Source organism: Ipomoea triloba, chromosome 12 (assembly GCF_003576645.1).
Source record: "Ipomoea triloba cultivar NCNSP0323 chromosome 12, ASM357664v1".
NCBI classification, from domain to species: Eukaryota; Viridiplantae; Streptophyta; class Magnoliopsida; order Solanales; family Convolvulaceae; genus Ipomoea; species Ipomoea triloba.
Window position 1 is genome coordinate 12,262,105 of NC_044927.1, and position 72,089 is coordinate 12,334,193.

At 36.2% G+C, this 72,089-nt stretch overlaps 1 pseudogene; it reads right to left on the bottom strand.

Annotated features, from left to right (window-relative positions):
• Nucleotides 1-35,640: 35,640 nt before the first annotated feature.
• On the bottom strand, nucleotides 35,641-43,381 carry LOC115999380 (annotated as a pseudogene).
• Between the last annotated feature and the right edge of the window lie 28,708 nt (nucleotides 43,382-72,089).

A 72,089-nucleotide genomic window follows, 5' to 3' on the forward strand; every position in this document is an offset into this window, starting at 1 on the left:
TACGGCTCGTCCCAGAAGTAGTATCGAGATTCTGCTATTAATTTTCTTCGGGCGTGTATATTTAAAAATTCCGGTAGCTCTCCCCCTACAAGATAGTTAGCTAGATCTGCATATCAAGGTGTGAGATAGAGACCCAACAGCTTTCCCTTTGGAAAATATTCATTCACATCCCCAATTATATCCTGTCCTTTCTCATTCTCTAACCTTGACAAATGATCTGCTGCACTGTTTTCAACTCCTTTTCGGTCCACGATAGTTACGTCAAATTCTTGCAATAGCAGAATCCATCTGATCAACCTTGGCTTTGCTTCCGGTTTAGACATAAGGAACCTGATGGCTGCATGGTCAGTATGAATGACGACCTTTGACATTAAGAGATATGATCTAAATTTATCTAATGCAAACACAATTGCAAACAGTTCTTTCTCGGTTGTGGTGTAGGCTTGCTGTGGCTTAGTCAACATCCGACTGGCATAAGCGATAAGTTGAAATTTCTTATCATTTTTCTGCCCTAGCACCACTCCAAGTTGAAATTTCTTATCATTTTTCTGCCCTAGCACCACTCCAACAGCGAAATTACTCGCGTCTTTCTGCCCTAGCACCACTCCAACAGCGAAATTACTCGCGTCACACATCCCTAGCACCACTCCAACAGCGAAATTACTCGCGTCACACATCAACTCAAAGGGTTGATCCCATTTCGTACTCGCGTCACACATCAACTCAAAGGGTTGATCCCATTTCGGTCCTACAAGGATTGGAGTATGTATCATGGCATCCTTTAAACTCTGGAATGCCTTAATAGCATCTTTGTTTAATTCAAAAATGGCATCCTTTTCTAACAACTTAGTCAATGGCCTTGCGATTTTTGAGAAATCTTTTATGAACCTTCTGTAAAATCCTACATGTCCCAAGAAGCTTCTTAAAGATGTAACATTGTGTGGTGGTGGTAAGGTCTCAATAACTGTTGTTTTAGCCCTGTTGACTTCAATTCCCCTTTTTGAAATCTTATGCCCAAGGACAACTCCTTCTGTGACCATGTAGTAGCATTTCTCCCATGATAAGGCTAAATTCATTTGCTGGCATCGTTCCAAAACTTTTTCCAAATTTCCAAAGCATTCTTCAAAAGTGTCTCCAAAAATTGTGAAATCGTCCATGAAAACTTCCATGAAATCGCCAATGAAATCTTCGAAAATAGCTAGCATGCATCGCATAAAGGTGGCGAGGGCGTTACAGAGACCAAATGGCATTCTCCTGTAGGCAAATGTACCAAACGGACAAGTGAACGTCGTTTTCTCTTGATCCTCCAAGGCTACTGGAATTTGAAAGTATCCACTCATTCCGTCCAAGAAACAGTAGTAGCCGTACCCGCTTACTCTTTCAATCATTTGATCTATGAAGAGCAACGGAAAGTGGTCTTTACGGGTGGCTTCTTTGAGCTTTCTATAGTCGATACAGACTCTCCATCCAGTTATCTTCCTCGTAGGGATTAACTCCTTGTTATCATTCTCGGTGACTGTAATTCCTCCTTTCTTTGGTACTACGTGAGTTGGACTGACCCATGTGCTGTCCGAAATAGGGTAGATCATTCCGACATCCATAAGTTTGATCACCTCGTTTTTCACGACTTCAAATGTATTCGGGTTAAGTCGACGCTGCGGTTGCGCCACAGGTTTGGATCCTTCTTCCAACAGAATTTTATGTGTGCAAATGGCCGGATTAATCCCTTTCAAGTCAGTCATTTTCCAACCTATAACTTCCTTGTTTCTTTTCAGCACTGTTATCAGTTGTTCTTTCTATCTTTCTGAAAGATATGTAGCAATAACAACTGGTAATTCTTCCCCTGTTCCTAAATAGGCATACTCAAGATGAGCAGGTAGAGGTTTTAATTCTCCTTCATGCATTATTTCCTCGTCTTCTTTCCTGTTCCCATTTTCATCATCATATTCCTCCTTTAATTCATCAAATTCATCCCCGTCATTTCCAACCATTTCCTCCGAGACTTCACCAACAGAGTTTATATTCTCAACAAATTCAGAAACACAATCATTATTAAGCAAATTAAAACGATCGACCTCTCGGTGTAAAGTAATATGTAAAGAATTAATTTCATGCTCAAAAGTACTTTCATTATTACTCTTAGTACCTATGGGACATTCCCAATTGAAATCATGCCTCTTAGCTTTAGGTACTTCGCAAAGGTAATCAATTTCATCATGCACATAATCAACGTAAAAACATTCATCACCATCTAAAGGATATTTCATTATTTTAGTCACGTCGAAGCTAGCAGACTCGTCTCCTACACGGATAACGAGTTTGCCCTCTCCCACATCTATTAAAGCTTTAGCAGTCGCCAAGAAAGGTCTGCCCAAGATGAGAGTAATCTCCACATCTTGGTCCATATCTAGGATACCAAGTCCACAGGAAAAATAAATTTATCAACTCGGACTAAAACGTCTTCCACTATACCCCTAGGGTATTTGGTAGATCGGTCGGCTAACTGAATGCTCATGCGCGTGGGCTTAAGGGTTCCTAGATTCAACTGTCGATATAATGCAAAGGGCATTAGATTGATGCTAGCACCTAAGTCTGCCAAGGCTCTATTAAAAGTCGTTCTTCCTATATTACAAGGTATAGTAAAGCTTCCAGGATCTTTTAATTTTCTAGGCACATCCTTATGTAATATAGCAGAACATTCCTCTCCTAGCACAACAGTAGCAGTTTCAGCTAATTTCTTTTTATTTGATAGAAGATCTTTAAGGAATTTGGCATACATTGGCATTTCTCCAAGTGCGTCGATGAATGGCATATCAACGTGTAATTGGCGCAGCATTTGTAAGAATTTGTCGTATTTGGCGTTGTCGATATCGGTGCGGAATCTCTGAGGGAACGGAAGTTTTGCTTTCGGCACCGGCGGTGGTTCTTGCATGATTTCTTTCCCTTTCCGAGAAGGTTGTGGTTGTATTTCTTCCTTCCTGAGTTCTTCTTCAATTGTTTGCTCCGCTTGTGTTGAATTGGTGGTCTCTTCATTGTCCACTCTTGACTCTTCTGTTGGAGCGGTGAGAGTGTCTCGTGGCGTAGTTCTTGGATTTCTCCGAGCATCTCTTTAGTAATGGTTTCTTTAAGTCTGGCATTCTCCTCCCTCGTTTCTCGGATGAAATCATTTAGGCGTTGCTCGAGGGTGGTTTGGTGGCTTTCGGGTGAAAGAGGCTGCTCTGGAGAAGTAGAGGAATAAGCATACGCACAGGATCTGTCCACGTCCTCACCACGCGTGTGAGTCGGCGTGGAATTAGTCCAGTGAGCTCCCACGCCGGCGCACACGCGTGTGGATCTCGTGGCAGGATCACAGCTCGCAAAAATTTCAGAATTTTGATGTTTTGGCTCGTCGAAATGCAATTGAGGGTAATGAGGAGGTATCTCAGAAGTAGGATATCTCTGAGGTTGAAAATGTTGTGTTACGTATGCTTGTTCATGATAATAAGTTGGTGGAGGAGGTAGTGAGTATGGGAAAGAAGGTGGGTAAGGAAAATAGTAGTTATGATAGTATTGAGGTGGTGGGTATGAAGGTTGGGGTTGTGAAAGGTAGTAAGGATTTTTTCCGTATGGTATGTGTAACACCCCAATTTTCAACTCTTACATTTATTACAAATCAGTATTCATATGCTGCGGAAGCTTACATCTTATCAGCAGAAAACTGGGTGCTACCGCCACACCTAGAGTGAATTCTATCACTTCTTTGACAAACTCCACTCTAAGTGCACAGGCTATACTTACAACATTAACAACAATCCCTGTCTACATCAAAGAGTAGACCCCTACCTCAACTTCCATCCTATTCAGAGCTCATCGGGCTACTGGAGCCCACACTAGACAACATCTGTTAACAGAAAACACATTGAAGTGTAGTTAGCGCGACGGCTAAGTAAGGAAATCCATTGTCACGTAAGAATAGACAAAGGTTTGAAAACACGCATAAAAGAATTTTGGTAACTTGTACCCAATTGATGAGATTTCACCTGCAAATAAGTTAACAATAAAGACTTTGCATAAAAAAAAAAAAGAGTTTAGTGAAGCAACATCCACCTGTCTCGTAAGACAAAATCATTTCTTTCTCAGCTTTAAAACTTCCTTAGTTTCTTAAGGAAATTCTCATCACTTTTCACTTTTCAAAGAGAGATCACCCACAACCTTTGGGTATTTTCACTTTTCACCATCTCTTTTCCGTAGCTACAGCGTAACTACATTCATATTTCGAAATCCACTTGGTCCTAGATAGAAAGTGTGAAGCCTCTGGAGTATTCTTTCTCCACTTTTGACTGACCACTTGGATCGTTCAACTCGGGTTCAGTGGTGATCGCCCGGTCTAATACTGATCCCCTGGACTTATAGGAGCGTTAGAATGATTCCTAGCTAGCCTCACTAGGTTCATAAGAACGACTCCTACCCGAAAATAGAGTTACTATACTTAAGTGTGCACACCCCCGCAGGAGACCCTTTTCCTTCCAGGTGATATAGTACTCGGCGAATAGACTTCGCCCACAACAGTATGAACTGGTCATACAATAACATAACCACCATACGAGAAAGGCACTTTAAGCTCTTTATCCCGTAGGCTACAAGACAAGGTCCTTCACCACTTTTACTAGAACGAAGGGTTTGAAAACATTTTCCTTCCTTCAGTTTTTCTTTCTTAAATCATTTCTTTTGGACATATTTCGCAATTGAGTCCAATACTTAAAATTGGCTACCTCGTTAGCCCCTGAAGGATTTTCAAAATACTTTTAGTACCCGCAGGCTTTTCAAACATCATTTTCTCATCAATCAAGTGAGGTACACACTCACTAAAAAAAATGGTATTTGCCTCAAAAATAAGGTTTTGACAACCTATATACCAAAATAGCGTACGTTTTTCAACGTAAGTTTTATAAACATTTTTACTTGCCCAAAGGCTTTTCAAGCATAGCTCAAGTACGAGCAAAATTTGGAAGAAAGCACAGCTGAACACGAGCTGGTCACACCTCGGACACTTATATATTATACTAATACTTCATGTGTCCATTCCCAATACTTACTCCTTGTCATGGATTTCAATCCATCTTACAATCCAATCATCATCGGTGATCCATAATCATGGTTCCACCATTAACTAATAATAGATAGCTGTCCTTTTCACTATCGTCATCAACAACTTCCACTATCATCAACACCATTATAACTTAAGCAAATCACACATCCATAATCGATACTTAGTCACCCATAATCCAATAATTGACCTTAATCACTCTTAAGCATTAATTATTGTCATTAGTAACTACTAACCTTGTAATCCATCATCGACAACAAGTCAACAACATTATAACATCATTATTAAGTCATCGAAAACATTAACACCATTAGATCGTAACTTGAGGTAAAGTCATTACCTAACCATAATCCAAAGTCGTTCAACAACTATTTCCTCAAAATTCACCATATACAATCTTTATCTCAATATTTCCATATAACAATTTCCTTAATAAACATCGTAATATCATCACCACTCAAAATTCCTTTAAACCATAGTATCTTTACCAAAGAGATATTTTAAATCCTCAAGTAAACACCAACAATCCTCAAATCAAAAGAATCACTTCCAAGTTCTTAAAATAATAACCAAAGAGAGAATTCCAACCTCTCCAAATAAATTCTAAAGGAGTAGTTCCAATCTTTCAACATAACCACCAAACAGAGAGTATTGCCCATAACAAAGATCTCACAATAATCACCAAAGATAATCCTTCAAATAATTAGTCCCACCTTGATAATATATTAATTACCATTCCGTCTATTCATCCAGTCATTAAACCTTAATAACTATTATCAGTCCTTAATCACTATAATTAGAGCTTAATCACCTCCTGAACTCCACTGTTAATCCATCATTAATTACTAAGTCCTTAATTAAGCTCTAATTACTATCTATGATCATTACAATCATCAGTAATATCCATCCTAACTTTATCACCATTTCATAACCCATGTATCAACATGTTATAACATCATCATCATTCTCATAACCTCTTAGGTTCATTACAACCCCATCATCTAAACATCAATAATAATAATCAAAGCTTATACAATTTGATCTTACTCTCGAACCTACTGGACTCCACTGGACGCGCAGTAGACGCGCGTCCAGGGCCGCGTCCAACACGTTCCGCCTATTCTGGACAGTAATTCAGCTTGGCGCAGTCTGAAAGATTGAATCGGTAAAAATAGTTCCCGAACTCTTTTTCACTTGAAATTTTTATGGTAGAACCCCAACTTATAGTACTTGATGTCTATAAAAGGTTTTGGTCATTTTGGTTCGCGAATAAACCCAGAAAATTCCATTTTTGCCCTTGGCAGTGTGCTGTCCGGAGTTTTTTTCTCTCTGGACCAGTTTTGGAGAAAAATTCGAAAACCATACTTATACTGCTCCGATCATTATGAAATTTTATAGGCAGGTTCTACACTTATTGAACTACATATCTGAAGAAAATAGAATCAAAATACCTTACCAATTTTTCCCAATAAATCTCGGAAGTTACTGCCAGAGACTATCTTGATTTTTTTTCAATATTTTCACAAGTATAAGCTTATATGGACATAAATATAATATGTACATGCATATACAAGCTATGAACATGTATACAAACATATTCATAAAACTCCTAATCTCATCATTCACTAGCAATTGTCCATTTTCAAGTGACTAAACCAACTTAAGGGATTCCTTACCTCTTTGAGAGCATTCTAACACCATAAGATGGATTTTGGATCTTTTCCCCAAATTTCACCTTAAACCCTAGGATCAAAATCAACACCATAACAACAAATACAAAGAAACTAAGCTTAGATTCATGATCTAGGAAGGAATACAAAGCTTTCTACCGAATAATATTGAAATCTTACCGAATAATCTTGAGAGTTATGAAGGAATTTGAACCTTCAAGATGGAAGAAGATGAAAATCACACACCCTCTCTCTCTCTTTGATTTCGGCATTGTGAAGGAAAAAGGGGAAAAATTGGCTTTTATACTCACATCACAATTGGAATTGGATTAATCCCTTATAAGAGATAAGATCAAAAGGAAAAAAAATAATAAAATAAGCCAAAATATCTTAGCTTAGACTGACCAGGATTGAAACAGATGAATTTTCGGTAGAAACTAATTCAATTCAAATAATTCTTGAACCCAAAAATTTATTCCAGTCTAGAACTCAAAATTGGGCTAGGTTCGGTACACCGCGAAATTTCGCGATGTACGATCAAAAATAAATTTTTGCTGCTATGGGCTAATCTAATTAAATAGGAAATTCCAGAATAATAGTATGGTGTCTAAAAATCCATTTCCTAAGACAAACGGGTCCGAATACTAGTTTCTAAATTTTTTTACGGTTCGTGACCGGGACGTACGATCGCAGCTTAATAACAACTATACTCACTTATAAAAATTCTTTTGAAATATCTGAAGATCATAACTTATGAATGTCAACGCCTTAGGATAAAATAATAATGTTAGGAAAATACGGGGTATTACAGTATGTGACCATGATAAGCTTGCTCATTAGGTGGAGGTGGATCCATGATTCTATCAAAGAATTCCTGCAATCAAATTTTCAGGCGAAGAATCGGAGCACAAGAGGTAGCTCCATTCACATATTAGCTCAAATAATGTGTGGTTGGGTGCAGAAGTGTAATTAGCGATAATAATAAGACAAAAGAAAAACTTTAAATTCACCGTTTGCCATCCCCGGCAACGGCGCCATTTTGACAAGGATTGTTCGTATGGGTGAGTGGATGGTTAAGGTATGAAGGGTGTTAAAACGAAGAGTCATATACTCCCCGAGTGTCGTATCTCTCGCAGATGACAAATTGGAGAATATACGGCTTTGCTACCTTGGTTGGTTTGAATAACATTAAAATGGATCATGTGGATTTTGATAAAAAGGAGATATTAAGAGGGCAAAGGTTAATGAAATGAAGAGGTAAACAAAGGGAAATAGAGGCGGATGGGGCGAAGATATCATGGAGATTGGTTGGAAGGTGTAAGGTAGAGTACTGATTTCTATTGAGTCATGATTGAAGGAGCTTGAAACATAGTCTTGAGTGACGTCACACTCAAACTCCCAATCCTCAGTCGGTTGGGGAATTTTATCAAACACCTTGTCTACAAGTTCCCTCCGGATCTCGTCTTCTCAGATTGAGAGCGGGAGATGTGGGTATTGGGCTACATCTCTTTGCGATTTCTCGCCAAAGAGATGATCCTACACTCTTGGAGAGATCGGGGTCTCGCCAAAGAGATGATCCTACACTCTTGGAGAGATCGGGGCCCTCGCAAAGAGATGATCCTACACTCTTGGAGAGATCGGGGCCCTCGATCCAAGATGATCCTACACTCTTGGAGAGATCGGGGCCCTCGATCCAACAAGATCCTACACTCTTGGAGAGATCGGGGCCCTCGATCCAACAAGATCATACACTCTTGGAGAGATCGGGGCCCTCGATCCAACAAGATCATACAAGACATACTCACAAATTCAATATTCCCCAAAGAAATCAAACTCATAATCAAATTGGATCATGAACACCAATCATCCATTCAATCTAGCCACTATCCTAGGGATTAGCCTCTCATAGGCTTTAACAACATCAAAGCATCAAAATAGAAAAGCATATCTACAAGATCAATATATAAAGTAAACAACTTTAAGGAAAAAGGAAAAGTAAGAGGAAGCCAAAGAGAAAACAAATCTTTAATGAAAGAAGTTACCCAAAAGATCTTCAAAGCTATAGAGATCTAGTTCTCTTCTCCAAGGAGCTCCTCCTTCTCCCCTAATCCTCCCTAAACCTAACCTAAAATGTAGAATAGAAAAATGTGACAAAAGACTCTCTAAACCTAGCTGAAATGTCCCTTAAATACTAAAACATCGCGCAGGTTTTCTGGTGCCGTCCCACGTCTGCCACACGCGTGTGGACTGGCGTGGACAACTACTGGAATAATTCCACTCTAGCTCACATGCGTGTGAGGCTCGTGGGCGTGGTTTCATCATTTCCGTTTCCTTTTGTTGTTTTCGGTTTGGTCTTGTGTATTCCCCTGTGGATTGATTCTTCATTGCAACGATTTATGCTCTCTTTTGGTTGATTTCAGCCTTCATTCCTGTGGGAATTCTACAAAACACTCCACACAGAACTCATTTGCAATTCGTTAGTAAAATAGCATGTAAACACGTAATTGCACTCTCTAAGACTTATTTTTAGCAAGAAATCAACTTAATAAGTTATAGAAAAATAGGTACTTTTGGCATCTATCAAGCGCACACAGGAAATGGAGAAGAGAAGAGAAGAAGACAGAGAAAGGAGAAGAAAGAGGCAAGAACAACAGACAGAAAAGGAAAGAAAAGTTGAGCAAATGATGATCACCTTCAAGTTCGGAAATAGAGAGGACACCGAGCAAAGTCTTGTTCATCAGATATTCAACCTTCTGAAGTATGTTGGGATATCCCTTCACAGCAACATGACTCCAGAAGAATGTGTCCAATGGTGGAAAGATGGAGTAATTGAAGGTGAATTTGTTGGGGAGGCCTTCAGGAATTATCAATTCTTTCACGTCACAGACGACTACCTGAGTTTGGTAAACCCAAAAGACCCCAGCAAGACACGAGCAGCTATCAATGAGAAGAGGAAAGCGGAGAAGCAGTAAGCTCTTGTTGTCAAAACATGTATTCTTAAATCTTTCTTATGTTGTTCTTTGCTTCCTATTATCTTTTATGCTAAGTACTTTCATTGTTGAACATTCCCTTGATCTCAATATATATATATATATATCTTTTGTTGGGGGTGTTGCGTGAGTTGTTTCTTCATACTTTAGCAGATTAGTTTCTTTATCAAACTTACCGTATGCGCTAAAAATAAAATCAAAGTTAATATTTTCTTGAAAATCAGCCATATAAGTAAGTATAGTGTTGGCATCATCAAAAAGGGGGAAATTGTTAGAAACATATTGTAATAGGTTTTGATGATGCCAAATGTAATCCACAATCCCCTAAGTCACGATAGATAGGAAATACTTGTAAGTTCGACAAGTAAACTAAGAGCGAAAATACAACCGGGTAATTGGGTAATTGAGCTCAACTCGGAAAATATTTAAGCTTAAGGTAAACTTGTTTGAACATCTTAGAAGTTTCGTGTTGTAAGCTTATAGATAGATCAGAAGAAGGCACGAGACATTACTGGAGGAATAAGGGTCTGCGAGATATCAACTAAGTCTCGAGACATAAGCAGAGTTCGAGAGATGGAATCTCTCGAGACATCAATCCAGTTCGAGACATAGGATCGAGACATCAAGTAGTCGAGACATCAACTTCGGTCTCGATGAACTGGTACTTCTCCAAAGGACTGAATGGCAATTAACACCCATGGATGAAGTAATCTAAGTTTGGAGAAGAAGAATATCATGGAGATAAAATATTAAGGAGGTGCTGAAAGAATATTATGGAACATAGAACAGCCGGAAGTGGATGCCACGTCAGAACTCCACAACAAACGGATAGAAAGTGCACTAATCCAAGGTCGGTCTTATTCTCTAAAACGAGGATCAGTGGGAATATAAAAAGAGTAACTTTTGCCAAAAGAAGTAAGTGGAGCATGGACTCAAGATAGTGGAATATGGGATATTCACTACAAGACAAAAGGCTCAAGTTACAAGATCACCACTCCATGAAACATGCTAAAAATGTGCAAGTCCCATGATCGGCATGGGAGACAGATTTCAAACGGAATAATTCTCCCTCCAACGGAATTATTCCTCAACTCTCATATATAAGGACGTAAAGACACAAGTTCAGGTGTTCGAGAATTCCAAGCTTTCATAAGAGGTGTCTAATTCAAACGTTCAAAGTGCAAGTGCTTAATCTGGAATATCATCCTTGATATTCACAACTGCGAGAAAACACATCTTAGTGTTTGAGAGAGTTACAAAGCTTCAACTACTACATATCTAGAAGGTGACCAAAGCTGCGCTACAAGGAATATCATCCAACGAAAGCTTTTGGTCAGATTGGAGATTGTTACACACAACCTGTGACAACCGGAACAACCTTGCTTTGGAGAAGGCAAGAAGAGGCGGAGTAACCTGGGAGCTGTCTTGTGAAGATCCTGAGGCTTAAGGCGGGCTTGGTGATCAAAGCTCAAGTGCTCGAGAGGTAGAAGGCGGGCTTGGTGATCAAAGCTCAAGTGCTCGAGAGGTAGAGTAACAAGAAGCGGGGCGAAAATCAAGTGCTCGAGAGGTAGAGTAACAAGAAGCGGGGCGAAAAACCAGTGCTCGAGAGGTAGAGTAACAAGAAGCGGGGCGAAAAACCTGAGGCTTGAGGCGGGCTTCGTGATCAAAGCTCAAGCGCTCGATATTGTACTAAACAGTGAAGTTTTAGTGCAATCCTTCTAGGGAGTTTCTAGAAGAAGAGTGGACGTAGGCGGGTTGGCCGAACCACTTAAAAATCTCTCTCGCATTTACTTTCTGCTTTTATCTCTCGCTAACTATCTCTCGATCTGCATTGCATATAATCACACCTCTCGAACTAACTCAAACTCGTGCAAATTAAAAGGTGATAACTTTTCCGCTGCGCATAAAACTTTGTCTTCGTCTTGTGATGTGTTGGACCTAAACATCCTAAGTCCAATACACACGAGAAGTCGAAAAGATTTGCAAAATCTTATACAAGTCTATTCACCCCCCCCCCCTCTAGACTTATACCCCATCCCCTTGGGACCAACACCATCACCTACATTAGCTATCCATTTGGAGAATGCATCAATTTTTGTCGAACTCTCATTAAGGCCCAAACGTTGTAATCTCATATTCTTAGTCAATTTCAACACTTTACAACTATGCCATAGATATGATGAGTTAATACTTGCTCCAACTATGCAGAATCTGTCTAAAATCACCACCAAGAACCATAGTTTTCCCTCCGAATGTCATCTCCAAACTCAAAGGATTCACAAAACGTAATAGATCTCTCATGGTTCTATCCAACACTTCAAAGCAATGCTTATGCATCATTGGAGCTTCATCCCAAATAATTAACTTCGCCTTTATAATAAGTTCAGCCAAATCACTACATTGAGCGATGTTACATGTGGAATCCTCATTTATATTGATTGGAATTGCAAACCTAGAATGAGTAGTCCTACCACCTGGCATCAAAAGAGAAGCAATACCACTTGAGGCGACATTTAACACAATGTGACCCTTAGAATGTAGAGCTAATTAATGTCAATGTCTTCTAAACAAATGTTTTCCCAGTACCTTCATAACCGTAAACAAAATATAAACCACCACCAACATCAGCAACATCTCCAAGAATAATGTCATAAACATGTCGCTGTTCATCTATTAATTTTGTAACCAAATCAGCATGCTTTACTTTTAAAACATCACAATCATATGACAATTCCTCATTCAACAATTTATTTCCATGCAAAACAAATGTATTAGCATCCGACAAAGGCATTGATGGAAAGTCAACCAAACTTTTTCCTAATGAATTCAAAAGCATTTCAATCTCAAGTAAAGTATAATTCACATTTTCCTCATCAGTTATAATTAATCCTACATAAAAAAAAGACAAAATGCAAATAAAATATAGACATGAAAATCCCACATCGAATATTGAAATAAAAAAATACATTGATTTGAGCAACCTAATAATGCAAATGTTAAATACCTGGTTGAGATAACAATTTTCGTTGCTTGTATTCTATATTTTCAGCTAATAGTTGCTACACAACTTGCCAAACCAATTCTGGTCGCGTAAGAGCATTTGAAGTCAACATGGTTACAAATAGTCTCCTCATACAACTCGCAGAAGCCTAATTGCTTGCTTCATTAAGAGCATCGACATATTCTCTGTCATCCGCCAATAAACCACGGGCATAACATGCATCTCGAAATGAGTTGTAATTAACTCTATTAACAATCCGAAGGTCTTCATAACATGTTGGTCCACGAACCAAATTCAATAAACACCTTAAATAATAAATCTCACCACAACCCGGAGGAACAAAGAACATTCGACCAATGGCAAAACCTTTACGCCGAAGATGCCACTCCCTAACATTTTTTTTTTTCCAAACAAATTTGTTTGGCATTTGACCATAAGTTAACTCTCTAGCTTCTGGAAATTTTTTGTTAGCTTTGAACCAAGCTAAAAACATACTTTCTCTAACACTTGGGCGACTCAAAATATTATTTACACAATCATCATCACCATATACAACCATCTGCTGATTCAATAAATAAAAACTCAACCTTTCAACTGTTGAAATTCTAAATTCTTACATTGTAATTTTTCCAACTAAAAAAATAATTTTATTCTGAGCAATTTTGAATAATGTTGTTTGTTGAATGTATACAGATGTCAGAGCCCTGGCAAAATCTCCATTGAAAAAATAATTGGTTATTTCTAGGTCTTTTGATAATCGTTGCTTTGCTATTATTTGGTACAACAATAAAGTTTAAATTTTATTCAAAATGTGACCTGCATTTTAAAATCTCATAGTAACCAAAAATGACATGAATTTCCCTTTTATTCAAAATGTGACTTGCAGTGTTGTCTGCAATGTAGATGAAGATGTTGCATATCTATGTATTGTTACTGCCTTGTATACAATGATGTTTGTAGGTTCTTGGTTGTCTCAAAATACATTAATGTTTCATCTTTAGATGAATATGTAGGTTCTTGGTGGTCCCAAGATTGATTAATGGTTCATTTTTAGACGAATTTGTAGGTTCTTGATTGTCTAAAAATGGATGAATGCTGAACATTTAGATGATTTTGTTTCTGATTTCTAATAAGGAAACATATCATATTTTCCTTGTTGTAGGAGAGTCTTTCATTGGTCAAGAAATGGATGGGGACACATTTGCTTGGTTGGGAAATGGGGCAGAAATGATAAAACGAAACTCCTCTGCACAAATTTTATAATAGCCTTGTGTAGCAATATACCATTTTGTATCACAACAGGTTTCTAATCAGCGAGATTAAATAGGTAAGTTTAATTTGAAATATCAAAAAAACTTTTAAAAATATATTACACATGCCCACACTCTCTCAATTGACATTTTACTCTGTCTAAATGCAGATAATTAACTGGGATCAGCACATGCTTGCTGAAGTCTAATTACTGGAATCGGTATGTTTCCATTAAACTACCTCATAGCACTATTTTAATTAAAACATATATACTCTATAGACAGATAGATAAAAACCATAGATAGAATTAGCTGAAAAAGTAACAAAAGATAATAATCATACTGTTTATGAAGACCCAAAACAAAATAAAGACCTTGTACATACAACAAAGTCTAGCCACATAGTAGTAGAATAACATAACTCCAATACAGAGAGTATCACATTTTTTCCATCTTCACAACTAAACCCTTAATTCTTTTAGGATCTTCCTCCTGATTGAACTCATCCTTAGAAACCTTTCTAGTGTCACCCTAACACTTCTAGATGAACCGCCATCATCAAATCCAATCATTTCAATGTTAGCAAAGTCATCCAAACCAAACCAATCCTGAAAGAAGAATTAAGTGAAGATTAGGCAAACAGTTATTCATTTATTTACTAAAAAATAACAATATGTCTGTCTGTAAACCTCCTCATTCTGATATGGGATATACACTTCAGTTTCCAAATTCCCAAAGAATTAGGAAAGAACATCTTCATATTTACAAATCCCTAACACCACAAAGGCCTTGTGGTCAAGCGGCATAGCTGTGGCCCTCCCAAGTGAGAGGTCACAGGTTTGATCCCTAGTGGGGGCGTTGGCTCATTGTGCTTCAGTAGGTTGAGAAAATAGGCTCGTTGTGCTTCAAATGCAGATAGCAGACAGGCAATAGATAAGACTAAACAGGTAGGCTCGTTATGCTTGATAAGACTAATGCTTCAAATGCAGATAGCAGACAGGCAACAGATAAGACTATAAGTTTACCAGAACAGTACACGAACCAAAATAGGTAGGCTCGTTGTGCTTCAAATGCAGATAGCAGACAGGCAACATATAAGACTATAAGTTTACCAGAACAGTACACGAACCAAAATAGGTAGGCTCAGATAAAACACACGAACCAAAATAGGTAGGCTCGTTGTGCTTCAAATGCAGATAGCAGACAGGCAACATCTAAGACTATAAGTAAGTACGAACCAAAATAAGTAGGCATATAGTAGACAGGCAACAGATAAGACTATAAGTTTACCAGAACAGTACACGAACCAAAATAGGCTTGTTGTGCCTAGGCAATAGATAAGACTATAAGTTTACCAGAACAGTACACGAACCAAATAAATGTAACATTAATATAATACACTATAAGTTTACCAGAACAGTACACGAACCAAATAAATGTAACATTAATATAATACACTATAAGTTTACTAGAACAGTACACGAACCAAATAAATGTAACATTAATATAATACACTATAAGTTTACCAGAACAGTACACGAACTAAATAAATGTAACATTAATATAATACTTAAACACAGACAACCTAGACCTAGAGTCCAGCCTTCGTATTGGAGTTATATTAGACACCAATCTAGAAAATGCAAAGAAAATTTTAATAAATAGATACGAAAACAACATAGCTTATAATTTTGAATAGAAAATGAACTTTAGAACCTAACCCTTTCTTAAATTCTTCAAAATGTGGCAACTTTTGATTTATCCAGACTTTTGTGGCATGGAATGAACTTGATATGTGCACATCTCCATCTACAAATTATTAGTTATAAAATTTAATAATGCTAAAAAATTACTTATTATAAAAAATACATAAAAAAAAAATTAAAATCACTAACTGTCAAATATCTTTGTCATGCACAACTACAGCAACACTATCACTGGTTCTTCAGTGGCTGTTGATCTATAAACATGAAGCATCTTGTCTACATGCTCACCCCAAATATTACACTGAATCTGATTTTGACTATAACAAATGAGACAAAATCAGATTTACATAATAACATCGTACTTAAAAAAATAATAAAACCACATTAGGCATAACATAAATATAGTAAGACATTACTTACTTGACATCTTCAAGCACAAAATCAATCAACTTGGCATTTTGACCTGCAACAAACCTCTCAACAGGAGAATATATTTCAACTACCCTCCCAGTCACATCTTCCCAAAAAAGTAGTAAGATATACGGTAATCATACTGTGTAAGGAAAAAAAATGGATTTAACCATAAGTATATACCTATGAGCATCTTATCATCAATTCCTTCCTTCCGGACCAAAAATAGATATTGACTTTTAATGGAACATGTGGTTAGGAAAAATACCTCTCTTGTATTCCTTCACCAGTGTATCTTGCTTAAACTTAAGCATGTAACGATGTTCACTTGTTTTGAACTTCAAGTAGTTAGTCATGCAAACGAAGTTTTTTAATCAATACAAAGACCCTTCCTTGAATTTTGTCAATTTATGAACCTCATCCTTAGGTATAGTACAATGAATAAAAACACCCTAGATGAACCCATAGAAAATAATTAAACTCAAAAAGCCTTAACATAAAAAGAATAGAATATGAAACTATTAAACATGTAAATACTAAACCTCTTGATCATGGAATAGACATTCTATGCTGCTAACACCCTTGTTTTCTCTGTTTTCATACATTGCATAGGTACAGACTGTCCTAACTCGAATGGCCTTGTTATTGCACGATGGCCTCAATTCAGAAGCAAGAATAAATTGACCGACCATCAATGAAGAACACAGTAATTCGATCCGAAAACAAAGAGATTTCGTTGTTATAATTTTGAGAGCTTGTAATGTGAAAGTGTTTGTAAATGTGTATGTATTTATAGAGCAAACCAGAACTCATATTGTGTTAGTAATCATCACATCGTAGTTCAAAATGGTAGAAGTGGCAGTTCCAATAAGCTGCAGGTGACATAGCAAGAAACGAAGCGGCGATGCAGCAGTCGTATTTTTGCATATTTTTAGGATGAACGACACTCAACATTGTATTTTATAATTGATACCTAAGTCTTTAAAATGGATTTAGATACTAAATGTATCCCTAAAACCAATTAAATCACACGATCACCTATAGAATAGGATCCCAAAACCAACAAAGACAATAAATTGCCTATATAGTAGACTTTTAATGCCTTCACGGACCAATTTGAAAAAAAAAGGAAATAAATTAATCAGTTGTTTTGAGCGGGAAAATGGATGGGAGATTTTCATTGGCAAAATCTCCTGGCTATATTGTAATAAAGATTTTGTCCATTTCTGAACATCATCCTTAGGTATAATACAATGAATAAAAACACCCTAGATGAACACATAGAAAAGAATTAAACTCAAAAAGCCTTAACCTAAAAAGAAATAGAATATGAAACTATTAAATTTGTAAATACTAAACCTCTTGATCATGGAAGAGGCATTCTATGCTGCTAACCCCATTGTTTTCTCTGTTTTCATACATCGCATAGGTATGGACCGTCCTAACTCGAATGACCTTGTTATTGCACTACGACCTCAATTCATAAGCAAGAATAAATTGACCAGCCATTAACGAAGAACAGAGTAATTCGATCTGAAAACAAAGAGATTTCGTTGTTATAATTTTGAGAGCTTGTAATTTGAAAGTGTTTGTAAATGTGTATGTATTAATATCGCAAACCAGAAATCATACTGTGTACGTAATCATCACAGTGTAGTTCAAAATGGTAGAAGTGGTAGTTCCAATAAGCTGCAGGTAACATAGCGAGAAACGAAGAGGCGATGCAACAGTCGTATTTTTGCATATTTTTAGGATGAACAACACTCAACATTGTATTTTATAATAGATACCTCAGTCTTTGAAATGGATTGAGATACTACATGTATCCCGAAAACCAATTAAATCGCTCGATCACCTATAGAATAGGATCCCAAAACCAACAAACACAATAAATTGCCTATATAGTAGACTTTTAATGCCTTCATGGACAAATGTAAAAAAAAAAAAACAGCAAATAAATTAATCAGCTGTGTTGAGCGGGAAAATGAGACATTTTCATTGACAAAATCTCCTACGTATATTGTAATAAATATTTTGTCCATTTCTGGACCTCATCCTTAGGTATAGTACAATGAATAAAAACACCCTAGATGAACACATAGAAAAAAAATGAAACTAAAAAAGCCTTAACATAAAAAGAAATAGAATATGAAACTATTAAACTTGTAAATACTAAACCTCTTGATCATGGAAGAGGCATTATATGCTGCTAACCCCCTTGTTTTCTCTGTTTTCATACATTGCATAGGTACGGACCGTCCTATCTCGAATAGCCTTGTTATTGCATGGCGGCCTCAATTCAGAAGCAAGAATAAATTGACCCTCCATCAATGAAGAATAGAGTAATTCAATCCGGAAACAAAGAGATTTCGTTGTTATAATTTTTAGAGCTTGTAATGTGAAAGTGTTTATAAATGTGAATGTATTTATAGAGCAAACCAGATTTCATACATTGTAAGTAATCATCACAGCGTAGTTCAAAATGGTAGAAGTGGTAGTTCCAATAAGCTGCAGGTGACATAGCGAGAAACGAAGCGGCGATACAGCAGTCGTATTTTTGAATATTTTTAGGATGAACGACACTCAACATTGTATTTTATAATTGATACTTAAGTCTTTGAAATGGATTGAGATACTAAATGTATCGCTAAAACAACTTAAATCACTCGATCACCTATAGAATTCGATCCCAAAACCAACAAACACAATAAATTGCCTATATAGTAGACTTTTAATGCCTTCACGGACCAATGTAAAAAAAAAGGAAATGAATTAGTCAGCTGTATTGAGTGGGAAAATGGGAGATTTTCTTTGGCAAAATCTCCTGGCTATATTGTAATAAAGGTTTTGTCCATTTCTAAACCTCATCCTTAGGTATAGTACAATGAATAAAAGCACCCTAGATGAACACATAGAAAAGAATTAAACTAAAACAGCCTTAACATAAAAAAAAATAGAATATGAAACTATTAAACTTATAAATACTAAACCTCTTGATCTTGGAATAGGCATTCTAACCTACTAACTCCTTCTCTATTTTCATACATTGCATAGGTACAGACCATCCTAACTCGAATAGTGGTTATTGCACGACGGCCACAATTCAGAAGCAAGAATAAATTAACCTGCCATCAATGAAGAACAGAGTAATTCAATTCGAAAAAAAAAAGAGATTTCGTTGTTATAATTTTGAGAGCTTGTAATGTGAAAGTGTTTGTAAATGTGTATGTATTTATAGAGCAAACCAGAACTCATATTGTGTTAGTAATCATCACATCGTAGTTCAAAATGGTAGAAGTGGCAGTTCCAATAAGCTGCAGGTGACATAGCAAGAAACGAAGCGGCGATGCAGCAGTCGTATTTTTGCATATTTTTAGGATGAACGATACTCAACATTGTATTTTATAATTGATACCTAAGACTTTGAAATGGATTTAGATACCAAATGTATCCCTAAAACCAATTAAATCACACGATCACCTATAGAATAGGATCCCAAAACCAACAAAGACAATAAATTGCCTATATAGTAGATTTTTAATGCCTTCACGGACCAATTTTAAAAAAAATGAAATAAATTAATCAGCTATTTTGAGCGGGAAAATGGATGAACACATAGAAAAGAATTAAACTCAAAAAGCCTTAACCTAAAAAGAAATAGAATATGAAACTATTAAATTTGTAAATACTAAACCTCTTGATCATGGAAGAGGCATTCTATGCTGCTAACCCCATTGTTTTCTCTGTTTTCATACATCGCATAGGTACGGACCGTCCTAACTCGAATGACCTTGTTATTGCACTGCGACCTCAATTCATAAGCAAGAATAAATTGACCAGCCATCAACGAAGAACAGAGTAATTCGATCTGAAAACAAAGAGATTTCGTTGTTATAATTTTGAGAGCTTGTAATTTGAAAGTGTTTGTAAATGTGTATGTATTAATATCGCAAACCAGAAATCATACTATGTACGTAATCATCACAGTGTAGTTCAAAATGGTAGAAGTGGTAGTTCCAATAAGCTGCAGGTGACATAGCGAGAAATGAAGTGGCGATGCAACAGTCGTATTTTTGCATATCCGTAAAACCAATTAAATCGCTCGATCACCTATAGAATAGGATCCAAAAACCAACAAACACAATAAATTGCCTATATAGTAGACTTTTAATGCCTTCATGGACAAATGTCAAAAAAAAAAACAGCAAATAAATTAATCAGCTTTGTTGAGCGGGAAAATGGGACATTTTCATTGGCAAAATCTCCTACGTATATTGTAATAAATATTTTGTCCATTTCTGAACCTCATCCTTAGGTATAGTACAATGAATAAAAACACCCTAGATGAACACATAGAAAAAAATTAAACTAAAAAAGCCTTAACATAAAAAGAAATAGAAAACACCCTGGAAGGCCACACGCGTGTGAGCAAGCGTGGAAACTTTCCAGAAGCTCCCCACGCACGCTCACACGCGTGTGAGAGGCGTGGAGACTGCAATGCGTGAATTTCAGCTAGGGTTGTCATTTCGGAGACTATTTAAACCCCTTTGATGAATTTTCAGAGAAGGATTCCAGAATTTTAGTTTTCCCTTTTCTAAGTTTTTCCTTTGGAGAACTTTCTCCATTTTTCTTAGTTTTTAGATTAGATCAATCTCCATTGTAGAAGACAACAAGCTTGGATTGAAGATCTTCTTCTCTCTAGGTGATCTCTATTTCATTTCTATAATTTTAGCTATCTTGTTCTTGGATTAAATTAGCTTTTGCTTGCATTTTATATCATGAGTAGCTAGTTTAGTCTAGGGATTTGGATTGTGTGATTGAATATTGCTTTTGTGATGATCTTATTTCTATATCTTGAATCTATGAGTTTGTGTTGATAGATTATCTATTCTTGTCTTTTGATTGTTATTTTGATGAGATCTTATTTGGATTTGGCCAATCTAGATGAGAGATTGAGCTCTTGACTCTTTCATGTCTTTGATTTGAGTTAGGATTTGAAGCTTTACACAATCAAAGTTCCTATGGACTTCTTAAGAATAGTAAGATAGTGTGTAGCTTAAGTGTTTGATAAAATTCCTCTTAGAACTTTGGATGCTTGAAGGCACTCCTAAGTCAAAGAAGCCTTAGTACACAAGGTGGAAAAGGACTAAGACAACACACTCTTGAGTAGACAATATCCTAGCAATCCTAATCCATGACCTTAGACTCTCACTATGCAATATTCATGAACACTATCCAATCCCTACCCCTTTTACATATTCACAAAATCACTTTTCTTTTACTACACTCTCTTGCACTCAAACCAACCAATGAACTACTCTCACTCACAAATCCACCTTTCACCACACTCGAATCCTATGCATGATCCAATCAAGTAAACTCCCGAACGTTCGACACACCTCCACGTCCCTCCTTCGAGACCGACACTCGGGGAGTCACAGACTTTCCGTTTTAACATAAATATCTTTTGACGAATCACCCTACGTAAAACTACTTCTTCAAAAAGGCGCCGTTGCCGGGGAGGGCAATAGGTTGTCATATGTTTTTGTTTACTTTGATTGAATGAATGCTAGATTTGAGAAATGTTAATCCATTCCATTTAATTTTATTTCGTTTTTACTTGTTTTTGCTACTAACCCAATTGACTACTTCTAGTCAATTGTGGAAAATTTTGTTTCATTGATAATTTTACTATGTGAATGCACACGAGAACAAAAGGAAACCAAGGTTTACTACCCTACATTCCTGAAATTAATAGAGCAACTAGAAGGAAAAATACCCAAGGATCACTAATGGCTTCATCAAGCGCAACAAGAAATCCACAAGGAAGAGGCACAACAGTACCAAATCCACCCCCAGTTCCAATTAATCCACAAGTACCGATTAACCATGAAGAACCGATCATTGAAGAACCACAAGCTAACAGAGCAAATAATCAAGAGAACATTCGTGAAGAGGAATATTATGGAAATCCTCAAGAACCACAAAGATCAATTGCAGATTACATGACTCCGGATTTTAACATGCACAACTCAATCTATGTACCTCTAATGCAGAGCGTCAACTTTCACATGCATCCAACTATTCTCACACTGGTTCAAAATAGTCAATACTCGGGATTACCATCTGAAGATCCCAACGCACACATCACAAGGTTTATACGAGCATGTGGGATGTACAGACAAGAAGGCGTTAGCGAGGAAATAGTTCGACTCAAATTATTCCCATTTTCAGTTATAGGAGAGGCAGCACGATGGTTGGAAAGCCAAGACGACAATCATTTCAGAACGTGGCAACAGTTGCATCGTGAATTCATGAACGAGTTCTTTCTCATTACAAAAACCATGAGGATTAGAAGGCTGATACAAGAATTCAAACAAGGAATACTTGAAAGTTTGGGAGAGGCTTGGCGAAGATTCAAAGTTCTTAAAAGGCAATGCCCACAAGATCTGATGCACCCCTGGGACATGATTAGCTCATTCTATGGAGGGTTGACGGATGAAGGAAAGATGTCACTTGACTCATCCTCCAGCGGTGCCTTTGTCTCCCTAGCTTTGCACGAGGCTGAGGAACTAATCGAGAGAATATCTAAAAACACATCCTGTTGGTATGAACGAAGAGGAGATCATGGAGGAATTTATGAAGTTGATAATCGAGTGGCAAGTGAGGCCAAAATCGAAGCAATGAATCACGAAATCAAAAAGCTACAAGCTATGGTAGAAAAAATGGAAGGAAAGCCCAAGCCTTGCATGGCCTTGGCACTTTATTGTAATATCTGTGGAGGACCTCATGACACCAATATTTGCACTTCTACGTCTGCATCTGAACAAGTTGAGGCGGTAGATTATCAAAGGAACTCCAACTTCAATGCTTATGGACAAAACCAAAGATCAAACAACAATTGGAAACAGGGAGAGGGTTGGAACAATAACCATAATGACGGATATCAAGCGCAAAGACAATACAATTATGGACACAAGCCTGCATATGGACAAAATGACAAAAACAGACTGATGTACAATCAAAACCAAGGAAATGGAAATCAAATGACCCAGTTCAGGCCACAATACGACTCTCAACTTGATTTTAGTCAACAAAGGAGGGATGACATCCGTGAAGTAGATGAAAGACTTACAAGGACGATCATGGAACTGAAAAATGATCGGGCAAATCTGAAACAAGAGATTACTTAAGAGATTAGACAAGAAATTTCTAGTCTTTGACAAGAGTCTAAGGCCACGCTTAAGACAATTGAGAATCAAATTTCTCAAATGTTTAAGATGATGTCAGATCGCCACTACGGACAACTCCCGAGTAATACTGAAAACAATCCGAAAGAGAGAGTTAACGCCATTGATGCCAAAGAAGAAACTCATGAGAAGTGTGATCCAATGGATGCTATCTGTGGAACATGTCAATGTAAGGTAGATGACCAAAGAAACAAGACTACCTCTTGTAGTCCAAATCTTGAATTGAAGAATGCGAACAGCTCGTGCACCATATCAATGAAAGAACACAAGGAGAAAACCACTTCGGAAGAATGCCCGAAAGAAAAGGAGCTACCACGAGACAACATCAAAAGTTCAAAAGAGAAAGAAACAGCCCGGGAAGGAACAATTAAAGCTTTTATTCGAAAATTTTTCAATAGCAAAGAATACCGTGAATTGTTTGAGAATGACATTTGTGATAATTTTACCTGTTTGAGCCAAGAATCTTCGGCTTGTTTAACTGAGGGAAACCCCAGAAAGAAGGGTGACCCTGGAGCTTTATTGATCCCTTGTTCTATACAGAACATGGAACCTAGAAACGCTCTTGCTGATCTTGGTGCTTCTATTAATGTCATGTCTTCAAATCTCTTTGAGAAACTGAACTTACCACGTATGAAACCGACGAGGCTGACTCTACGTTTAGCTGACGGAACCACACGGTATCCTGAAGGCTTAGCGGAAGATGTTTTAGTAAGAATAGGGAAATTTCTTGTACCTGTCGATTTTATTGTCTGCAAGATGGGAGATGATGATCCCCATGAATCCTTAATTCTCGGAAGACCATTTCTGGCTACTTGTCGTGCACGAATAGATGTTAGTTCAGGAGAAATTACCCTAAGATTCGAGGGACAAGCCACAAATGACGACAAGGAAAAAGCAAAAGAAGGAACTGATGATGATGAAAGGGCAAAGGTCAAATCAAAGGTGAAACCAAAATCGAAGCGGAAGAATGATAAGCTTACCTGGAAAAACACGTGGGTACCAAAATGCTTTCTACCCACTACCAAGGAATATGGTTGAATTTCAACCAAGGAATGATGCGTCTAGCCAATGACGTAAACCGTGGCGCTACTTGGGAGGCAACCCAAGGTTTTAATAAAATATTTTTACATTATTTTTAAGCTTTCGTTTTTAATGTTTTTGTTCTAATAAATTGCTACAATCATATGGAACCATGTTTTGAGGACTAACTTGTAGGAGTCGTGACTAAAAATTTCTTTGGAAAGGTTAAATATGGACATAGGTATGGAAGGCAAGGCCAAAAATCGGAAGAAAACAATGCAGTGGACCTACACGAGGCTCACACGTGTGTAGCCGTGCGTGGGAACGAGGCAGTAGCTTCCCACGCACGCTCACACGCGTGTTGCCATGCGTGGGAGCGAGGCAGAGAGCTCCCACGCACGGTCACACGAGTGTGACCGGCGTGGAAGGCCCCCTACGGGTTTAAAACCCTTGTTCGGCCACTCCACGCCCCCTAGCCCCAAAACACCATTTTTCTCTTCTCTTCTCCACGCAAGGAAGAACCAAACTCAAGTTTGAACATATTTCTTACTTTTTACCTTCAAGGAAGATCAAAACATCAACATCAAGGTAATTTTTCATCTTTTTAACTCTTTATCCTTGAATATTCATGAGTTTGGAAGAGCTTGAATGTGAAATTTATTCTACATTGCCTAGCATGATTTTGAATGATTTTGAATGATTAAATTGGTTATAATGCTTCATAGAACTATCCTTTGATGTTTTCTTTCATTATTGATGGTTACATTGATGGATTGTTATATATTCTTGAACTTCAAGTGTGAACACCATTGATGAACAAATGGGTTTGTTAGATTTTTTGTTGAAATTATGAAATTGATGCTTGAATTGATGAGTAAACTTGTTATAGAACTATTATACACCATCAATTTGATTTTTCACATGCTACATTGCCCAAATTAAAATTTCAATTTCAAACCCTAATTTTGAATTTGGGGAAGAAGATGAAGTTGACTTTTTGAAATTCTTGACTTTTGTAGTTGACTTCTTATTTGACTATCAAATTGATATATCTTATGATGATTTTATGCATGTGTGTGATAATGGAATGATATTGTTGATATTCTTATGATAAAATTGTCCAAAATATAGGGGAAACTATGGCAAAATTTTCAAAAATTCTTAGCCCTATATGTTTGAAATCCATTATTTTGACAAGGAATTTTGCACTATTATGATGGTGACTTGTTTAAAGCCAATTACCATGAATAATAATTTATATAATTTGTAGGATGGGACGCTCGAAAGAAATTGCAAAGAAATCAAAACACGATGTAGGAGAATCGAGTCGATCTAGGACACGGCAATAAGCTACTGCTCAACAGGCTATACAAGAGCCAGGGTCATGGTCATTGCGACACTTGACACCTATTCAACTTGCAACGGTAGATAACTATAAAGGGAAGCAGTTTTCTGTTGGCCGTCACTTTGAGGATAATGTTTTAAGAGAATTTGGTTGTTTGGAAGAAGTGAATATGCTCCTTAGGCACCCACAGCTCCGCTATCTGTTTCAGTGGAGAGGACCCACCTATGCGCCTGTCACTTATGAGTTCTTGGCGACCCTAGAGATTAGAAGGGAAGTCAACAATGCAAGGGAGTCTATTTCATTCATTAGAAGGGAAGTCAACAATGCAAGGGAGTCTATTTCATTCACTCTTTTCGGCAACCACTACAGTATGTCTGTCAACACTTTAGGTGTTACACTCGATTTTCATGATGCAGCAAGCGTATCCATGCAATATTTCAGAGATTTCAAGGAAGATTTTGATACTGACGAAGTTGCTAGACAGTATTGGAGAAGAATCACCAACAATGCCCCATATAAGTCTTCAAATTTGAAAGCAAAGCTCATCACCCGGAATGCTCTGAAGGCTATCAGATTAGCCTTAGCCATAAATCTCTCAGGCAGAACCACAAACCGCAACAAGGTAGCCATAAATCTCTCAGGCAGAACCACAAACCGCAACAAGGTATACAAAAATCTCTCAGGCAGAACCACAAACCGCAACAAGGTATACAAGCAGGACTCAGGCAGAACCACAAACCGCAACAAGGTATACAAGCAGGATCTATTCTACATGTGGTGCATGGAGAATGATGTTCGCATCAACATGGGCGTTCAATCTAGGAAGTGGCTCTAGACCCAGCTAAAGCCTAAGGTTCAGACCGTGTTTATTGGACCTTTTGTTACTAAACTATGCATTGGGTTGGGCCTACTGAACCGGTTGATGGGAGAGAGATGCATTGGGTTGGGCCTACTGAACCGGTTGATGGGAGAGAGATCCGATGGTTGTACAATACTGAACCGGTTGATGGGAGAGAGATCCGATGGTTGTACAATTTCTTACCGGTTGATGGGAGAGAGATCCGATGGTTGTACAATTTCTTTCCGGTTGATGGGAGAGAGATCCGATGGTTGTACAATTTCTTTCTCCGTGGGTGAGTTCTTTGCTGCAGAATTAAGGCTTGGAGGTGATGATGCACCTAATCTAGAGGTTTCTGATGATGACAACGAGGACGAGGAAGAGAATGAGGAGGAGGATGCTGCACAAGAGCAAGGCCCTACTCCAATGGAGTGGACCGTGTCACAGAATTTTCATAGACAGCTCCATGAGGAACAAATGAACTATTGGCGTGAGGAGCATACTTGGCAGCAAGGCCACTTCACATCCATCTCCGCAAGACAGGATGTTCACACCGAGGACCTCAACCGCATGAGACAGGCGGTGGAGGATAATGATAGAAGAATTGCCGCTCTTGAAGCTAGATTCGACAGGTAATTTCGTCCCTTCGATAATGAGTGATGCCTTCCTTCAATTTTTCTCGGTCTTGACTGATTGACACTTGATTCTGAGTTCTGTGACTTTGGTTACTATGGTTGATGGCCCCACCTGAACATTAGGATCCCTATGCGCGGGGTTCCGACTTTTATTTCTTTTATCTCTTTACTTTGCTTTATTTATCTTTATCGCTTTATGTTATTTAATTTCCAACTGCTTTACTTTTCTGCATTTCTATTCGAATATTTCTACTTATTTTATGCTTTATTATCTAAGTTTTTGTTATTTTTATCGCTTTTATATTTCTATCAGCTTATAATAATTGAATAGTACTCCGAAAACCCTTTTTGTATGTTATGTCTCCATTTCTTATAGAGCATCTATAACGGGAGCGAGCCTATGCTGGAAGCTAAAGTGTGGAAAGAGGGATGCATACTTGGTTTATCCTCTTATCCCTTTTCTAATTTTAAGCCCCGTTTTGATCTTTAAAGTGTGGAAATATTTTCTTTATAGCTTTGTGTATGAGTATACTTAAGTTTACCATGATTAATAGGATCGTTTGATGCAGACCCTTTATCCTAGAGCAATTTCCAAAGTGTGGAAAGGGATTTTTATTTGTCTATCCTTAGAATCCCTATTTCGTTCTTTTACCCTGTACGTATAGAAACATTGAGGACAATGTTTACTTTAAAGTGTGGAAAGGACGCACTTCGTGCTTTACATGCTTACATGCTTAGTTTTAGAAGTTGAAGCTCTTGGGAATGATAAGCGGGTGTATTTGCAGTTTTGAAAAGAGAGTTATTATTTGTGTTATCTAGGGAGAATTTTGACTAGATGCCCAAAATTTTTTACTCTCGAAATATCTTTGAGGAAGTTACTTTTCGCACCCATGAGAGTGTTTAGAGCCAAATAAGTTTATATTCTTGCCTGCTTGCATGATGTTCACCTCTTATTTACGTAGGACCTTAGTCAAGGATCTCTCGAAATGGGAGTGTGCACTCTTTAATTTTAGAAAGATAAAACTAGCGAGGCCCGGAATTGAACTAACCTTGGTAGGGCATGGGGCAAAAGGTGAGCCTAATGGTGAGTTTAATGAGAAAACAAAACCCTTGAACATTAAATAGAAAAAGGCATGAAGGGTTGACACGAGGAGAAGTCAAAAAGGCAAAAGGCCAATCACCAAAGAGTTTAAAATTGAGGGAAACCAATTCGTTGGGTTGTGTCCAAACCATAGTCTTCGGTAAGCAAAAAGCTTTATCTGGAGTCGGTTGTTCACATAAAAAGATCCCAAGAATTGAGAAAATAGAGCTGAGGTGAGCCGCTTTGCTAGGATTCGAGTACCCATTGCACTGACCTTTGAAAAAGCATGGATCTCCATGTGAAGTCGGGTGGCTCGATGATGTTATCCTAGGAAGTGAGAAGAAAGAGGGACCGCGCTAAGCCAAAAGCGGTGAGTGGTCCATGCCCCTACCCTCATTTACATTTACGTTGGGCTTTGGCGTATAAGGATGGAAAGTTGATTAGCTAGTGCACATCGTTCCCACTAGTGGGATCGGCTAGAGGCCCTATTTAAATAANCGGAGACTTATATGCTTAGAGAGTAAAATGTCTTGCTTGAGGACAAGCAAGAAGCAAAGTGTGGAAAATTTGATAAGACTCCGAGATACCCTTATTTCAGGCACATTTTAGGGTGTTTTATCGCGTCTATAGCATCCTTATTTGGTAAATTATGTGCGTAAATGCTTGAAAATCACTAACTGATGCACGGAAGCTCCCCACGCACGCTCACACGCGTGTGAGAGGCGTGGAGACTGCAATGCGTGAATTTCAGCTAGGGTTGTCATTTCGGAGACTATTTAAACCCCTTTGATGAATTTTCAGAGAAGGATTCCAGAATTTTAGTTTTCCCTTTTCTAAGTTTTTCCTTTGGAGAACTTTCTCCATTTTTCTTAGTTTTTAGATTAGATCAATCTCCATTGTAGAAGACAACAAGCTTGGATTGAAGATCTTCTTCTCTCTAGGTGATCTCTATTTCATTTCTATAATTTTAGCTATCTTGTTCTTGGATTAAATTAGCTTTTGCTTGCATTTTATATCATGAGTAGCTAGTTTAGTCTAGGGATTTGGATTGTGTGATTGAATATTGCTTTTGTGATGATCTTATTTCTATATCTTGGATCTATGAGTTTGTGTTGATAGATTATCTATTCTTGTCTTTTGATTGTTGTTTTGATGAGATCTTATTTGGATTTGGCCAATCTAGATGAGAGATTGAGCTCTTGACTCTTTCATGTCTTTGATTTGAGTTAGGATTTGAAGCTTTACACAATCAAAGTTCCTATGGACTTCTTAAGAATAGTAGGATAGTGTGTAGCTTAAGTGTTTGATAAAATTCCTCTTAGAACTTTGGATGCTTGAAGGCACTCCTAAGTCAAAGAAGCCTTAGCGCACAAGGTGGAAAAGGACTAAGACAACACACTCTTGAGTAGACAATATCCTAACAATCCTAATCCATGACCTTAGACTCTCACTATGCAATATTCATGAACACTATCCAATCCCTACCCCTTTTACATATTCACAAAATCACTTTTCTTTTACTACATTCTCTTGCACTCAAACCAACCAATGAACTACTCTCACTCACAAATCCACCTTTCACCACACTCGAATCCTATGCATGATCCAATCAAGTAAACTCCTGAACGTTCGACACACCTCCACGTCCCTCCTTCGAGACCGACACTCGGGGAGTCACAGACTTTCCGTTTTAACATAAATATCTTTTGACGAATCACCCTACGTAAAACTGCTTCTTCACATGGCGGCCTCAATTCAGAAGCAAGAATAAATTGACCCTCCATCAATGAAGAATAGAGTAATTCAATCCGAAAACAAAGAGATTTCGTTGTTATAATTTTTAGAGCTTGTAATGTGAAAGTGTTTATAAGTGTGAATGTATTTATATATCAAACCAGATTTCATACAATGTAAGTAATCATCACAACGTAGTTCAAAATGGTAGAAGTGGTAGTTCCAATAATTTAAGCTGCAGGTATGGTTGAAAAAATTGCTAGGCACTCCTCGGGCGCTCATGGAGCACCTATGGCCTAGGACGCCTAGGCGGGGATTAATCGGCGCCTAGGCGTTAGTGTATTTTTTTTTCTTTAAAATTTTTTTTTAAGTATTTTTAATTTTTTAAAGACTAATAATTAAAAATTATACAATACTTTAATAGTTAATACTAAAATATTAAATATTAACCTAAAAGATATCTAGAATTTGTATAATTTAAGTCTATTTCGCTTAGAACGATGTTATTTTGAGTGAAATAACCCATTAAAAAAAAGAACAATAGTTAATTGGCTGACTAGGCGGCCTAGTCGATGCCTAAGAGGTCTAGTAGGCGCCTAGGTGGTCTGCGCCTAAGCGGCTTAGGCGGTGGTTAGGCGGAGCTTAGGCGGCCTAGGCAGTCGCCTTGTCGGCTAGCCGCCTAGACCACCATTTAATGTGATACGCTAGGCGGTCGATCGCCGCTTAGTGCGTAAGCGAGGAATAATCGACACCTAGGCGGGATTTTTTCAACATTGGCTACAGGTGACATAGCGAGAAACGAAGAGGCGATGCAATAGTCGTATTTTTGCATATTTTTAGGATGAATGACACTCAACATTGTATTTTATAATTGATACCTCAGTCTTTGAAATGGATTTAGATACTAAATGTATCCCTAAAAACCAATTAAATCACTCGATCACCTATAGAATCGGATCCCAAAATCAACAAACACAATAAATTGCCTATATAGTAGACTTTTAATGCCTTCGTGGACCAATGTCAAAAAAAAAGGAAATAAATTAATCAGTTGTGTTGAGCGGCAAAATGGGAGATTTTCATTGGCAAAATCTCCTAGCTATATTGTAATAAAGATTTTGTCCATTTCTGAACCTCATCCTTAGGTATAGTACAATGAATAAAAACACCCTAGATGAACACATAGAAAAGAATTAAACTCAAAAAAGCCTTAACATAAAAAGAAATAGAATATGAAACTATTAAACTTGTAAATACTAAACCTCTTGATCATGGAAGAGGCATTCTATGCTGCTAACCCGCTTGTTTTCTCTGTTTTCATACATTGCATAGGTACGGACCGTCCTAACTCGAATGGCCTTGTTATTGCACGGCGGCCTCAATTCAGAAGCAAGAATAAATTGACCCTCCATCAATGAAGAACAGAGTAATTCGATCCGAAAACAAAGAGATTTCGTTGTTATAATTTTTAGAGCTTGTAATGTGAAAGTGTTTGTAAATGTGTATGTATTTATAGAGCAAACCAGAACTCATACTGTGTAAGTAATCATCACAATGTAGTTCAAAATGGTAGAAGTGGTAGTTCCAATAAGCTATTTTAGCCCTATCTACTTCGATTCCTTTCTTTGAAACTTTATGACCCAAAACTATGCCTTCCTTAACCATGTAGTAACATTTTTCCCAGGAAAGTGCTAAATTCATTTGCTGACACCGCTTTAGAACCTTTTCAAGATTCTCCAGGCACTCTTCAAATGTTTCTCCGAAAATTGTAAAGTCGTCTATAAAGACTTCCATGAAATCTCCGATAAAATCCTCAAAGATTGCTAACATGCAACGCATGAAAGTGGCAGGAGCGTTGCATAAACCAAATGGCATTCTTCTATAAGGAAACGTACCAAATGGGCAAGTGAAGGTTGTTTTCTCTTCATCCTCTAATGCGACTGGAATTTGGAAATAGCTGCTCATTCCATACAAGGAGCAGTAATAACCAAACCCACTTACTCTTTCAATCATCTTATCAATAAAGGGAAAAGGAAAGTGGTCCTTTCGAGTAGCTTCGTTCAGTTTCCGGTAATCGATGCAAACTCTCCATCCAGTTACTTTTCTAGTGGGAATCAACTCATTTTTGTCATTTTCGATCACTGTGATTCCCCCCTTCTTAGGCACCACATGAGTTGGACTAACCCACGCACTATCTGAGATAGGATAAATCATTCCCACGTCCATCAATTTAATTACCTCATTTTTCACAACTTCGAATGTATTTGAAGTGAGTCTTCGTTGCGGTTGGGCTACAGGTTTCGATCCTTCTTCCAATAAAATCTTATGTGTGCAGACGGCCGGATTAATTCCTTTGAGATCAATAATCTTCCAACCTATGGCTTCTTTGTTCTTCTTTAACATTGCTACCAATCGTTCTTTTTGATTATCTGAAAGATCCGTCACGATCACAACCAGAAGTTCCTTCCCGACTCCTATATAGGCATACTCAAGGTGTTCGGGTAGTTGTTTCAATTCTTGTTCCTGAGTTTTCTCGTCTTCCTTTTCTGTTCTGTCATCTAAATCCTTATCAAATCCATCAGATTCATCCCTTTTTCGTCCTCCCAAATCCTCCTCAACTTCCCCAACACAGTTTATATTTTCAACAAATAAAGAATTACATGCATTATCAATTGAATTAAATCGATCGACCTCGCGGTGTAAAGCAATATGCAAAGTATTCACATGCATTATCAATTGAATTAAATCAATTCATGCTTGTAAGTATTCACATTGTGGTTTCTTGCGCCCGTGCGACATTCCCAATTAAAATTATGCCTTTTGGCTTTGGGCAACTCACATAAGTAATCGATTTCATCATGCACAAAGTCAACAAAGAAACAATCATCTCCCTCTAAGGGGTATTTCATTATCTTTGTCACATCGAAGCTGGCAAATTTGTCACCAACTCTGATGACGAGCTTGCCTTCTCCAACATCAATTAAAGATCTAGTAGTGGCTAAAAATAGTCTGCCCAGGATGAGAGGTATCTCTACGTCCGGGTCCATGTCTAGAATTACAAAGTCCACATGAAAGATAAATTTATCAACTCTAACCAACATGTCTTCCACAATACCTCTTGGGTATTTGGTAAATCTATCTGCAAGCTAAATGCACATGCGTGTTGGTTTAAGAGTTCCAAGATTCAACTTTTGGTATAATGCAAAGGGCATTAAATTAATACTAGCTCCTAAGTCAGCTAAGGCTCTATTGAAAGATGTTCCTCCTATATTACACGGAATGGTGAAGCTTCCCGGATCTTTTAACTTCCGGGGTACACTTTTGTGTAATATGGCTGAGCATTCTTCTCCCAGTACTACAATAGCTGATTCAGCTAACTTTTTCTTGTTAGATAAAAGATCTTTAAGGAATTTTGCATACCTTGGCATTTCTCCTAAGGTGTCAATAAACGACATATCAATATGCAGCTGGCGTAGCATTTGTATAAACTTATCATACTTCGCATTTTCGATGTCGGTGCGAAATCGCTGCGGAAATGGAAGTCTCGCTTTAGGTATAGGTGGCGGTTCTTGCATAATCTCTTTTCCTTTCTGAGAATGTTGCTTCTGCGTTTCTTCCCTTCCGGTTTCCCTTTCTTTTTCTTGTTCATCTTGTATTATCTCGGGAGTCTCATCCTTTTCCTTACTTGGTTTTTCTATTTTAGAATAGTTTGAGGAGGTGGAATAATAGCTTCAGGAAGTGCTCTCCCGCTTCTTAATGTGACAGTGTTCACATTTGTCTCCCCTTGCACTTGGATCAGCTCCATGATCTTGGCAAGAGTGATTTCAACAGTCTGAAGTGGCGACAGTGTCTCGTGGCGAAGTTCCTGGATTTCTCCTAGCATTTCCTTGGTAATGGTCTCTTTAAGTTTGGCATTCTCTTCACTCGTCTCGCATATAAAGTCATTCAAGCGTCGTTCAAGAGTGTTTTGATCACTTTTGGGTGAAAGAGGTTGATCCGGAGAAGTTGAAGGATGAAAATCATCTTCAGCCTCGTCCACGCTGCTGTCACGCATGTAGGCATGGCATGGATGGCTACTGGAATCCATCCACGCCTCCTTCATGCGTGTAGCTCACGTGAATGGGCTACTGTGCAGGGAATTTTTGAAATTTTGGTTTCTTGGTTCGTTTGGGTGCATCGGAGGGTAATTTGGAGCTGGTTCATGAGTAAGATGTCTTGGTGGTAAGTAATGACGTGTTGCATAAGCTTGTTCATGGTAATAGGACAGTAGTGGAGGTACGTGTAACACCCCAAATTTTCATAACCAAAAATCCTTAATTTTTTTTCTTTATTAATTGCAAATTTCTACAATCATAACGGAAGCATAAACTAACCAAAATAAAATGGGTATTACCGCCACGCTCAGGTATTTCTCTATACCCAAACGCTAAGGCTAAGGTTTACAACTTACAAAGATATCTCCAGGCTAATACTAATATAACAAATCAAATACACCCGTCTAAAAACAACTTCTAGATTTTCTATAAAAATGAAACTTTAACCAACTATCTAGGAAGTGGCGAATCGCTCTCATAATCCATGCTCATGCAGATGCACCTGAAATATACTCAAAGAGTATCCAAAGTTAGCGCAAAGCTAAGTAAGATTTAATTCACCTCCTAAAATAACTATTTACACATAGCACACAGGAGCACAAATTATAGATAATAATATGTATAAATGTGTACATTAAAATTATTGGAACATAAAGATGCAAATAAGCAATACTCACAATATTCTAAGTAATCACAATTCTCCAAAAATATTCAAGAATTTCAAAACCAATAATTTCTCAAAATTACTCATAATTCATCATTTCCAAATCAATATTTCTCATAATAGAAATTTTAGGAACATTTCAAAAGTAATATATCTTTCAAAATCACTGTTAATATATACATGTACATAACATGGAGGAACACCAATCTCAATACAATGGGCAAGGTCTTGTTTCATCAAGCCCTAGTGAACAATAATCTCTCTATTGAACACTACGCAAAATCCCATTCAATCTCAAATAATGGGCAGGGTCTTGTTTCATCAAGCCCTAGTGAACAATAATCTCTCTATTGAACACTACACAAAATCTCATTCAATCTCAAATTATGGGTAGGGTCTTAATTAATAAGCCCTAGTGAACAGTAATCACTCTACTGAACACTAAACAAAAATCCCATTTAAGTGGAATAGAACTAATACCTTAAGTGTGCACACCCCCAATGTGTTTCCAAGTCCAATGGGTAGTAACTAGTCCTAGTACTCAACAGGGTAAATACCCTAGTGGTAGACTCCGCTAACCACTCCTCAAAATAACAAAACTAAAAGTCCTAGTGAGACAGGATATGTTTCTACTGCTCACACCACAACAAACTGAGTTTTAACCCAAGTATCCAGAATTTCACCACAGGATACTACACAAACCTTAAAATTCATTAAGGGCATCACAACCCAACAAAGCATTTTATCCTTCATCTTTATAAAGTTAATAATAACAATATTTCTCATATGCCACTCCAAGATGGTAGATTTTCAAAATTCAATCACAAGCTTTGTAGCCAACTAAAACATAGACTACTAATAACATTCACTTGAATTTCATATACAAATGTATGCATTTTCTCAAAATATTCATGTCTCTCATTAAAATAACATTCCAACCTCTGTAACCAACACATATGCATATAATCTCAAGTAAACAACTTCTCCATGGCTCAAATAATCAACAAGACACAAGAAACAGTAACTGACAGAAATTTCAGAAATTATTCCATGGATTGTAGAATTTTCTGTGGAAAATTGGTAGCATATTTTAGCACCAAATTTTCCAGATAATAAGTACAACAAGTCTAGATTATACCCAAAAATTTTCAGGTCAATCCAAGGTCTAGAAGTATTTTTCTTGAAATTTTTCCCAACACTGCGCTGCACAAAAATTTAACTGGCAGCACACTGCCACAACTTTACCAAATTTTTATAGAAATAATGAAGCATATCTCTAACAAAATAATTTATATACATCAAATATCATAAGCCTAGGATTTCTAAATAAAATTTCAGGCCAATCGGAGTTCAAAAAGTATTTTTTACGAATTTTATTTTCAAACTGCCCCAGTCATAATTTTCTCAAACAGTGGCTACAATGAATTTAATCCTTCATTCTAATTATCATAAAATCACCATAATCTATATACCACACAAAATATATTCATATACAATTCAAAATAAACACGTAGGAATAAATAATAATACTTTTATTAAGAAAAAGTAATAATTTGGTGATACTTACTCTAGAGCCAAAACTCTACTGCACCCACTAGAAATTCTTGATGATCCTTGTCTGCTAGTTTGAGACTAATTGATGATGAATAGGGAGAAGACTAGGTTTTATTTGTTTGGGAGAGAGAGGGAATGGCGACACAGAGGAGGAAAGAAATATATAGAATTAGGGTTATCGCAGGAACGGTATTTATATGTAGAGGGATAATATAATTAGGATTAGGAATTTAATTATAAATATATGATGGGGAATATTTACATACTACATATGATATATATTAGGATTACTCAGATTGGGAAAAATATTACTCAATATAATATTCATAAGATAATATGAATTAAGAAACTATAATATCTTTAAAATGATATAATAAAATACTCTCAAAATAATTTTGGGTCACATAATATGTAATAATAAATTCATATAATTATGAACCATATAGTAAAATAACCGGGTATTATAGTACGGAATAATGAAAAGGGGGTGGGTAAGAAAAAGGGTAGTGGTGATAGTATTGTGGAGGTGGATACGGTTGATATGGTGGTGGATAGTAGGGATCTCTTCCATAGGATGGATGACTGTAGTAGGCTCTTTTGTCATGTGGAGGTGGATCCATGTTCGTGTAATAGAGAACCTATAATCAAATGTTCAAACAAAGAATCGGTGCACAAGAGGTAGCTCCTTTCACAAATTAGCTCAAGGTGTGTGTGGATAGGTGTGAAAGTGTAGGCAATATTAGAACAAAAGCAAAACAAAATAAATCAAACAAGTTGTCAAAACAATTCAAGATAGTAAAACTTTAAACTACACCGTTTGCCATCCCCGGCAACGGCCCCATTTTGAGGTTGTGTAAGTCTTAGTGGTGAGGTGTGTGATGTAGGTGGTAAAACGAAGAGTCTAAACTCCCCGAGTGTCGATCTCTCGAGGATGACAAATTGGAGAGCACAAGCTTTCTATCTATCGTTGTTTAGGCAACGCAAGGAAATAGAGATGTAATGGGAAAGGGTCATAGTGTCAGGAGCATGGAATGTGGTAATCTAAGAAGTTACTTAAAAAGAAAGAACGGATGGGGCTAGAATCTACAGGAGTTTGGTTCATTTCATACAGAAGAGATTTGATTTTCCTTATGATTTGACTGAAGGAGCTCGGAACACATTCCTGAGTGGCGTCACACTCAAGCTCCCAATCCTCAGTCGGTTGGGGAATTTTATCAAACACTTTGCCTACGAGATCCCTCCGAACCTCATCTTCTCATATTGAGGGCGGGAGATGTGAGCAGTGGGCTCTCACCCCTTTCGCCAAAAGGATGATCCTAGACCCTTGAAGGGATCGGGGCCCTCGATCCAACAAGAACATCCATAACATACACACAATTTCAATAAATCAAAGGAAATCAAATCTCATTCAAACATTTCAAATCATGAATACAAAATCTCCATCCATCCTAGCCCTCATCCTAAAATCTAGCCCGTTATAGGCCTCATCAACATCATAGCTTTCAAAGATCAAGATGGAATTACAAAAGCAATAGAAAAAGCAATGGACTTTAAAAAAAAAAAAAGAAAAGATTCAAGAGAGAGATTCAAAGAGAAATCAAATAATAGTAAAGGAAAAGTATAACCAAGATGAGTTGTAAGCAATGGTAATCCAAGAATCTTATCTCCAAGAATCCTCTCATTCCTCCTCCCAATTCTATCTAACCCTTACTCTAAAAGTGAGAAGTAAAAATTATCAAAAATCCCCTTTTCTCCAAGCTGAAATATTCCTTTTATACTAAAACTTCGCGCAGGATTCTGGTGCAGGTTCACGTGGCCTACACGCGTGTAGGCATACGTGGAGGCCTACTGGAATTCGTCCACGCATGCTACACGCGTGAATGGGGGCGTGGACGGGGAATTCCTTGTCTTCGTTTCCTTTGCTGTTTTCGGGTTGGTCTTTGCTTGCACCAAGGTCGGGTTTGTTCCTCTTTTGTCGTACATATCTTCCTTAGTTAATTTAAGTCTTCAATCCTGTAAAAATCCTTTAAAACGTACCACGCAAAGCACTTTTACAATTGTTAGCACATTGATGTAAAAGTACATAGATTGAGTCCTTTAAAGCATTTGTTTGGCAATAACCTTCCTTAATTAGTCCCAATAAGTTAGGTACTTTTGGCGTCTATCATATACCCAAAAGTCGTTTTCGTAACTCGCTGCTGAAGGATAGGGACGCCTAGATAGTTCCCCAAGTTGTCTGAGACTGGAATACCCATGGTCCTCTTCAACTCTCTTTTGGTCCCTGCATTAGTGTTAGGACTGCAAAAAATACAAGATTTATTCACGTTAATGGTCAAACCTGATTTCCTCAAAAATTCTTCAAGACAATCCATGTGACCCGACCCTGGGCTTGAGAAGCTTCAGCAAAAAGCATTAAGTCATCTGCAAAAAAATAAATGGGAGACACCAGTCCCACCTCTTGAAACCACAATGGGTTTCCAATTTTTTCTCTTGACCTCGGACTAGATTTCCCAAGAAAGCTTTTCCATGACCAGGATGAAGAGATAAGGAGCTAGATGATCACCCTGGTAAAGGCCACAACCAGGACGAAATAGGGCAAGCTTCTCCCCGTTCCAGAGTAAGGAGATGGAGCTTTCCCTAAGGGAGAACATGAACAAATTAATTATTTGCGATGGGAAGCCAAAGTCCTCGAGAGTTGACTCTAGAAAGTCCCAATTGATACTGTCATAAGCTTTGTGAAGATCAACTTTGATGGCCATAGTGCCCTTCTTCCCTTTTTTATGACGCATCGAGTGGATATTTCCTAGGTAAAGATGATATTATCCATTGTGGACCTTCCTGGGAGAAATTTGTTTTTGAAAGGACCGATGAGCTTTTTCATGATCGGCCCCATCCTGTTTACAATGACCTTCGAGATGATTTTGAAGCTGACATTGAGAAGGGTGATTAGTCTAAAGTCCGCTGATGATTCCGGATTTTGCTTTTTGGGTATAAGGGTAATGAAGACCTCAAGGAGCTTAAGAGGGACCCTTCCTATAGTTAAAGCCTTGTTGACAAAAGAGGTGATTCGAGCTTTCACCCCTTCCCAAAAGGTTTGGTAAAACACCGCTTAAATCCCCATCCAAGCTTAGGCTCCCAAACTTCTTCATTTCCATCACCGTGTTCCTCACTTCATCAAGACCCTCCATCCGAGAGAGAGACTTCATTTGATTCTAGCTAATTTTGGGACCATCATACGTGAGATCAAGAATATCATGTTCCAAATTCCTCCTATTAAACAAGTCAATGAAGAAGTTAGACACATTATCTGAGATGGCCTTGAAATCAGAATTCCACTCACCATTGATTTTACGCATTCATATTCTAGCCCGATTTCATCTAATGAGAGTGGACTTATGGTAAAAGGCAGTGTTCATATCCCCATCTTAAATCCACAACCTTCTAGAGTTTTGGAACCATAGAAGTTCCTCTTCTTCTTAGACTTAGCTCAATTCAGCAATTAACTTCTTTTCCAATGCCTGTAAACCTCTCGAGGAAGGAAAATAGGCAAATTCTTGAATTCCCTGGATCCTAGCTTGAAGGCTAGCCTTTCTTTTGAAAATATTACCAAACACCTTATTATTCCCCTCTTTACTCTGAATTGTCACCTCGACAATCGTACCAACTAAATCTAAGTTAGGTTCATTCCAGATATTGTTCCAAAGGACCTTGTAGTCTTCCTGCCTCAGCCAAGCCCCCTCGAGACGAAAGGGTTTATTCTCTTTACGGGGAGGTCTACCCGCCACCCCAATAAATTTAAGCGGATGATGATCCAAGTGAGTCCTCGGGAGGATAGTTGATTTAGCCTCTGGGAAAAGTAATTGAGCGTCCAAGTTCCAGAACACACGGTCTAGTTTTTTACGAAGCAAAGTACGCTCACCTTCATGTCTAAAGTTAGCACATCGATTCAGGTTGACTGTAGCATCACCCCATTGTTCACTCTCGTCAATAATGTCATTAAAGTCCCCATCATGATCCAGGGTTCGCTATTATTACTCGCGTAGATTTTACAATCACTCTAGAACATATCCTTGGCCAAAGGACTAGGCCTCACATATGCAAATGAAACTCTAACAGATGTCATACTCGAACCTCCCACAATTCCATAGATTGCTTAAGTCGTGTGCCTGACGATAGAGAAATAAAAAAAATAGTGTGAATTTTTTTTTGGTCCTACTATTATTGGGGTATTGCAAATTTTAGTCCACCTCATTAATTTTTTTCACATTGCGGCTAGTCTTATTTAGCGTTTGCCACTTTTAGTCCACCGTTAGATTTCCTATCAAGTGGCCGTCCAAGACAATGGTTTTTTGGTCTTTTCATGCTTTTGTCTTCTCCTTGGATTCATGCTTTGGGGTTATTTTGGTTTTTTCGCCAGTGTAAAGATTTTGGCGCTCTACAAATATCCTCCGCCAGTGTAAATATTCCCATCAAATATCCTTAACGGGATATTGACGACATAACTTGGAATCTTTGGCAATAGCGGTTATTTTATCAAAGTTTATCAATTTTCTTGACGGAAAAGAAACGGAAGAGTTGCCCAGAATCTTGAACATCATGATACCTATTCCAGAACACCAGTGTACCATCTCACCCACGACGATAACTCTCGCGATTCCCCGCCGGAGTTCGCAGCGAAATCAGAGAGGTTTAGGGAGTTGTGGCCATCGGCGATGGGTAGAAGGAGAGATGATCCTTAAAGGGGAGGGAGTCTTTGACTATGAGGCTATGGAGAACGTAGAGGCACTTGAGGGCGACGAAAGGGTTGTGGGTGCGGTGGAGGCGGTCCGTGATGGTACCGATGTAGGCGCATATCACCGGGAGCGATCGGTCCCCAAGGTCGAGAATGGCGGCCATGCGGTGAAGATGCAGAACTGTGGGTGGTGGCGCGTATGACGGTGATGCGGACCGATGAAATGGCTCGTTTCGTCGTGAACGAGGCTTTGATCAGGGACGCCTTGTCTTTCAACGCGCCAAAAATTAGCTCCCAGAGCCACTTTCTTAGATTCATGGTGGGTTGAATTTTGAAATCTGGCGATGGAAATGGTAGGAAGAAAGATTTAGGTCTCAATCTGGATTGAAATGGGTAAGGAAAACCAGCGCAAAGGGTAAAGGAGAATGAACAGTGAATTGTGTATTCAATCAACAACCCAAAAGATATTACAGACTTTCAATATATCTGAGTAACCTAACTAAACCCTATAAAAGAGGATAACAGTTAAGTCTACACACAAGACTAGGCAACAATCTAACTATACTAACACAACCCCTCAAACGCAAGGTTGGAGGGCGACAACATTGAGCTTGTCTCGTAAGCTTGCAAATCTAGCGGTCGGGAGTGGTTTTGTGAAGATGTCTGCCAGCTGATTTTCACCAGACGCCACCTTGTCCTGAACAAAGTGAAAATCAATCTCCACATGCTTAGTTATGGCGTGAAAGACCGGATTGGCGGCTAGATATGTGGCCCCGAGATTGTCACACTAGAGAGTGGAAAGTGCGCCAGAGTGTAGCCCTAGCTCACGAAGAAGTGAAACAACCCAAGTGACCTCAGCCGTAGCATCTACAAGACCCTTATACTCAGCTTCTGTCGAAGAGCGCGCAACTGTCCGTTATTTGCGTGATACCCAGGAGATCAAGTTTGATCCAAGAAAGACAGCATAGTCACTCGTAGAGTTGCGGTCTTGCGAGCAGCCTAACCAGTCTGAGTACGAGAAGTCATAGACGTCACAGGATCTAGACTTCGTCAACTCTAACCCATAAGCTAGCGTGCCTTTAACATAGCAGAGAACACGCTTCAAGAGGCCCCAATGTTCCTCAGTCGGGGAGTGCATAAACTGGCACAACCGATTGACCGCATAAGACATGTCAGGCCGAGTTATAGTGAGATACTGTAGTGCAACGGCCAAGTAATAAGCTCCCAAGATGACTAAGTATATAGGTCTATATCGGGGTGGTTTAATAGAGATTTAGTATCCTTTTCTGACTAATCTATTGTATTTTGTGCTCTAATAAGTTGATCACGTGCAGAGCTACCTCTTTTATGTTTTTAAAATGTTTTATAGGTCCCAGGAACCACTCAGCAAGATATACGGGCATAATGAGCAATCAGAGCAGAAAAGAAGTCCCGGGATGGCTAGGAAGTGCAATCCACGCGTAGAGCAACCATGGACAAATTCCAGTACGTGTCCACGTGCACATCCACGCGTTGATGAAATGCCCCAACCCAATGAGGACTTGGGAGTCCGAGTATGGCGCCACTCGGTGATGGTGCCAAGAACTCCCTAGTTTGAGTCCGAATCACGTTGTCTATAATCCCCGTAGTAGGATCAATCGCAATAGCTAGTTATGACTTCCAATCCCCGTTCCTTTTAATTGTTTACTCTTGTTTACCATTGCTTCCCCTTGTCTTTATGGTTCTTTTGTTTTCTTGTGATTCTTATAACTCTTTCCTTTTAACATCCTAAATGCCAATGCATAGTTAGATTCCAATTTGCTATCCTTGAGAACACGACACTCGGGGAACTTTTCCTCGTTTTACCACCTTTATTCACTCACCCAAAACAACAGTATCAAAATGGCGTTGTTGCCGGGGATTGCAAACGGTTTATGAATTGTGTTTGACATTTAGGAAGTTGATTGTTAAGATTTCTTGAATATCTTTCTTTTTGCTTGTTTGTTTTCCTATTTTTGTTACTTGATTTGGAGAAGTGAGCTTATTTGTCTTGCATATCTTGTTGCTCACTTGCAACTACTACTAGTTGCAAAGGTTTGTTGTTTGGTTAAGCTTTGTGCAGGAAATTTTTGTTGGAAATCACTTGAAAGCTTGCCAATGAGTGCCTATATGAATCCCCATAGTTACCAACACCATGAGGGAAATCAATTGAAATATACTCCACCCCAACCATATCCCTAGTGCCCCCATTCTACCTATGCTTACCCTCCACCACCATATCACTACCCACCTCTAAATCCTTATCCATCTTCACACCACTACTTACCACCTCCATACCCATATTCTACCTCGTATATGGATAGCCATCATCCACCACTATATGCACACCCACCTTCACCTTATCAAGAAGAACTCCCTTTACAATCCCATATACTTCAAGAGGACTCGTTGAGCTTTAAAGATTTATTTCAAAGTGTTGAGAATAAGCTTGTCCAAATGATGAAAAACATTGACCCAAGCTACACTCACAAGCCCTATTCATTCCCCAATTCCTACCCAAACACCTACTACCCACCTCCATCACAAATTCATGAAGAAAACAAGGCTTCACACCGCTATGAAACACCACCCTCCATTTTGAATTTTACCTATTCCAATCCTTGTGATTACCTCCCACCGGCCCATGACGAGATTGAGATCTTAAAAGAAAAAATAGAAGCAGTCACAAAGATGGCCAAGGAGGCCACGACTAATTTAAAAGCCAAAATCAAGAGCGAATCGAAAGATTATCTTGCTACCCTCCGGGAGGAAGGTCGCCCATTAGAAGAGATTGAAATGAAAATGCTATCTATGATGGAGGAACTCATGAAGACAAGCTCATTACGGGTTAACTACCCCATTGTAGATGATCTCCCGACTTTGGAGGCCAATCCAAGGGTTGTACATGAGGTTGAAAAAGAACAAAATGGTAGGGAAGAGGTGAGTGTTGAGGAGATAGTGGAGTGTTATGCCCTGGTGCTTGAAGAAGTCCCAATTTTCGAATTGGATGATCAAAAGGAAGTAGAGATGGAGAGTGAAGATGAGGACATTGAAGTAGTGTGGGAAGATGAAGAGCCGAGATGTGGTAACATTCTTAATCCTTCTTCTGTTAATAGTCTTAAAAACTCTTGTCCTCTTATTGAAAACACTCTTGACACTTGTGTGGATGACTCCCCTTTGAAATGCAATAATGATCTATATGCATGTGATAATACTTGATTTTATTTCCGGGAGGATGATTCCATAGGCTTTGATGATGATGATTCTATTAATGAGTGTGAGAGTGTTGATTCGTTTGATGATGATAATTGGAATTCTTGTGAGGATGACTCCCTTTGCAATGATATTTCTAATACTTGTGCTTATGCTTGCTTTAATTTTTGGGAAGATGATTTCGTAGAAACTTGCGATATATTGATTGATGATTGTGAGGATTCTCTTTTGTTTGATGAAGAATATGTTTGTTTCAACTTTTGGAAGATGAATCCTTAAACTTGTTTAGCAATGGGTTGATGAGTGAGGGGGATGATGCTTCATTTTACTCATGTGAGGATGAGGGTGATTCTTCTAGTCAAATTGAGTGGGAGATGAGGAGAGTGAGTGTGAGGAAGATATGGTGGAAAATGGAGAGATTGTCACTTTTGACATAATGGAGAGAGTTGAGTGGGGAGACTTTGCTAAATTTGAAATTGAAAAAGGGAGTGAGGAGATATGGTAGTAATTGTTTGGTCAATTATGCAAATTGTTCTTCCTTTTCTTATGTTTGAATTCAAGGATGTCCCCCATCTTGGGGCATTCCTTGAAGCCAATGTTTATGGGACGCTTGGTAAGGTTCTGAAATCGGTGTGTTTCAAAGGATAACACATATTGCGTCTAGCCTAAGACGTTAAACGGGGTGCTCTTGGGAGGCACCCCAAGTCTATCCTGTGCATATTTTTCATTGTTTCTTTTGTGTTTTGTTAGCTTGTTGTTACTTTTTGCTTTGGTTTCTTTTGAGCTAACATTGCAGGTGATTTTGGTGCTATGCCATGAAGAATTTGAACTAAAATTGACTAAAAGTGGAAGGCAAAAGCCGGGAGATGGAGAAAGGTATCAGCACTACTGTCCATGTTGCTCTCACGCGTGGAACCAACATGGAATCTTTCTAGTGCTGATCCACGTGGACATCCACGCATGGAGTCTACGTGGATAGGTCTTGACAAATTATTGTGCATTGTGTTCTTTTTCTTCCAATTTTCATGAGTCTCCAAGGTTTGGTCGTGCCAAGAATCATCTCCTATCTTGATTTACATATCTTTCTTGTTGCTTTTGTTTTAGTTCCTTACCTTGTTTTAGGATTTATAATTTGATGCTTTCATTGTAAATAAAAGGAGTTCTGTCATGCCATGGCACGTCAATTGGTTGTCTTCTTGCACTAACATTGTTTCATGTAGCTTTGATAACGGAGTCCACCCAATGTTAAAAGCTAAAGTGTGGAAAAAGGGATGTAGATTTAAAGTGTGGATAGGACGCACTTTGTGCTTAAATGTTTGATTGCTTAAGTTGGTCTTTTGGTCATGATAAATGGGTGTGTTTGCTATTTGGAGAGTGAGTCATTGTTTGTGCTATCTAGGGAGAGTTTTGACTAGATGCCAATAAATTTTTTTTTTCTTGAAATATCTTTGGGAAGTTACCTTTTTGCACCCATGAGAGTGTTTAGAACGAAATAGGTTTACATTCTTGCTTTCTTGCATGATGTTCACCTCTTATTTAGATAGGGCCTTAGTCAATGATCTATCGAAGTGGGAGTGTGCACTTATTAATTTGAGAAAGATATTGTAAGCGAAGCCCGGAATTGAACTAACCTTGGTAGGGCATGGAGCAAAAGGTTAGCCTATTGGTCAGCATTAGAGTGAAATATCCCTTAATCCCAAGAAAAAGGCATGAGGGGATGTATGAAGAAAAAGTAGAAAAGGCAAAAGGCCAATCCTAGAGGTAAAAACCGAGGAAAGCCATCTTGCTAAGATGTGGGCAACCATTACACTGTCTTCGAAAAAGCGTAGAGCTCTACGTGAAGTCGGTTGTCCACGCGAAATGATCCTAAGAGATGAGAAAATAGAGAGGAGGTGAGCCGTTTCGCTAGGGTTCGGGTACCCATTGCACCGACCTTCGAAAAAGCATGGAGATCCATGTGAAGTCGGGTGCCCGATGACGTTACCCTAGGAAGTGAGAAGAAAGAGGGACCGCCCCAAGCCATTGGCGATGAGTGGTCCATGCCCCTACCCTCACTTATCTTACTTGTTGGGCTTTGGCGTTTGGTTGGAAAGGTTGATTAATGAGTGTACATCGTTCCCACTAGTGGGATCGGCTTGAAGGCCCTATGTAAATGAGAGGTGAAATTAAAATTGGTTTACATGCTTGAACATGGTGTGATAAGTGTGTTCCCGTTGCTTAAATGTTTATCTACGAAGGGTTTTTGCTTCTCAAAAATATTTCTTGAGTTGTATGACATCTAGTCAACATTCTTTGTAGATAGCATGAAGGATTTCCCCCTCTCCGGTAGCCCTCGCATTCGTTTTTGATTGACCAGGAGTACAATTTGAGTAAGCCTAGTATCTTGGGAACTTAGATGCTTGAATTCGAATTGTCTTGCTTGAGGGCAAGCAAGGTTTAAAGTGGGGAAACTTGATAAGCTCCCAAGATGACTAAGTATATAGGTTTATATCAGAGTGGTTTAATAGCGATTTAGTGTCCTTTTGACTAATCTATGGTATTTTGTGCTCTAATAAGTTGATCACGTGCAAAGCTACCTCTTGTATGTTTTTAGAATGTTTTACAGGTCCCGGGAGCCACTCGGCAAGATATACGGGCATAATAAGCAATCGGAGCAGAAAAGAAGTCGCGGGATGGCTAGAAAGTGCAATCCATGCGTGGGGACAACATGGACAAATTCCAGTACATGTCCACGCACATCCACGCGTGGATGAGGAGTAAATGATCAGAAAACCGTCGTACGCGACCTAGAATCAGCACTATTTAAAGAGGCTTTGGCGGAAATCAAAGGGGATGGATCATTTTTAGAGTTTTACATTTTAGATTTAGATTTCTTAGAGAGCATTTTAGATAGAGAAAACACTTAGAGATCTAAATTGTAGAAAGATTGAAGATCAAGTTGGATTGAAGCTTGTATTTCATATTTCTTATGTGAATTTTATCTTTAATCTCATTTTCATTTCAATTTCTATTTGTAAATTACATTCCTCTAGATTGATTTAGGTTTTCTTCTTTTGATTTGAATGATGATTGCATAGATTAGATTAGGGGATTGGGGGCCCCAACCTAGTTAATGTGATTGATTTGTTGAAATGCTTCCATTTGATTGTAGACATGATGAACTAGGGTTCTATGACTTGTGTGGTTGATGATTGACTTGATTTGTGCCTACTTAAGGCCTTAGTAGGTAGCAAAGTTAGGGAAAGTGTAGGTTGAGAGATATCGGACCTATACGAGTCCTAATCAACCACATCCCCGCCCTCAATCCGGAAGGATGAGGCCCGGGAGGAGTGGTAAACCAAGTGTTTGATGAAATGCCCCAACCCAATGAGGACTTGGGAGTCCGAGTGTGACGCCACTCGATGATGGTGCCAATAGCTCCCAAGTTTGAGTCCTAATCACGTTGTCTATAATCCACGTAGTAGGATCAATCGCAATAGCTAGCTAAGACTTCCAATCCCCGTTTCTTTTAATTGTTTACTCTAGTTTACCATTGCTTCCTCTTATCTTTATGGTTCTTTTGTTTTCTTGTGAGTCTTGTAACTCTTGCCTTTTAACATCCTAAATGCCAATGCATAATTCGATTCCAATTTGCCATCCTTGAGAACACAACACTCGGGGAACTTCTTTCTTTGTTTTACCCTTCATTCCACCCCCACTAAAACTACTCCTTCACCAAACGTTGATACTGTGTGGGATTCTTGAATAGATCAGTTGTCGGTGACACAGTTTGTGTGAGAGCTGCCGGTGTGGTGAGCGGTTTGCAGTAAGTCATTCCAACCCTTTGTAAAATGTCATCCATATAGCGGCGCTGTGAGAGCAATTAAACGCCTAGTATAGACAAATTCTCGATGCCGAGAAAAAAACTTGGTGTGCCCAGGTCTCAGATTTTAAACGTGGTGGCCAACCGGGAGAGCAGCGAGTCAATTAGCCCCGAATTGTCGCCCATCATGGTAATGTTGTCTACCTAAACCAGGAGAAAAGCTCAAGATTCTTTAGCGGAGTAATGAAAAAGTGACACGTTAGTTTTTTATGCGGAGAAACCTGCTGTCAGAATGTAGTCGTGCACACGTTTGAACCACACTCGCGGAGCCTTCTTCAGCCCATATAAAGACCGTTGTAGATGGCATACATGGTCTGGATGAGACGGGTCTTCATAACCTGGTGGTTGTCGCATGTACACCGTCTCAGCTAGATGGCCATTTAGAAATGCGTTGTGGACATTGTTGGTCCCGGTGGGTAGAGGAGTGATTCTAGAAGGGGGGGGGGATGATTGAATAGACTCACTAGGTTTTTGAAAACTTTTTGCAAGTAGAAACTCTTAAAAAGAGTTAAAACTTGACCAAAGATAAACGCAGCAGAAATAAAAGGTTATCACTTTTTAGTATCACTTTGCACCGTTTTATAGTTAAGAAAATATTAGGTTTGGTTCGTGAGTATGCAATGCAATAGATAAAGCAATAGGTAAAAGAGAGAGAGAGAGAGAGGGGGGGTTTATAGTGGTTCGGCTATTAACGAAGCCTACTCTAGTCTTCTTCACAACTTGTGAAGGATTGCACTATTATCTCCTTTGATAGTACAATGTCTTCCCAAAACGTGCTCCTTTGATCACAAAGCTAGGCAGCCACGCTCGTGTAGGTTTTTCAACTTTTCCAAGTTTACTCCGCCTCTTTCTACTTTTCCCAAGTAGAGGTTGGTTGAAAGGTTGAACTTTTCTCCAACTTCAAAATCGTGGTTTGAGCTTCTTGAATCAACACTTTGATTAGCACAAGATTTCTCTTCAAAACTAGATTGAGAGTTTTAGCCTTTTCGGATATTTTGCACACTTTTTGAAAGCTTATAATCGCCTATTGCATGTATGAACCAGCCGCTCCAAATGGAATGAAGCTTGGGTATTTATAGGCGTGAAATTTGATTCCGTTGGAGGGAAATCAAATTTCAAAACCTATGTCCAGTGTGTAATATCCGCTAGGTTATAGTTGACCCATGTGAATGTCAGTACTTTCTAGTCGTTTGTCTACTTTAGTGTAAAGACAATTTGTCTTTTGTCTTACACAAAAGGACACGTGACCATCCATGCGTGGATGTGCACATGGACTGGACATGCGGAAGAAAAATTAAAGAGGGAAATTTTGGGAAGGCTATTAAGGAAGCTAGTTATAAATTTCCAGGATGATGGATCATTTTTAGAGTTTTACATTTTTATATTTAGAATTCTTAGAGAGCATTTTAGAGAGAGAAACACTTAGATTTCCAAATTGTTGAAGGATTGAAGATCAAGGTTGATTTGAAGATTGTAATTCATATTTCCTAGGTGAATTCTACTTTTAAACTCATTTTAATTTCATTTCCTATTGCAAATTGCATTCCTCTAGATTGATTTAGGTTTTCTTCTTTTGATTTGAATGATGATTGCATAGATTAGATTAGGGGATTGGGGGCCCCAACCTAGCTAATGTGATTGATTTGTTGAAATGCTTCCATTTGATTGTAGACATGATGAACTAGGGTTCTATGACTTGTGTGGTTGATGATTGATTTGATTTGTGCCTAAGTGTGGCTGCATTAGGTAGCAAAGTTGAGGGAAGTGTGGATTGCACGATAGCGGATCCACACGAGTCCTAATCAACCACATCCCCACCCTCGATCCGGAAGGATGAGGCCCGGGAGGAGTGGTAGACCAAGTGTTTGATAAAATGCCCCAACCGAATGAGGACTTTGGAGTCCGAGTGTGACGTCACTCGGTGATGGTGCCAAGAGCTCCCTAGTTTGAGTCTAAATCACCTTGTCTATAATCCCCTTAGTAAGATCAACGCATGAGCTAGCGCAGACTTCCAATCCCCATTCCTTTTCATTGTTTTCCTTAGTTTCCCATGGCTTACCCCTTGCTTATGACCCTTTTGTTTTCTAGCCATTCATGTAAGTCTTATCTATTAACCTCCTAAATGTCAACACTATTTCAACTCCAATTTGTCATCATTGAGAACACGATACTCGGGGAGTCTTGACTCCTCATTTTATCACCCTTCATTCACCACCACTAAAACAACAACATCAGGAACTCACTGCTCGAACAAATCTTTGATTTTCTGCTCCTACTCCTCACTAAATGCACGCACCCTCTTTCTAGTGTTCCTGAAGAAGAAAAACAATAAATTCAATCAAATGCATGATACATACATGTTAAATTCAAATTGCAGAACCAAGCAATCATAGTGAAGATAGGTTGATTACAGAAAACATATCTTTTCATGGCATAAACAAGAGCTCTCAACCTTAAGCTTATGTGTAAAACCACTTCTTCTCACCACTCCTTAGTGGCTCAGTTCACAAGACTTCTCTCTCCTCTTAATCGATAAGGTTAAAGCTAAACTTATAGGTCACTTCTAAATTTTCAATCCTTTCTATTACATTGACATCACAATCAAGTATCATCGGAACCACATATAGAAAGGGTGCAATGTGAATCAAAACAAGATAAATGTTTAAATTTGCAAAGGATAAGCTAAAAAGAAAGTGTAAATATGATGGAGAAAAACTGACAGAGAAGATAAAAAGCATAGCTTCAAGATCCTCGAACTCATAGTACATCGTCAAAAAAAAAATCAACTCAGACCTTAGGAAGTGACAAAAATACCTCAGATCTGATGCTTTCTCCGTCACTACTCTCTTCGTGGATTTCAGATCTAGTGCTCTGATAAGTGCCAAAAACAGTCAAAATTCGGGTCATGTTTAGATGATATTTTTCTATCTTAGCACCCAATTATGATCACTTTCATGGATAAAACCTCTAATTAACATCTATTTGACAAATCCAGCTCAAGGAATATATTTTGAGTCATTTCCGAAGGATATAGCAAAGTTTTGGGCCAAAAGAAGCAACAAACAAAAAAATCCATCAAGCAGGAGGCTGCCACGCGCCATCACACGTGTGTGAGCAAGCGTGGAATTAATCTAGAAAGCTCCCACGCAAGGCCATACGCGTGTGACAGGCGTGGAAGCGGGACAGTAGGGCAGCAGCGGAATTTCGACTCTTTGGGCAGCTATTTAAACCCTTCTTTCTCAATTTTGGAGGAGGACTCTCCCAACTTTCAGATCTGATTTTTCTCTCTATTTCTTCCCCTTTGGGGAGGAAAACACACAAAATTTCCATTAGAGTAGTATAGATCTTAAGGTTGAAGATGGATTGAAGATGTAGACTCAACCATTCCTTGGGTAACACACTCTTTCCATTGAATTGCTAGTTTAGATTTATTATTAAAAGTAATTTCTATTTTATTGTTTTGAATGATTTCCATGATTGAGTAGAGTATTTTGGGCGTGTGAGCCTTTGTTAAACTCTTGATTGTTGTTTAGAATTTGCTCTATAGTTTTGAAAGATGAAGGAGTAGGATTGATGTTTGTATGGTTGAAGTAGCTAGTAAACTGTAGGGAAGTGAGAGAGTGCGCGATAGCGGCCTCTCACGAGCCCAACTCACCCATATCTCCGCTCTTAGTCCGAAAGGACAAGATCCGAGAGGAGTGGTAGACTAGGTGTTCGATGAAATGCCTCAACCGAATGAGGATTGAGAGTCTGAGTGTGACGCCACTCGGTACTAATACCTTGACTCCCTTACTCGATCACGAAACTCGTTTTCCAAATCCCCTATGAAGATCAATCAAGTTGTTTAACTTTGGTGCACACCCCTTTTCATTTCCCTTGCACCTTTAGCGAAATTTCCTTTCCACAACCCCCAAACTTACTTACCAAACCAATCTTTTGTAATACTTGTAACTCTTGCCTTTAAACTCCGATAATGTCAACACCAATTTAATTCCCATTCGCCATCCTTGAGAGACACGACACTCGGGGAGTCTTGACTCTTCGTTTTACCACATCCACCTTCACACTCACCCCATACAAACACATCACGCCATGCTCTCTCAGTTGTTGTGCATCGTCGTCGACCCAAAAATCATCCGTCGCGGAAGAGCTAACAACCTTGGACAACTCACCGGTGACCTCGAACAGAAAGAAGCGAGAGACGTCGATTGTGACGGTCGACATTCCAGCTGGGCAGAAGATGGGATGGACGATCCGACTGGGCAGAGTTGAAGAAGAAGAAGAGGAAAGCATGGAGATTTGGGAATGGAACGTTGAAGAAGAATAGGGGGTGGGGCGTTGAGTGTGGTTTGGGTGTTGAGTGCGAGAAGAAGATAGAGAATGGAGATCTGGGTGTTGAGTGCGAGAAGTGGTCTGGAAAGAGCTTTTAACTAAATTTAATTTAATTTAATTTGGGTGTGATAGTTTTATTTGGGGGTGTGTGAGTTAATAATAATAATAATAATAATAATAATAATAATAATAATAATAATAATAATATATTAGGGGTGTGTGAGAAATTTATTTAGGGTGTGTGAGAAATTTATTTGGGGTGTGTGAATTTATTATTATTTTATTTATATGGGGAAGAGAAATTTATGGAGAAGAGATATCTCAATTATTATTATTTTTAATTTATTGACTTTTCGCTACACCTCTCGTGGTAGGTGTAGCAGAAAGTATTTTTTTTTTAAAAAAAAATTATTGACTTTTCGCTACATCTCTACGTGGCAGGTGTCGTGAAAAGTTAACACGTTTTTTTGTGTTTGAGGATCCACTACACCTTTTAAATAGAGGTGTAGTGTATTCTTATGTATTTATTCACAGTATTGCCACTGGATTTATTTTTTTTAACTATCCACTCCTTTATTCAAGAGGTGTAGTGGAAAGTCATATTTATATGGTCAATTTTGTAGCAGTGGTTTGTTCTACCGTAACTTGATTATTACCTTGTAGGCATTCAGGTGCAAATTGTTTGAACTATGTTCATGAAGATTTTCAATCGCCGATTGGGCGGTGGGAAGACCGAATGATCCATGAAAGGTGCGAGAGTGGCTCACTGATAATAACTTTATTATCGTACTATAATGGTTGAAAGTACATGATAACTGACTATACGCATTTACTTTTCTAACTATAAGTAGAATCTCTTATGCCGTCTTGAATTCCAAACACACACAATCGGTCTTTTATATCGTCTCTAGTGGATTACAGGCTTGTGTTTCCAATTCTGTTCTTCCTATTCTTTACCCTCACTGTCTCGCCCCTCACACTCATTGTCTCACCTACTGGGACCATCCCGCAGGAGTTGTGTTCCTCGATCAGTAGGGATAGGGTCCCTGCTTAGGTGTCTGGGTTGCCGTAGCCATTGGTTGGGACGAGCAGATGGTCGCCCTCTTTAGATGATGTCTTCGATTTCTTTTTGCAGAGTGATGCATTCTTTGGTGGTGTGTCCCAAATGCCCGTGATAACGGCAATATTTAGGCCCTCTACTAGATGGTCGGACACGATGTGGTTGGTCATCTGGTTGCAAGGGAGGTGGCGGCGGCAGGTCCCCTGCAGACGTGGGGCGAGGTGGTTGTATCTCATACACTTGATGGGTCCTAAGTATGTACCTACTTCATGATGGGGGTTAGTCGGTCTTCTGAGGGTACTTGGTCTGCTTTTTCTTTTTGACGGTCGATCCGTTGGACGCATTCTTGCCTTATCACGGGGTCGCTTTGCTTCCCGCTCTTGCTTTTATCGTAAGGCTTCTTCCGCCTCTACATATTTATTGGCTCACTAGATAACTTGGGTGTATGTCTCGAGTGTATCCCTTCGTAGGCTGGCAAATAGGTCCCCTTATCTTAGGGCCTCCGTGAAGAGTGTCCGATCATCCAGATCTTCCACCTTTTGTACGTCCTTTTGCCACTTTCTCAAGAATTCTTTCAGGGTCTCTGCTTCTCCATGTCGTATGGCGGTCAGGGTCATGAAGTGTTTTTTGGTTCTTATGCTTCCCGCGAAGTATGTTATGAATCGTTCACCTAAGGTTTCAAAGTAGTCAATAGATCGTGGCGGCAACGATAAGAACCATCGTTGTGCGACTCCTCCCAGTGTTGAGAAAAAGGCCCGACAGTACATTGGGTCCTATGCTTCTATTACTATCATCTTTGCTTGAAAACTGATTAGGTGATCACCAGGGTCTGTCATTCCGTCGTATGTGGGCATCGCTAGGCATTTAAAGTCCCTAGGTGCTTGATATTCGTGTATCTCTAAGGTGAACAGACTGTGTACATAATAGGGATCGAACAGTTGGCCAGTCTTTTCCCCCTTCAATCCTTTTCTTGAGGTCCCTTAGCTTCTTGGCAAGCTCAGCTATTTCTTGATCCCGATCTCCTTAATTTTGATCTGGGATTTCGCCACAACTTTCTACCGTGTCCTCTAAGGCTTCCTCTCTATGTGGCTCTATCGTTGGTAATCCCTTCGCATGAGGGTTGGTTTCTCAAGTGGCTTGGGCTCGCCACAAAGGGGTTGAGCCTAACCCTTTGTCTTGGGCTTTCCGCAATGGTTTTCTCTTCTCCAGGCCGTGAGGCGATGGGTTGTAGATTTGTGGTTCTCTAACGATCATGGACTGAGATTGCCCTTCGGCGTCTCTCTTGCGAGGCCCCCTGAGTTGTCTTGGGTTTATGGTTTTCATGAGAGGGATCTGGATGGGACTCGCCTCTCGGCGTTCGTCCTAAGTCCGAGGGACACCTTTGTCCGGTGGACGTATGCTCGAGTGGGTTTTCTCCTCCCTCTAGGGATTCTCCTGGCTGGCATCCCATGGGGGGCCGGTCGGTTGGATGGTCCGCGAGAAGGGGGATGATTAAGAGCTTCTCATGGATCCCTCCCTAGCTGATATGTTCGCGTGTTTCGTCATGTAGCCACCATGTTTTCTCAAGTTCAGAAGAAAGTACGAAGGTTTTCGTATCATTCCCCACAAACGACGCCAATGTTAGTTTTATGACTTTTGGGTAGTCAAAGGCAGGCTAACACTACTGTTAGAATAGCGACAATATAGGGAAAATGTAGGAAAAACATATGGAGAAAATATAGGTATTGTATTGCTCAGAATTGCCTCCCCTCTCTCCATGGATGGAGGGTCTATTTATACATATTTTGGGCCTTTAGCCCTATAAGAAATAAGAATCTTGGACTATCTCATATTGGAAATCCTTGTTACATTATAAATAATAAATCATAATCCTACTAATATTACAAATACTAAGTTCAATCCTTATCAAACTCTTTGGTAGCTCTGTACTGGGTATCCTTCTTGGGCATTTTTGATCAAGTTACTCTCTTGGGCCGGTCCATGTGGCCCAGGCCTAGTATATTATCCATCAGGTTCTAAACCCATTGTTTCTAGCTATGGATTATTGAAGCTCGATTCAATTCTACAATAGTGAGTTCTTATTGTTCTTAATTTCACTCACAATTGTAAGTGTTTATCAATTTCTCTTGCTTAATTCCATGACTCTTTTAGTATAATTAAGTAATAGCCAATGCTTAATTTGCTAATTGATTAATTGTTATTTAATCCATTATGGTTGATAATTTAATCTAGAGGTGCTTAGCAATAACCTAATGTGTGTTGTTGTTAACGAGGATTTGATCATCTGATTTTAATAAACTCGGTGTGTGTTTGTTCATCAAGATTTGGGTCCTTCTTGTTTCTAATGCTATCAATTGAATTATCTTATGAGGTTTCTATGATAATCAGTTGGTAAGGAAAATAACTATAGAGGTCTCATAGTTATCAGTAAATTTAGGAAAGATTGGTGTGTAGGCAGTTGTTCGGGTCACTATAACCAAGTCTATTCTACAATCGTTAGGCCTATATTTGCAATTGTGATTTATTGTTTGAACCATTGTGGAAATAAATCTGTAGATAAAACCTCTTATTCATTGAAGTTTTATCACTTGCATCTTGTGTTTGTTGTTTGTTTATATTTTTATGTTTTTATTTCAATTGCATAAATCCCCCCACCCCCTAATTTGTTCTAAAGAAGTAAACCAATGTTCTCTGTGAATACGACCCCTACTCACCATTATACTGCTTCTCTTAGGGGTAGAAATTTATTTTGGCGATTTGACATTCGAACAGTTCGCATGCAAATAACGCAACTAAAAATTTTTAATAATAATAGTAGTAATAGTAATAGTAATAATTGTAATAATTGTTAGACCCCTCAAAAAGCTATAATTTTTAGATTTTGATGAGTCAAAGTGTAATTTAGGATGTAGTGTTAGACCCCTCAAAAAGTTATAATTTTTGTAGTATAGAAAGTCTAACTTGTTGGTTTTATGACTTCTGAGTAATCAAAAGCAGGCCAACACTACCTGCTGGAATAACGAGAATATAAGCAATATGTAGGAAAATATAACGAGAGAATATAGCTATTGTATTGCTCAGAATTGCTTGTCTTTCTCCGTGAATGGATAGTCTATTTATACATATTTTGGGCCTAGATCCCTACAAAGAATAAGAATCTTGGACTACCTCATATTGGGAGTCTCTGTTACATTATAACTAATAAACCCTAATCTTGCTAATATTATAAGTGCTAAGTCCAATCCTTATCGAACTCTTCGGTAGCTCTGCGTTGGGTCTCCTTCTTAGGCTTTCTTGATCTAGTTGCACTCTTGGGCCGGTCCATGTGGCGCAGGCCTAGTGTATTATCCATCATCCAGTCCCCCACTTTCTTGAGATTTCGTGAATACGAAGTCTCTAGAAAGTATAGTTGTTCTTTTGGGCCGGTCCGCATGGCCCAAGCCTAGTGTTATTATCCATCATAACTTTTCTTCATCAAAATCACCTAAGTATTAAGTATAAGGAAGGCTTAACACAACAAGACTTGATGTTGATGTAATGATGAAGTCACTAGCAGCAAATGATAGCACTAACAAGAGTCTATACAAGCATCACGACTTCAAAACAACAAGGATTTCAGACTCATGTATCCGCTGATATCATCAAGCAACAAAACTTTATCAACGGCAGAAGTCTATAGCAACAAAACTTTGAGAACAACAAGACTTCTTAGCAACAAAGTTCTCAATGTACAACAAGGGTTTAGCAAACCAATACAAGTCTAGCTGATGACGTATGGCTTACATTAGCACAACAAGACTTCATAATAGTAAAAGTTCTCATCAAGCAATAGAAGTTGATAACAACAAGAGTTTATGCTAGCAATAGAAGTTTGACCAAAAGGAGTTTTTAGGAGCAAGACTTCTATCACGCAACAAGACTCTTCAATAACCAATAGTAGGAGTTTCCCGATAAGCACCAGAGTTTATTTTCAAACACGATAATTATGAGAACTTTTTGACCGACATTCTATATTTATTCCTTATTGCTTTTGAAACGTTGCACATTATCCAATGAGGATACATGCCTTTTTAGGAAAGGTTCTTGAAAGACTAAAAAAATTATATTGTTATGACAAGTTGCAAGAAATTATTAGATAAAACTACACATGTCAAATTCAAGCACACTATTTTAATGAAAAGTGATAATTTCGAATTTGTTTTCTTCAAATAAACAGATTCGAAGATATGTCTATCAATAGCTTATGAGCATTATTTTTACTATTAATTTAAATAAACTTTTTATAATTAATAAACAATATTTAATCAATTATGCATATGCTTTTATTATTAATTACTAGTATTTTCGCCCGTGCGTTGCACGGAATTAATTTTCTATGATACGTTAAGAATATTTAGATCGATATACAATTATGTAAATTATAATATCGAATATTATATAGTGCAAATGAAAAATTGAGTTTGATCGATTATGTTTTCTGATGTTATCATTGCTTGAATTTGAGCAATTAATTGCCCAATTAATAGTCAATGTGTATATATATGCATCTAGTGCTGAAACTTTAGACATTTTATATATCAATATTTATTTTGTTCTCCCTCTCTCTCCCTCTGTCTCTCACACGCACACGCACACACGCACACACTTTTAACTCTATATTTATTAGTATAGATTAGAATATATTTTTCCTAATTTTTGCCATTTCAAAATATATTCTAATCTATATGTATAAAATATATGAAAATATATTATAATATTATACTATAATGGAGGTTACAAAATAATAGTATGGATGTTACAAAATAATATTATAATATTATAATTATAATTATAATATAGTAATATAAAATAATATATTTTATACATATAGATTAGAATATATTTTTTCTAATTTTTAAATGATAACAATAGGTCAATAGGTATGAATGATAGATAATGCAATATCTTAATTCTTAAACATAATAAAACATGATTTGATTTGATTAAGAATAATATATATGTATAAGAATAAATAGTATAGATTATGAATATATCACCAATCACCAATTAATATTAACAATATTACCATATTACCATAAATATATATGGATAATTAATCAATTATAGGTTAATGAAATTGGGGTATGAAATGGGTATGTTCTTAGCAATTGACTGATTTTATGAATAAATATATATATATGGATAATTAATAAAATAATAAATGAATAAAATAAATCATTTTATTAAAATGCCACTAAATTTGGGCGAAAAATTTTGGGAGTAGGATATTGTTTTTATATACACACTTTTAACTGTATATTTATTAGTATAATTTGTGTATATACTTTAGGAAAATATTCATAATTAAAAATATGATATAATTTAAAAAGTAAATTATTAATTAGATTGCCTAATATAATTGTCTTACTAATTGATTACCATGCTACTATAATTCATATATTTTTAGACATTTTATTACTAAGTTAAATACATATCCTTAATAATTAAGATAATCCTTAGTCACATCCGTAGTACTAAAAGTATTACTTTAATTTTTTTATAAATAAGAAATAATATTATCAAACCAAAATAACTAAAAATAATGTGTCTATTGTACAAAAGATTTTATAATCGACTTAATAATTAAGTATTAGTTTTTATTGCCTAATACAGATTGACAATTATTAAACATTATTTATGATATTTATTGTATCCCTTGTAATATTAAAATTATTAGGTAGAATTTTTATAATTAAGATAGTACACATAAATTATATTTTTTTAAATAATTAATAATAATTAATATAATTATCTAATATAAATTTTCATTTATTAACAAGTATTTATGGTAATTATTATTAGGTATTAATAAAAGGGATAAAAAATTAAGATGAAGAAGAAAATGAGGAGGAAAGCATATATATATATATATATATGCTTTCCTCCTCATTTTCTTCTTCATCTTAATTTTTTATCCCTTTTATTAATACCTAATAATAATTACCATAAATACTTGTTAATAAATGAAAATTTATATTAGATAATTATATTAATTATTATTAATTATTTAAAAAAATATAATTTATGTGTACTATCTTAATTATAAAAATTCTACCTAATAATTTTAATATTACAAGGGATACAAGCCTACATGAGTGCACACAGTTTAGGGTGTGTGCATTCGTGAAGTAGACTATGTGCACTCACGTTGTCGCACTGTCTCACGGGAAGGTGTTGTCTCATATGAAGTCAACCCTATATATATATATATATATATATATATATATATATATATATATATATATATATATATATAGGGATGCACTCCCATGTGAACTGCCGCCCAGGTAAGAAATGAGAATGCTTCACAGCCGTCCACGTGTCCAGATCAACGAATCAGATGCAATTTTAAAAAAATGACGCGGTGGCATTTTCGTAAATAACTAAAACATTGGTGCACCTAGTTTCATTTACAAGTGCACCTAGTTTCATTTACAAGTGCACCTAGTTTCACTTACAAGTGCACCTTTCGCACCTATTTTCACTTACAAGTAGTACTGTCAAAGCGGGCCGGCCTGCCCCATTAGGCTTGCCCCACCGCGGGCCTAATCTCTGGCGGGTTTTTGCGGGCCGGCCCGTTAGGCCCGCGGGCTAGGGTTCATGCAACCCTAGCCTGCCCCGCGGGCTTTTTAAATTGATTACTCTTTTTTTTAAAAAAATTCTTGTTGAATTCAAAGTTCAAAACAATAAGTAGAATCTATAAATACTAACAATGCAAATTTGCAATCCAACTTTATAATCTAACAAAAGTTAATATTAATTCAAAGTTTCAAAAAATAAGTAAAGCCTACAAGTAATATTAATTTTTTTGTGTTTAAAATTTTTATATATATATAACACAGCAAGGCAGTACGCTGCCTTGCTGTGTAACATATATATTATATAACATAAATCATGTTATATAATATATGTATAATTTTTCTTTTTTAGGGGCTTGGCCCGCGGGCCTTAGCGGGCCAAACCTGTTAGGCCCGCACTTTCGCGGGCCATTATTCTTGTGGTTCTAACCCGCCTCATCGCGGGGCGGGTGCGGGCCAGCCCGTGGGCTTCGACCCATTTTGACAGCCTTGCTTACAAGTGCAAGTAATTTACCTTATTAATATTCGTGCACCTATTTTCACAAATACTTTCACTTACAAATGCAAGTAATTTACCTTGTTAATATGCATGTACCTAGGTGCAACCTAGGTGCACCTAGTTATAACATTATGTGCACTTAGTATTGATGCTCACTGTACAATTCACTTGCACCTGTAATACATTTTACTTGCACCTGTAATACATTTTACTTGCATCTGCAATACATTTTACTTGCACTTGTGCAAGTAATTTACTTTGTTAACATCCATGCACCTGGTTGCAACCTATGTGCACCTAGTTATAGCATTAGGTACACCTAGTTATAACATTAGATGCATTTAGTATTGATGCTCATTGTACAATTTACTTGCACTTGTAATACATTTTACTTGCACGTGTGCACCTATTTTTACTTGCAGGTGCAAGTAATTTACCTTGTTAACATTTATGCACCTGGGTGCACCTATGTGCACCTAGTTATAACATTAGGTGCAACTACATTCCGGACATGTGGCGCGCTATGATTCGTTTGCATTTCTCTCCTGGGCGGCCAGTATGCATTTGAACGCGATCATATATATATATATATATATATATATATATATATGCTTTCCTCCTCATTTTCTTCAAAATTTAATAATTACTTCAAAATCAAATACATAAATGTTCTAAGGAAACATTTGATTTTACAATTAAAAAGTGTGTTATTCTATTATTGATTTAAAAAAAATATCACCAGTCAAACCCCTCATTTCTTCTGGTCGTCACCGACTCCTTTGCATATCTTCTTCTTCGACTATAGATGACCCTTGTTCAGCAACTCCAGCAACACCATGTGTTCATACTTCGACAAATATTTCATACACATACATAAATCGAAGTATAAACATTGAGACTAATGTCAAAGTATTAAAACAAAAGCAATTTCTTGTGCTACAACAAATAATCCATTCTATTTACAGGGCGGTGGAAGAAGAAAATAAGAGAGCCGCCAAGATATGATTTCACATAGAACGGGAAGAAGAGACAGACAGTGCTTATGATTTTCAAAATCAACAATCCATTATATTGTATTTATAGGTAGAAATGGTGAGAATTATAAATTTTTAAATTTTGAAAAGGAAAGTATAATTAATTACTTAACATTTTTAATTATTAATTCTAAATGAAATTTTTAATCCTACGTATAAATTGTAATTTGTTCGGATTATTATTATTATTATTATTATTATTATTATTATTATTATTATTATTATAAAGATTTATAACTTTCATAGTAACACGTGCTTCATGCCTTTTTTTACCGATTTGAAGACTTTTTTTTTTACATTTTTTTCATTCTTTTAATATAAAATAATATATTTTATACATATAGATTAGAATATATTTTTTCTAATTTTTAAATGCCATTTCAAAAATATATTCTAATCTATACGTATAAAATATATGAAAATATATTATAATATTATAATATAATTGAGATTACAAATTAATAGTACGGATGTTACAAAATAATATTATAATATTATAATTATAATTATAATATAGTAATATAAAATAATATATTTTATACATATAGTATAGATTATAATACATCATTTGATTTGATTAAAAATAATATATATGTTTACGAATATATAGTATAGACTATGAATATATCACTAATTACCAATTAATATTAACAATATTACCATATTACCATAGATATATATGGATAATTAATCAATTATAGGTGAATGAAATTGGGGTATGAAATTGGTATGTTTTTAACAATTGACTGATTTTATGAATAAATATATATGGATAATTAATAAAATAATAAATGAATAAAATAAATAATTTTACTAAAATGCCACTAAGTTTGGGCGGGAAAATTTGGGAGGAGGATATTTTTTTTATATATAGTATGGATAGATTTTTATAATTAGTTTTGTTAATTTGTTGGTGGATACAGTACGTAGTCTTCCACTTGTACGTAATTGCAACAATTATTAGTGGATCTTCATTGAACGTTAAAGGAGAAAAGTGGAATAGGCTTAATCCAAACCACTATAAAAAAATAAAAATAAAAAATTTGTCTCCAGTTTTAGTTTTTCACACTTTACTTTCAGCGCACTTAATTGCTTATTGACTAACCTGCTGCTTGAATTGATTAACACAAATTCACATGTTTTCAGCTGACTTAGCTTGCTCAATTGGTTCTCTTTAAACTTAACCAAATCTGCTACAAGTCGTTTTTAAGCCTTCCATTGCCTGTTACTAGCTAATCTAGCTGTTGGTAGCACACTAGCACGCTCTTGATATATTTGTTTTTTGGAAAAATTGTTTAAAAATTTTCTAGTTACAATTTTGAGAAAGTCTATTCAATATCCCTTTCTTTTTCTCTTGGGACCAACATTCTTTTTCCTCTCCAGCGTCTGGGGTTTGTGGCATATTCAATCTACTTTGCAGTAAATTAATTTCGACAGTGGGATCGAGCAATTCGGTGACAACAATAATTCAATTTGGCTAAAGATATTTTGCTCCACTCCAGGCAGTAGACAATCTAGGCAGGGTGCAAATTTCTGTTCAACAGTGGTGTTGTTGACCAGAAGAACCAAGCAAGCATTACTTTTTTTTTTTTGGGTAAATCCACCGAGTTTTTCTCCGTCCGTTTAAGGGTCCGGGTACACCCGCGTTCGCTCCAGGTGGCACGGGAGCTGGCCCAGGGAAATTGTCACTTGTGGAATCAAACCCAGGTTCTCCTGAAATTCTTCCACACAAAAAGAGCTCACTTGCCACTTGAGTTACCCCATTGCGTTAGCATTACTTTAATATATAAGCTCCCTTTCTCCTTAATTTATTTTATTATGTTTTGTGAATGTGCTTCAGCCAAATTATAGTTCTTTGTTTAAGAAGTGAGTTTGAAGCTTTGAATATATTGTGTTTTCTCTTCTCTGCTAGTCGTACTGTTCGAATTAGAGTATGGGTCAATTATGGGGTGAATTTGTTCTTGTAAAAATGAGTTCCTAATTGTTTTGTTTTAAGAACTTGGATAAAATGATAGTGAAAGTTTTGCACTTGTGTTCTACTTTGCCAATTGGGTTAAGTTTTACCGTTTAATTTAATCATTTTAGATTGAGTGCACTATTGGGTGGTCAATTTTGATGCAATTGATTAGTTAATTTGAGGGAATTATAGAGTACACATCATGCTTGTTAATTCCATGCTCTTGGGGTAAATGAATAATTAGTTTTTATGTAGTTATTTTAGGCTTAGGTTATGTTTGGCAAACTGAAAAGGTAGCTGAAAGTTGAAAAGTAGCCGAAAACTAAAAAGCTATAAGCTTGAAGCTGAAATCTGAATAGCCGTTAAGCTAGATGTTGGCTATGTTTGGCAAACCTAGCTGAAACGGTAGCTGAAAGCTGAAAAAGTAGCTGAAAGTTGAAAAGCTATAAGCTCGAAACTGAAATTTGAAGAGTTGTTAAGCTAGCTGTTATGCTTAAAAGTGTTTGGTAAAATTAACTTTTTGATAAGTTGATACATGTAAAAAGACTAAAAAGGACATCTTCATAAAAGTTAAATAGTTTTAAATTTAAATAAGTTTGTTTACATATTAAAATATAAAATAATGAAATCAATATAATTTAATAAAATATAAAGTAAGAACATATATTTGAAAATATATAAAGTAAAACAAGATGTTTATAATTCATAAAATTAGTTCATACAAAAATTATTGTTCAAACACAAATATCAAATTAAAATTACAACGAAACATATTGAAGAATAAAGTCCAAAAGAGTTTTAATTGGGAGGAATAAATGATGTCATTTATATAAAACTAGTTTTATACGCGCATTGCGCGAATGGTTAATGCCCAATGTTTATATTTAAATAAATATTTGAAAATATATCAATGCAAGATTATATAGGAGAAGTTTATACATGGGTAATTGAATGTCGAATTTTTTTATTTAAATATCTAACTCAAAGTATATGAATCCAAGATAATATAGAAAATTCATTATAATTATTACTAAAATAAATGTTTGCAACCTTGTAAAATCAATAGTCTAACTATTTGGTCTAAAAATGATAGTCTAAATAAATACTACTTTTCATTTGAATTTTTCTAAGTGTTCTTAATTCTCTTTTGAGTAACATTGTCATTTTCTTCATCTTTACTATTTGTTCTCTTCCTTTTTGTTGGTAGTGTGTTATTTACAATTCGGTTATTGTTGGTAGCATAGATGACAACATCATGCAATGAGATTATGATATAGGAGCTATGGACTTTCCTTGAAGTGTTATGCTTGGTGTTCATTTGGTTCAACCATTATTGTTGAATGAGTTATTGTGGATAAAGAAATCCCTAGTTTAAGAAAAAAGATTAAATAAATTAATAAAAAATTGAAAATTTAAAATATTATATATTCCAAAGATATTAAAAGGTAGTTTCTCGCTTCAATTTGCTGGGTAATGGGTTATTTGAGTACTTTCATTGTCAACAAATCCCCAAGTAGTTAATATGATTGGTTTCAAACTATTCTTTTTTATTTTTTTCATGGTATTAAATAAATACATATGTATCATTTTTTGGTGTAACTACTAATTTATTTAATTCAATAAGAGTAAAATAGAGCGATTCTGCTTCAATTTGTTGGGTTATTTGAGTACTCTCTTTGTCAACTAATTCCCAAGTAGTTAATATAATTAGCTTCAAATTATTTTAAAATTTGTTTTTCATAGTATTAATAAAATACTTGGTAAATAAATATATAACATTATTTTGTACTATAACTTTGATATTTAATTACAAGATATTGTAAAAATAAGATAATGGACAATGTAATGAATATCAATTGATAAATTTGAATGTAAAGAATCTTTGCATGAGAGAAAATAAAGACAATATAACTAATGAAATTATTTCTCTTATTTAATTTAATTTTTTGATAATGAATAATTTTTTCAAATAAAGGTATTGTAGACACATAATTATAAATTAAAGAAACTAGTATTTTCGCACGTGCATTGCACAGAATGGATTTGTTATAATATTTTAAGAATATTTAGATCGATATACAATTATGTAAATTATAACATCGAATATTATATAGCGCAGTTGATGACATTGGTTGGATCAAGTATGTTTCCTAATGTTTTCCTTGCTTGAATTAGAGCAAATAATTGTCCAATTACCCGTGCGATGCATTGATAAAGTTTTTATTATATATTTAGAAAATAAAAATAAATATGAAATTATAAAAAATTCTAATATTGAACGTGTACATTTATCTGATTATAAGATTAGTGCAAAAGTATTATTCAATTAATTGAACAATATATGACTTGTTTGTCTACAATTATCTTAAAAATATCAATATGTAATATGACTTATATAATTATATTATTACTAAAATAAATATGGGAAAAATAAGAAATAATTTAATTATAATTATTATAAAAATAAATTCTACAACCAATGTTTAGCTTAATTACCATAATAATTATTACGCAATTATTATTAGTCAATTACACTAAGGGTGTGTTTGGTAACCCGTAAAATGACTTCTGGAAAATGCTTTCCGAGCTTTCGGTGTTTGGCAACGTCCGAAAAAGCGGTCAACGGAAAATGTTTTCCGTTGACCAAGGAAAATCAGTTCATTTTTCCTGAAAATGACTTACGGAATTTTTTTCCGTAAGTCATTTTCCGGAATGGCCAAATTGGTTGTTTCGCATGTTCTCGGCCAAAACCAAGTCATAGCACCCAAACACACCAAGACAGTTTTCCATAATGCAACCAAATACCGGAAATGAAAATGTTTTCCGGAAAATGAGTCATTTTCTGGAATATGTTTTCCGAAAGTCATTTTCCTGCTTTCCAAACGGATCCTAATATATGTGCAATTATACTTTTATACCTTAAGTATATTCATTTTCACCATATCGCATTTAGTTTTTTCTCCGTCTTCCATATTTGAATGAATTAATTGTAATTGTTATAAAAAATCTAATAGTCCACGTTTAATTAATTTTTTTAAAGTTTAAATAATTTAAAGTTTTCAAAAGGAAAATGTGTAATTAATTTTTTAAAAACGTTTTTAAATAATTTTCAGTCAATTAGTAATATCATTTCCTTTTCCAATTTGTCAAATTTCTGTTTGCTTTTCCATTAGGATTTTTTTTATATTTTCAATCAATTAGTAAAATGAGTTTTCTATTCCATTTGATATTTACTATTGTTTAGGCAGGAATTTCACAAAAGATGATTTTATTTTTATTAATAATAGTATAGATATATCATATATAAGTATAGATAAGTATTCGCATTATTATTATTGGTGTAAATAATAATTAATAAATTATTTTTTCTTATAAAATTACGCAAGATTTGTTTCCATTATTCTCACAATTATAACGATTTAATTATTCTCAGAATTTGGTAAATAAAATTTTGTTACTAATTAAATTTTATTATTTTTTACCAGTTAATTAATAATATTAGTTTATGCGGGAAAATTGAAGGGGATGATTTTTCTTTTATTAATAGTATTGGTACGTGAATATAGAAACAATATTACCGATTAATAGATATTAGTTAACTTCCATTTAAACAATATTACCGATTAATAGATATTAGTTAACTTCCATTTTACATTTTCTTACCAAATAAGCTTTATTAATTATTTGACCTTTACATTTTCTTACCAAATAAGCTTTATTAATTATTTGACCAATAAAATATTTAATTAATTGAGTACACAAGTTTGGGCTAGAAAATAAATATTTAATTAATTGAGTACACAAGTTTGGGCTAGAAAATAAAATAGGAGAATTTACTTTTATATATAGTATAGATTATTTTTAAGTTTTTTTTTTAAAAATAATTTCAATTTGAGGTGACCTTTTAGAAACCTGCAAATTGGACAAATTGCATGAAATGACTTAGTTTAAATACTCAATTGTAATTTTTTTTAGGTTCAGTAGCGTAATTGCATTTTCGTGTGCAGTTCGGTGACCTATTTGACCCTTAGATTTGTGCATGGTAAGAAAAACCCTTTTAAAAAATAAGGACAACAATAACGTTGTCATATTTGTTTCCTGTTATATGTTTCCTTTTGTTTCCTATTACTCCAGATTTTGTGAGTTTCTTCGTAGTACTTCTTGACTGTTTATAATATTCACTTGCCATATTTGGAAGAAAATAATAGTGTTCTAATTTAGTGATTTATAAGGCAGATTTAATGTATATAGAGACGTGAAGAACAAAGTTAGGGTTGAAAAAACAAATTTATAAATATGTATGGTTTTTAATATTTTGTAAGGATATGAATAGTTTGTTAGCAGTAATGATAGCACACTGTAAGGATATGAATAGTTTGTTAGCAGTAATGATAGCACACATATACTAAATGAATAGTTTGTTAGCAGTAATGATAGCACACATATACTAAAGTTGTGTCATGTGTTAACGTTTATTCTTATTTTATTACTAAAGTTGTGTCATGTGTTAACGTTTATTCTTATTTTATAAGAAGTATATCAAATAATTAAAATACAAATTTACATTTTATAAGAAGTATATCAAATAATTAAAATACAAATTTACAATTAATATATGCGCTTAGTGTGTAAATTTGATTTCTAACTTTAACTACGGGCTATCCATGTTTCTGACATAGTATCAAAAGTTTGTTGTTTGCTATTATTTTTTTTAGGTGTTATTTAATTGTGAAATACAATTTCTTTCTTAGTCATTTCATTAGTAGTGTTAAATTATTTATTAATTTCGACTAATGAAATAACTCAACATGTGGCAAATGATGATATGCCAATTTGATGCCAATATAAGTTGTATATGCTAATCAGTTTATCTTTTCATTGTCAAATAACTTGGAAATATATACACAATGTTTGAATATGTAAAATTAAAAAATATGGAATGACTATTTTCAAAATTTTATATGTATAGTAAGACTAAATAAACATGACAATGATGCCAATTACCAACCCTCTCTTCTCATAAACATTAGAAATAATGGAACTAATAATCATATTGCCATTGATTGAATCTTCCAATGTGCTGCCATAACTTAAGCCAGACATGGATGCAATCCTCCTTTAGAGGGATTTGATCAACACAAATACCGTAGTCTGTAAAAGAATAATATTTATGATAATTATAAATAAAAGATGTACAAATAAAAATATACAAAATCCTAAAAATACTATCAAAACCTAAATAATTGTTAACAGTTGCATGTGTTGAGACTTACTATTGTTATCAGTCTTGACTCTACACAATTGCAAAAGAACAATTACAGAAGAAGAATATTGACTGTAACCAGAATGAAATTTTAATAGAATATGGACGAAAAAAGAAACCAAAAATAGGATATCATTTACTGGAATGTCAAAAACATTGACCAAAAAAAATGAAAAATAGTATATCCCAAAAAATAAAAATATTATATAAAAAAAATGTAAGCAATGGATACCTCTTCAGTCTTCACCATGAAACAACATTCCTTACATTTGATAGAATCACTGCCCCTTCTTTATGCAACTTCATATGTATGCACCAAGTGAAGTTTAATAGCACATGAATTATAATAGAGAGAACAGAGGCAGGAATACGTTGGAAGCTTACAATTTAAGTTTCAGCAGAATGATATGTTTAAATAACAAAATGTTACCATAATAACCAATAACCAATAACAAAATAAATAAATAAATGTCATAATTATATTATTCTATATCGAAGGCATAATAATTACCATAATTACCATTACCATCTATACTATATAAATTATATCATTCTAATTAATATTACCAATTATTACCAATTTCTATCATTCTATCATAATTATATAAGTCTATCCGTATATAAATTATATCATTCTAATTAATATTACCAATTATTACCAATTTCTATCATTGTATCATAATTATATAATTCTATCCGTAAATTACAATAATTCTATCATAATTATATAATTCTATTCGTAAATTACCATAATTCTGTCATAATTATATAATTCTATCCGTCAATTACCATAATTACCATTACCATATTACTAATAAACCATAGTTACCATAATTATCATAATAATTACTATATTACTAAACTACTCCTACGTTTGGGCGGGAAAATTTGGGAGGAGGATATTGTTTTTATATATAGTATAGATACATATATATCATTTTTTGTTGTAGCTACTAATTTATTTAATTTAATAAGAGTAAATAGAGTGAGAAACTTAATTATGTTAAATTCAATTGAGATGAGGTTCGAACCTAAGACCTTTCTTATAGAAATTAATGGGTAAGTTAAAAGTTAACGGAATATTAACGGAGAAGAGAATATTTAACGGAAAACTTAACGGATAATCATAAAANACGTTTATTCTTATTTTATAAGAAGTATATCAAATAATTAAAATACAAATTTACAATTAATATATGCGCTTAGTGTGTAAATTTGATTTCTAACTTTAACTACGGGCTATCCATGTTTCTGACATAGTATCAAAAGTTTGTTGTTTGCTATTATTTTTTTTAGGTGTTATTTAATTGTGAAATACAATTTCTTTCTTAGTCATTTCATTAGTAGTGTTAAATTATTTATTAATTTCGACTAATGAAATAACTCAACATGTGGCAAATGATGATATGCCAATTTGATGCCAATATAAGTTGTATATGCTAATCAGTTTATCTTTTCATTGTCAAATAACTTGGAAATATATACACAATGTTTGAATATGTAAAATTAAAAAATATGGAATGACTATTTTCAAAATTTTATATGTATAGTAAGACTAAATAAACATGACAATGATGCCAATTACCAACCCTCTCTTCTCATAAACATTAGAAATAATGGAACTAATAATCATATTGCCATTGATTGAATCTTCCAATGTGCTGCCATAACTTAAGCCAGACATGGATGCAATCCTCCTTTAGAGGGATTTGATCAACACAAATACCGTAGTCTGTAAAAGAATAATATTTATGATAATTATAAATAAAAGATGTACAAATAAAAATATACAAAATCCTAAAAATACTATCAAAACCTAAATAATTGTTAACAGTTGCATGTGTTGAGACTTACTATTGTTATCAGTCTTGACTCTACACAATTGCAAAAGAACAATTACAGAAGAAGAATATTGACTGTAACCAGAATGAAATTTTAATAGAATATGGACGAAAAAAGAAACCAAAAATAGGATATCATTTACTGGAATGTCAAAAACATTGACCAAAAAAAATGAAAAATAGTATATCCCAAAAAATAAAAATATTATATAAAAAAAATGTAAGCAATGGATACCTCTTCAGTCTTCACCATGAAACAACATTCCTTACATTTGATAGAATCACTGCCCCTTCTTTATGCAACTTCATATGTATGCACCAAGTGAAGTTTAATAGCACATGAATTATAATAGAGAGAACAGAGGCAGGAATACGTTGGAAGCTTACAATTTAAGTTTCAGCAGAATGATATGTTTAAATAACAAAATGTTACCATAATAACCAATAACCAATAACAAAATAAATAAATAAATGTCATAATTATATTATTCTATATCGAAGGCATAATAATTACCATAATTACCATTACCATCTATACTATATAAATTATATCATTCTAATTAATATTACCAATTATTACCAATTTCTATCATTCTATCATAATTATATAAGTCTATCCGTATATAAATTATATCATTCTAATTAATATTACCAATTATTACCAATTTCTATCATTGTATCATAATTATATAATTCTATCCGTAAATTACAATAATTCTATCATAATTATATAATTCTATTCGTAAATTACCATAATTCTGTCATAATTATATAATTCTATCCGTCAATTACCATAATTACCATTACCATATTACTAATAAACCATAGTTACCATAATTATCATAATAATTACTATATTACTAAACTACTCCTACGTTTGGGCGGGAAAATTTGGGAGGAGGATATTGTTTTTATATATAGTATAGATACATATATATCATTTTTTGTTGTAGCTACTAATTTATTTAATTTAATAAGAGTAAATAGAGTGAGAAACTTAATTATGTTAAATTCAATTGAGATGAGGTTCGAACCTAAGACCTTTCTTATAGAAATTAATGGGTAAGTTAAAAGTTAACGGAATATTAACGGAGAAGAGAATATTTAACGGAAAACTTAACGGATAATCATAAAAGTAAGATTAAATTAGGTAATCTCTAATAATAATAATAATCTGAATTATCTTAACCATCTATTTGATTAAATAATTCATCTGAACCATCCATTTGATTAAATAATTTGATCGCCATTTTTTCTACCCATTTTAGGCCTAACTCTCTTTGGCTCTTATTAGTATAGTAGATAATAAGGATAAAGATGGAAAAAAGTTAA